The sequence below is a fragment of the Arvicola amphibius genome, chromosome 9, assembly GCF_903992535.2.
Source record: "Arvicola amphibius chromosome 9, mArvAmp1.2, whole genome shotgun sequence".
In the NCBI taxonomy this organism is placed as follows: domain Eukaryota; kingdom Metazoa; phylum Chordata; class Mammalia; order Rodentia; family Cricetidae; genus Arvicola; species Arvicola amphibius.
In genome coordinates, this window is record NC_052055.2 from 48,491,417 (window position 1) to 48,563,505 (window position 72,089).

At 40.3% G+C, this 72,089-nt stretch overlaps 1 protein-coding gene across 2 annotated transcripts; it reads left to right on the forward strand.

Moving 5' to 3' along the window:
• Nucleotides 1-28,451: 28,451 nt before the first annotated feature.
• Alg10 (ALG10 alpha-1,2-glucosyltransferase) lies at nucleotides 28,452-38,905 on the forward strand. 2 transcript variants are annotated; one of them, XM_038342933.2, is made up of 3 exons: nucleotides 28,453-28,746; nucleotides 30,090-30,287; nucleotides 31,791-38,905. In XM_038342933.2, the coding sequence occupies exons 1-3, from the start codon at nucleotides 28,576-28,578 to the stop codon at nucleotides 32,844-32,846; spliced, it is 1,425 nt and encodes a 474-aa protein (XP_038198861.1). In that variant the 5' UTR covers nucleotides 28,453-28,575; the 3' UTR covers nucleotides 32,847-38,905. The 2 variants fall into 2 exon arrangements, with proteins under 2 accessions (XP_041911631.1, XP_038198861.1); XM_042055697.1 differs by lacking the exon at nucleotides 31,791-38,905 and having other exon boundaries at nucleotides 28,452-28,746; nucleotides 30,090-31,778.
• Nucleotides 38,906-72,089: the final 33,184 nt, after the last annotated feature.

Here is a 72,089-nt window from a genome sequence, read left to right on the forward strand (position 1 = left end):
ACTTTAAAGATGACTGACTAACTTTTACTTCCTAACAGTCTATTATATAAGTTAGCAGCTTCCACAAGACTAGAACTCCACACTCTGTAATGATTTTGAATTAAAGCTAATAAAGAAAATGAATTAGTCATCCCAAACATAAACACAGAACAAGTTTATATCTGGCTGTTAATGCTATCTCCTGCAAAGGCAAGGAACAGGTCCCAAGATGAAATGGGAACAGGAGGACCCCAAAAGACCACCAAGGAGACCAATTTACCAAAATGCAAAAGCAAGATTTATTGTGTCCACAATGCAAGCCGGAAGGGACCTCGTCAAAGCAACTGGCATAGCAGTGGCAAGAGGAGGTATCTTGCCCTTCTTGAGGGCATTATTTAAAGGCAAAACCCAGAAAAGTTACATTAGCAGGGTGTGTGCTGGCAGATGGATTGTTAGGAATTTCCTTTGGCTGGTCTGTTCCTGGGTGGTGCCTAGGTAGTCTCAGTTTGTGGTCTTTATAGGAATTGGGTATTGCCTCAGGGTAAACTACTGAGACTCAGGTCTCTATCCAGCTTGTCATAGCTGGGTCCTACATGGCCACAGGGCTGAGAAACTTGGAAACATACTGTATTTGAATGGGATTTTATTTGTTCTCAGACTGGCCCAGAACTGAGTTTTTTTCTTCAGATGGCTCCCTGTACTCTTCATTTACAATAAAACAGATTAGCTGTGAAGTTTGTGCCTCAGTCTAACAAAAGGTATGTATGAACCCATTCTAGTCACTACTGCTTGTTTTAAGCATCCCCAACAACTTCCTGAAGAGCAGTAAACTCACCTAGTGGCCAGGAGGCTGTTCAGGTATTTCCTGTGTCTTTATAACAAAGCCCAAATTGTCTGCCAGAAGCCAGCTCCCACTGTGCTTGGTGTCTCCTGTAAAACTCCAGCAAAACCGAACCTCATGTTGTTCTCTGAGTGTTTCAGAAAGTTTTCTATCTCTGCCTTTGCATGTGGCACATTCTCTCCTCTCTGAATATCTTCTTTGTAGTTATTACAGGATACTTGATTTTCATCATTGTAACTTTAGGACCAAACTCAAGAAATGCTTGTAACACTAACATTAAACTGGAAGATCTAGCAAAAGCCTTTGTAGATTCTTCTAGATCACTGTTCATCACATATCTTTTTGTTCATGTTGCTTTGTGTTGAGTTGATTTTTCCAGCTTTGTGAGTTGAATTTAGGACCACATGCACGTGTTACAAGCACTCTATCACTGGGCTCCACGGCAAAGCCCCAAGAATCTTTTAGAATGGAAAGAAAGTGTTAACAAGCTTTTAATTAAGAATTTAAATTACAATGGTAAGAAAATAAAGGTGTTGGGACATTTGGTGGTTTTCTAAAATTCCTAGTGGGCTAATGACAAAGTCAGATTGTTCAGCTGTGCATGTGCCATGTAAAGAGCCTGCACTTAAGCATTTAAGCTAAATCTTCCCTGATATGAACAATGAGCCGATTGCACACACTTATGTAGAGTGTCTTTTTACATTGTCAAAGAAGTAGTAACACTGACGTGGTTTTTAATTTGAATAGTGAATTTGCTGGTTAATTCTTTATTGTCAGCTGGACATGGGAAGAACAAGCCTCTAGTGAGGAATTCTGTCAATCAGATTGGCCAATGGGAACATCCATGGGGCAATGTCTTGACTGCTAATTCACGTATGAGGTCCCAGCCCATTGAGTGCAATACTAATCCTAGGCTATGTAAGAAACAAGGTAAGCATTAGCCAGTGAGCGAGCCAGGAAGTGGTATTCTTTTTAGCTTCCTTGACTACGACTTCTCTGGTCAGAGGTCACACTGCATGGACTAGCAAGCAGCCCTGACTCCCTGCCTTTATTTCCTGCCATGACTTCCCTTACTGCTGGACTGTGACCAGGAAGCATATGCTGAAATAAGCCCTCTTCTCCATTACGTTGATTTTGTTCAGAGTGTTTTATCCCAGAGAGAGAAAGGGAACCAGGGCAGTGCATGTGGCACCCCATTTTCAATGAAGAAGCCTGCAGATCCTCACATTCATTCAACGGTGTGTGATGATTTAGTTCCATGCGTCATGAAGTGACACAGAAATTATCCGACATTGTCAGAGCCTGCATGGGCATCCCACTCAGTCTCTCACGCAGTTCAGGAAGAGCAAGAAGAGGTGACTAATGCTAAAATGGCCATCAGAACGGATGCTTCCCCTTTCCTTGAATCATCAGTGACACAGAAGAGGAGATGCTGGCAGTCCTTCAGCTCGCTCTGAAACCCCCCCCCCCCCCAGCAGAGCAGGATGAAACCATAAAGTGGTAAAATAATCCAGTGATCTGCGGAAACCAGAAGAACAGTTACTATTCCTAGAATTTCCAGCCATAAGCATAGAAAAGGCCTCATTTTCAATTTTTCTCTCCAGCAACATTGAAAACTTGCACGGTAATAATTCCCAAAGGCTGGCATGGGTAATAAGCATTATGCAAGAGCTTGTGGGTATGATTTTGTTGAAGACTTAGCATCACCTCAGCTAGTTCATATCATTGTCCCCGTTTTAATCAGGTATGCAGAAGATGTGCTAGAGGAGTGTCAATGACCATAGTCTTAGCCACTGTGCTCAGCTAAAAGCTCCAGGTCCTGTAACTCAAGGGAACTACAGAGTGGCCTGACAGCATAATAAGAAAACAGCAAATACGCTTATTTGTAGCACAATCAGGATGCAATCACTGTTCAGAAGCACATCAGACAATTGCACAATATGAAAATATGCCTGGCACACAGCCTCACTCAACAGCACAGAAGGGAGTGCTTAGGCTCTCACAAGAAGTCTTTGGCTATAAAACTGCAGTCTTCCAATGTCCCCTTTCCTTTAGTACAGTCCAACTTTGTATCAGAAAATGAGACAATGCCCATGAAAATTTTTGCATCCCAATAAACCTCTCCACCGATGTAATAATCCAAATCAGACCAAATCAAACCAAATTAGAAAGAGCCCAGGTTTAATGGATGCTAGCGCTCCCGGGTGACCTTCCAGGTCCTCAGAGAAGAGATGGGAAGGAAGACTAGAAAACCACGTGTTTAGTCTCTGGGGGATGTTTAAATACACTATGTATTTAATGGTCTTGAACTTCTCTGAGGAGGGGTCACCGTTTGGTGGGCTTTCTCAGAGGTGGAGTCTGGACTGAGGCAACTCCCAGAGGATGGAGCTTGGGATGAAACTTTCCACCCAAACATTCCATACTCTTTGAATATATGGAGGTCAGGGGCTGAGGTGAAGCCTTAACCCAACTATTCCAGACTCTTTGGATATAGGGGCACTGGCTCAAGTCAGGCTACTTCCTGCAGGCATGGGTGGCATGGGAGAGGAGAGAGTTAGCAGTTGGTGGGCTCAAGCTCACTTAGCAGGGGTGTGGCTGTAGAGGCATCTGGTTAACTGCCATCCTGAAGACCTCAGGCACCTGTTCCTTGAGGGAGATGAGAAGGCAGGTGGCTAGGAGAAAAAGTAGGTTGTTATTATTGACCCTACGAATGGGGCTACCCATGGCAAGGGTGATTTACTGCCAGAAAGGATGGGAGGAGAAACTGCCCTGGTTGCACAGGAAAAGCATGGGTGAATAAGTGAGATGAGAGCAGAGATGCCCTTTAAATCCAGATTTTGGCTACTGAGTAGGTGCCCATTTGAGCCAGCAGATGCGGTACCAATGGTGAAGTCCCAGGAGCTGGTGAAGGCATTGCCGTTATCTAGAAGGCCCTCTGTATGTTGGTCTTGGCCCAGACACCAGGAGTGACCTCTAAAATATGCTTGAAATGGGTGGGGTTAAAATAGGCTCTGGAGACAGTTTTTACCAGACCAGATTTCTTGATAAAGCAATAGAACTTTTCCCAGAAACCTACAGGTATCTGTAAGACAACTGGAACAGATTTACATCTTGATGTCATAGCTAAAGGCTATTGCTTTAGCTTAAATGGTGTGAACATTTTAGAAGACAATTAAGGGAACTGAAAACTCTGGATCTCTGAAGATACACCTGAAATCTGTTGATCCTGGATTATGAAGCTTCTGAAAGAGGCACACCTGTCTGTATTTTTTTAACCAGTACCTGAAGTCATCAAATGCTGCTAGACAGATCTGAGAGGGATAAATAAGCAGAAATGAGACAGCATTTTTTGCTATACAGGCAATCCCAAGTCTCTTCGTAGTCTTTGGTAAACACTAGTCTAAGAAATGGAACTTGTGCTTTTAGCTCCTGAGCCCAGGAGGCCAGAAGATTTTCCTGTGGGGGTAGGATTAAGTCTATCTGTCTTGGCAGGATGAGACAATCGATCCACTGTGTAGTGTCCAGAAAGCTGATGAGGTGGAAGGCAGCTTTTTGTTGTGTGGGTGACTTTGCCATACCCAAAGGCAAGCCTCCAGACAGAAGGTCTTTTGTAACCATGTGTCTTCTTGAAGGAGCTATAAAATGCTGGAGGAGCAAAGAGGGGAGGAAAAGCATGTGCACACACATGTGTATATGTGGACATTATCTTGTGTGTGTGCACAACATCTTCGTGTGTATGTGTGTGTGTGTGTGTATGTGTGTGTAATGCACCAATGAAAGGAAGATGTATCGAGGCAAAAGAACATTAGTTAACACTGAACATTAGCCTTAGGGATAACGGGACCAGGTCAAGATTGAAATTCAAATTTTAATTTATACAGGAATTTTAATTTAAATTCAATCTAATTTTAATTTATTTTAAACTTTAATTTATACAGGAATCAGTTTCTGCTGCTTTTGTAGAAATCCCCTTTGGCTGAGTTATAGTTATGTCTGAGGAGAAAAGGGAGGGAAGGGGTAAATAAAAACCTGAATTTTGAAACTGAGATCTCTCTAATTTTGCCTAGGTTTCTAGCTTCTGTGTAACCTTGGCTAAACTATTTTTCCTCCAAGCCTTATCCATTTATAAATTATGAGGTTGGTCTAGAGTAGCTCTATTTTCTACCTGTACTACAGTGATGCTATGTCCATGTGCTAAGCAAGTATATGAACCCTAAAGGTAGAGTGGTTTTTTAACTAACTTATAAGTAAGCCATAGAAATAGTGACCTTACTTTTGGGAGCTGAAATGTATAGACTAAATAAGATAGCTCCTGTGCTGGCCAGTTTCACATCAGGTTGACATAGGCTACAGTCATTTGTGTTTACCTGTGGTGCATTTTCTTAACTAATGGTTACTACAAGAGGGCCCAGCTCATAGTAAGGGGTGCCACCACCAGGATGGTGGTCCTGAGTTCTGTAAGAAAGCAGACTGAGCAAGTCATGACGAAGAAACCTTGAAGCAGCATCTCTCCATCCATGGCCTCTACATCAGCTCCCGCCTCCAGGCTCCTGCCTGCTTGAGTTCCTGTCCTGACTTTCTACATCTATAAGTTCAAACCCTTCCCTCGGCAAGTTGCTTTTGGTTATGGTGTTTCATTGCAGCAATAGAACCCTAACTAAGACAGTCCCCAAATCCTTAGAATGTTCTCTTTTATGAAACTGACATTCAGCATTCAGCTTCCAACCCATCTGTCAATGACAGGTTAGGTCAAGCTGTAATGCGTATTCTGTTTTTCAGTTTTCTTGTCAACAGTGTGTGCTCCCACTCAACTGTGGTCCCCCATCGTGTCTATAGTGCCTGAAGCCACAGCTGCAGAAGACGCCAGGCTTCCAGCCTCTGTCATAGTTCTGCTTTTGAAGGGTCCATTGTTCCCACCTCTTATCACTGATGAAGCTCTCTACATTAGCTACTAGCTGATGCTCAAAGGGGGAAGGTTTTGTAGGAGTTAATGATGTACACATTCTCCAGGGAACAAAAAGCAACGCCAGTGAAGGACATACCAAGCGTTCAGTGTAAGATAAGAAAGCACCACTTATGGCTTGCATGACTTTAGGCTTCTTGATTTGTCCAGGCCTATCCTTCATCTCTGAAACAGTAACTTAAAATGCTTTTTAACCATATTTATAATACATATTATATATATTTCTATCTTGCAAGTTCTATGTAAAGATCTGAAACTCATGTCTTTCTGTAAATTCAAGCATTGTTATTGGATAGTTAAAAGGTATACCTAAACAAAAATCAAACTGTTCAAGCTATGAGACAGGCACCAAGCTAGCAAGTAGGAGATGGTGCCACCATGCAACACAAGGAGACTAAACCATTTGCAGAGCTAAATCTTTGAGGAAGGAGGAAAAGGCCATCCTCTTCCCCACTAAAGCAGAAACTAGCACTTTTATTTAGATCCTTATTTTTCAATTACAGGCCTGCTCGCCACTGTGCCTCTTGCTTCTCTTTGCGCTCTAGCTCTGTGGACCTTTAGAGCATTCATTTCTCTAATGCTCTGCATTCCTTTCCAGACCAAACTCACGACTTGAACTGTTTGCTTCTGTTATTAAGAAAAGTGCTAGCGGACAGATTCTATGAAGTGAACAGTTCATGTCATCACCGGAAATGTAAACAGGACTATAGTAGGCTTCTTACGACCTCTCTCTGAGATTATCCCAAGAGTGCTCAAGTCCGTGCTCTTTTCGGTCTCTTACATCAGAAGGAAAGGCAGGACTGAAGCACAGTCTCTTGACCCTCACCTTTAGTGGACGTTCCCTCCCATGGAGAGACATGAAAATGGATGCTCGCTCTCTTGTAAGTATGCCCTTAAGGCTTACGTTTTTCTAGAGGTTTTAGAAAGCCTTCTAGTTTCTGGAAGCCTTGAATTTCTTAGATTGTGGTTTCTGCCTGAAATCCTCTGGCCTGTCTTCTGCCACTAGTCCTCCTTTCATTCAAATCCCCTCTTCATTTTGTAATGACCCCTGTGAGTATATTTGGTTTATGAAATAATCCTTATATATGTCAAAAAACCTTAACCTGACCATCTTCACAAAGTAGCATTTTCCATGTAAGATAAGACATCTGCAGGTTCTGGAGTCTTGGCACTAGAGAGCCTTGAGCTCTTCTTCCTTTTGTTCTGGAGCAAAAGCAACATGGATTGGTGTCCTGGGTTCAACCTATGTTAACTAGAGAACATGAAGTCAGCTGCTGAAGGTCTTCACCTCCAGATGTGTAGAACAGTGCCTGTAAGGGTGTCTTTCTCAATGGATAGTTATAAGAATAAAATAGTCAAGCAGATAGCTGGATAATGGCTAACACTGTATATTATTTTTATCAAGAAAAAAAAATAATGCTCCTTAAGCCTTGATAGCTTATGCTACAATTGGATTTTTTAAAAGGTGCGTGTGTGGGGGAGGTGCTGCTGTTTTTTTTAAGATTTTCTTTTTAATTATGTGCGTATGAGTGTGTGGGATTATGGGTTTGTACATGTGAATGTAGTGTCTATGGCAGCCAGAAGTGGGCATCAGATTCCCTGAAACTGGAGTTACAGGCTGCTGTGAGCTGCTCCATGTGGCTGCTGGAAACTAAATCCAGGTCCTCTATAAAAGCAGTAAATATTCTTTTGATTTCTACTTTGTAGAAATTTGTTTTAATACAGATATATGCATATACACACATGCACAGTCACAAACCAACATGACAGATCCCTTCCTTCTCCAAGAGAGCTCTATCACACCCAGGGGTCCTGGAGGTGCTCCAGAGAACACAACTATAATGGGTTTCACATATGATACCCATTTGAAAATACTCTAGTTAGGTAAATGGCAAGGTGTACCCCAGGTGTGTACTGCCTGGGGCCCTATATAGGTCCAGAACTCTGTTGTGTCTTCTTTATCAGCTCTTCATCCTGCATAGACAACTCTGTCAGCGTTTTGCCCATCATTTCATGAATGTCCAAGTATGTGGATGCACATTAGTCCAGGCACACAGACTTGCCTTTGAACAGCTCTACTTCCTTGTAGTGGTGAGGCACACACTTCCTGCGGCAGGCACTGATCACTCTGTTGCATGTGTTGGCCTTCATCTCCACCTCCAGCTCCCCAGCCAACATCTGGGCTCTAAGAGGATCTTGTCAGTAACCTAACATAGTAGAGAATTGCCTTCTGGTCTGAAGAGTCCGTGACCTGGTGCTGATTACAGATTCCATAATGTCCCCATCTTGGGTCGGTAGTGAAAAGTATAGTAAATGGATTTGATTGGCGAACCAACTCTCTAGTCTAAATTCCATAAATTAGACTTTTATTTAAAAATGTACAACATAAAGCCAGGTGAAGTCCTTCTGAGTATTAACTATAATACAAATATAAAAAGCAATTTGTAATGCCACTCGGAATTAACCAAAACCAAAAGAAATGGCACATGAACTACCGTGCACCTAGATCTTCAGTTAGGGTTTGTCACGCAGAAGACTTCATAAGGAACCTCCATCCTGATCTGCAGCTGTGGTTACCTGCATATGGCATGCACAGAAATCAAGGCACTTAAGGATAGCAGCATGGATGGGAAAAGTGGTTCCCAGCTGAGGCCCTAATGTGAGCTATTGAGTGTTTATGGCTTCTGTGGGACAAAAAGTTACCTTTCTTTGGGAAAGTATCTACTGATAGATTGTCTATGTCCCTGTCCCAGTGGATAGCTACAACTATGTAGTCATGTTTATATGGGCGACACTAGCTGTACTAAGGGCACCTAAACAAACACATGAAAGGAAAACAGAGATGTATTTGGGGATCCTCAGGGAAGTTGGAGGGGTGAATGTGGGTGGATGTGATCAAGATACATTTATGAACATTTCAAAGAGTAAATAAAACTACTATCTTCAAAATAAACTTAATACTGAGTGAATGATAAGCAGGCCACTAAGAAGAGAGTTTTCTTAGCCTGTTTTGATCATTTGGTGTTTAATAAACATTTTACTGAACCTCCAAGACTTTGTCTCAAAAACAAATGGGGCTGGGGAGATAGACCAACAGTTAAGAGCACTGTCTCAGCTTGCAGCGGACTCGGGTTCAGTTTTCAGTACGTAGATGGCAGCTCTCCGCCTTCTGTAACTTCTGTTGCAGAGTATCCAGTGTCACCTTCTTGCCTCCACAGGTAGCAGGCACACATATACATAGACATACATGCAGACCCACATACATATGAAATAATGATGCGTCTAAATCTTTAAAGGGATACATTTATTAATAGGAGATAGGCATATAAAAATACAAATTTACATTAATTTGTTGAGAATAAAACTATTGACAAAGCACAGTATTATCCTATTGTGTTTATTATAATGATAAAGTTGAAAATCTGCCTTCTCGACAAGCTGGGTTAACCTCAGCAACCTACGCTCTTCCTATGACATTTTTATTTCACGTCGTAGCTAAGAGAGAGTGTGCAAGAAATCACTATGTGAATTTTACAGCAAATCTGGGTGCTCTGTGAATAATAGTAACCATTGAACATTAAATTAATTTTGTTTTATTATTCTTACTAATGGGCACTGCCATGGTTAACTGTCCTCATGGGATTTAGGACATCTTCAAAAACATATACCTTACTATTGGTGCTGACTGCATCATATACCTACTCACCTCACAGTCACAAATCTATTCTTGACATATTGACTCCTCTTTAATTAAGCTAGGGAATTTTCTATATAAAGAAATGGTAGCTCATTTTTGCTTTTCCAGGCCTTGCTTTGTTTTTCACTGAGTGAAACCATTTAATTTGGAAATCTGTTTCCACAATCTCTGTGGTGGAGATCCAGTGTTTGCAAAAAAACATTTCATTCTTGCCCTGATAATAGTATAACTACGTCACCTAGATCATGTGGTAGAAGCCTCACATGTTAACGTTTTAAAGCCTTAATTCATCATATACAACTCTAAGAAACTGTTGGTATATTGGCATCCCTGCTAGAAAAATGAAATAAGCATATCAATTGCAAAATATAAGCATGTATCTTACTTTTGGGGAAATAAAGGTTTTTATTACTAGATTGTTTAATTTATGACAATCATAGGTTTTATTGTAAATACCATAAATGTGTCCAATGTTATATAATTGAATGCTTGTAGTTTTTTTTCTTAGAGCCCCAATAGAGTACAATATAATATGATACAATATTACTTTTCTGAACCTTAAGAGAATAGCCAAAAATGATTTTTTTTGTCAAAATGCTGTTAATGCAATGTTGCCAGGAATCCACACTCTCTAGCAGGCAATGTAGAGTAACTTAATTCAGGCTGGAAATGGTACTTGCTATTAGCAAAGTCTTACCCTAAGAAACAGGATAAAAGGTTGATTTGGAGGACACCTTGGCTCTCATCTTTTGAAAGATTCAGTGTCCCTGGTTCAGAGTGTAAGTGCTTCGGAAAAGTACACACTAAATCGCTGTGGCGCACATAGCCACATCAAGTTCAGCCATCCCCGACTGAGCTGAGCTACTGGACAAGAGCAGTGAGCGGGACGATGACGACAGTAAAATGCAGACTTGATGGGAATCATTCTGAGAATTGGTACCCCCTTCAAGAGCCAGCACTCCCCTCACTTGTCATAGAGAAGGGAATGATAGGGTTCTCTTATGGGAGAGTTCGGCTTTGAACCAAGTTCATTCTTTGAGACAAGAAAACTCTTGGCTGTCCAGGAGAGACAAAACCACAGAGATGCATAGATGCAAAAACAACGGTCTTATTAAAACAGGATGATAGTTCCTGTCAGGATGAGGGAGCATCCAGGTTTGGGGGTCGATCAGGGGGGATCTGGGCTGGGTGTTTAATAAGGTTCATAGATTCTCCCATTTCCTTATCATCTACCCAATTATTTTCTCTGGTTGGCCTTTCCTTACTGCCCTGTTTTTCTGTCACATCCCTAAGAAAAGAAGTGGTAGTCTTAAGAGATGCGTGTCCCTGTTTACCCTATATTGCTATACTCTTAAAATTGTCTCTCAGCCATCTCAGAGATGACACTTCTTGCTGCCAGGAGTGGAGGGGCTGTGACTGTTCAAGCTGAGAGTGTTTAGGAGGTATTGATTCAAAACAGGCTCCTGAGGTTGGTCAACAGGACTGCAATAGAATTCCAGCAAACAAGACAATCTAGTGTCCCGTTGCAAGATCATCTGTAATTTAATAGTTTGTTACAATGAGAATCCAACCTAGCAATGCATTAAGAAGACAAACACGGAAGATTAGTCACAGGATGATGGTATAAGAGAAAGAAAGTCAGGACCATGAGGGGTGTGTTCACTCATGGAGACGGTGGGACAGAACTAACGGGAGATCACCAACTCCAGTTGGAACGGGACTGATGGAACATGCGACCAAACCGGACACTCTGAATGTGGCCGAAGATGGAGGCTGACTGAGAAGCCAAGGACAATGGCGATGGGCTTGGATTCTATGGCGTGGACGGGCTCTGTGTGGGCCTTGTCAGCTTGGTTACTCACCTCCCTGGACCTGGGGGGAGTTGGGAGAACCTTGGACTTAACATAGAGTAGGGAACCCTGATGGCTCCTTGGCCTGGAGAGGGAGGGAGTGGGGGTATGGGTGGAGGGGAGGGGAGGGAAGGGGAAGGGGAGGAGATGGAAATTTTCAATAAAAAATGAGAAAAAAGCCAAAAAAAAGAAGGGTAGGGGTTGTGGGCACTATGGTGGATGAGTGTTAGAAAGGAAGTTTCCCTGTTGATAGGCAGGAGGCTGTGGAAACCCACTTCAGAGGCTGGTCCAATACACCTCTGAAGATGACATTTGTGCAGGGCTGGGGAACTGAAGAAGAGGGCAATACTGAACATCTGGTTCTTGTGAACCCCTCAGGGTAATTCTTAGATCAAAGGTAGCAGTGTAAATGTCAGCCAAGGTCCTCTAGTGAACAAGTTCATGGATGAAATCTCCCGTTGACTGTATAAGGTCAAAGCAAACCATGCCCCAAAAGTTCAGGGTGTGCCGTTGTACCTCGGGCTCTTCAAATTGCACTAGTATTTCAGGAACTTAGAGTGAGGGCCAAAGACTTTTGTCAGTATTTAGATGAGGAAGAGAGCCTACAGCTCTTGGAGCTCAGGGGACCTGGTACCCACCCATGACTGCCTTTGCAGTTGGAACACATTCCAGGTGGAGTCAGAGAATATATATCACAGTTCTCTCCTTCTTGGGGAATTCCCTCCAGAAGTGCGCTGGCTGTCCATAGAGGAAGCATGTCCTAGAGGAATCTTGTGGCTTCTTCTTTTGGGGTAACTCTCCTAAGAGTCAGGGGGTCACTGTCCTAGTCATGCTTCTGTTGTTATGATAAACACCATGACCCAAATCAACTTGGATGGCAAAGGTTTTATTGGACTATCTGGTTATAGTCCATCTTCAGAGAAAGCAAAGGCAGGAACGCAGGCAGGGCAGGAACCTGGAGGCAAGAGCTGAAGCAGAAACCATGGAAGAGAGCTGCTTTCTGGCTTGCTTCCCATGGCTTCAGCCTGCTTTTTCATAGCATGCAGGACAATATGCTAAGGTATTGCATTACCCCCAGTAGTCTGGGTTTTCCCACCTCCATCATTAATCAAGAAAATGCCCTACAGATCTGCCTACATGCCATCTGATGGAGGCATTTGCACAAATGAAGTTCCTCTTCCCAGAGAACTTGATCTTGTGTCAAGCTGAAAAGAACTAACCAGAACAGTTATTATGTTGTCTTTTTTTTCTTTCCCTTTCCGAGATCTAATTTTTCCCAGCATTTGAGAAGGCATATTCAGAGTGATTCAGCAGACAGTTTGTCCCATCTGCAACAAGATGGAGGCGACACCATAAACTAGTGTGGGGTTAGATTTTCCCTTCCTCTCCCTAGGTCTCCTAGCCTGCTAGCTGCTAGCATCTGGTCAGGTCTCCTTGGTCCTGAGGAGAGACTGGACTGGCTGGTGGTGTTATTTCTGCACTTGGGCATGAATCAGCCCCTGTCATTTCCCAATTTTCTCTTTCAGGTTCCCTTTTTAGGACCATCGTGACACTTGGTCCCAGTCTGCAGGGGTTTCAGCTGGTAGTCTCCGGCTTCTCACAATTTTTCTTATATTCTAAATGCTTTTAAAATTATTATTCCTTTAAAAAAAAGTTCTACCATCTAATCATTTTGGAGGAAGGCCTGAATAAGGTAACTAAAGCTAATTAATATTAAGTTTAGAGGAGTCTATCTAGAAAAGAATTGAAGTTTATCTTCTGTGGATATTAGAAGTATCAAACTGAGATGCACCCAATAGTCCCAGCATCTCTAAGACATAACAGGTCCCTGATGAATCTGGCGAATAGTCTCCAGAAGGCTATTAGCTACCATAGTAACAATTCCTTTGGTCCCATCAAAAGCAAATGTGTTGGTGAAGGGGATGATGGTTGTTCCAAATGAAAAAGAAGTTTCAGGAAACGGGGAGGTTGATAATGAGAGGAGGCCAATGAAAGTAGAAATAAGAATGATTGTGGAGGGGTGTGTGTGTGTGTGTGTGTGTGTGTGTGTGTGTGTGTGTGACTATGTGTGGTTTTCATTGCATTGCTCTTTCCCAGGCCTCTATAAAGAAAGTAGTTCAGATGTAGAAAGGCAGAGGGGCCAGCAAGGCATGTCAGCTGAGAAAGCTTCCTTTCTCCTCTAAGTTATTTCCTCCCAGGGAAGTGATTGGCCTCTGCTGTGTCTCTTAAATCAGGGGTGACAGTGTAAATGCTGGCCCAGGTCTTTTACTGGACAAATTCATGGGTGAAACTCGCTTTGACTGTATGGGATCGAAGCCATTCTCCAGAACTCAACGCTAGTTCTGTATGTCCAGAAGCGGAGAGGAACCTTGACGTGGGTTCTGGTGGTGCTATGTGTGGTCAGGGAGTCCTCTTGCTTGAAAGGAGTCCTGAGGATGCCAGGGGACCATAGTCCCTTTCACAGTTGTAGGTCCGTGTCCTGACCTTGAGCAGGATTCTTCTTCGATCTTGGGGGGATCTGAGTTGTAAAGGAGCCGGCTGGGGTTGGAATGATAAATGACTGTCCTGGAAAGACAAAAGACCAAAATGCAGAAAAGACAAAAGAGGGAGCCAAGAGTCACTGCTCCGTTGAGACAAGCTGACTGTTGCCGCCGGGATGAAGGGCCCCAGATGGCAGGGTTCATCCGGGGTCTTTGCACTGGGTGTTTTATGAGGTCACTGGGCCCTCTCATGTCTCTTACTGTCCTGTCTACTGTTTGCCTCTGGTGGTCTTCTTCCCGTCGTTTATGCTGCCCTGTCTCTGGGAAGAGCAGCTATCTTCACACACTTCCACTCTCCCATCGCCCACCTTCCTCTGTCTCTCCCAACGCACCCCTGAGCAAGGCGGGGAACTTGGGCACTGGACTGGTGGTCAGGTCACATAAAAGGCTTGGGAGATGAAGAAGGGCAACTCCCTATTACAGTTTTGTGGGCATTTTCTCCATAAGATATAACTCAGAAGAGCGTCTTTGAACTGTTCGTGTTTTCATGCTTGCTTTCTTGTGCGATGATCTTTACTGAAATGTTCGTTTTCTCAGTACCTCCTTTTTCACTGGACATATGATTTTATGTAAAGATTCTTTATCTGAGAATCTTCATAGAGCTGTTTACATTAATGAGGAGAAATGCAACTAATTGGCTAATGTTTTGTCAGGTGGTTTATTTCCTCAACACTGTTTCTAGAAAAGGTATATGTCCACGAGTATAGGAAGCTTGCCTCATCCGCACAAGGCACTAGGTTCAGCTCTGGCCCCATAGACAAGCAGGGTTAATGTGTGTTGTCTTCTATGATGGATGTGCTGACCCACAGTACTCCCACCCACACAGTGGTGCTGAGCACAGTACTCACACCTGCACAGTGGTGCTGAGCACAGTACTCACACCCCCACAGCACTTCGGGTGCTGGACACAGAAAAGAAGCATCTAACACCCCAAATGTCCCAGTTCTCACAAATGTCACTTCTTATTTTTCTGCATTGAATAATAACAAAATATCTCAAAGCATAGATTTGATTAAATGAGGCAATAATTTTGTTGGTCATACTCTAAAGTGTCACAAATAATGAAAGCTAAAATTTATTCTTCAAATTAAATGAGCCAAGTCAATTTATAGCGCTGCGACCTTGCTTTAATAACATGGAGTTTTTAAATCATTCTTTTGCTAATCAAAACACTGTATAATCTTTAATAGAGAGCCCTCCGTTCTAGTTTACTTCCTTATTTTAATGAGGCAACTTTCATTTTCCATGAAATGTTGTTTAAAGTGATATTAAGATCAACAGAAATTCATGAAATATTTTCTGGGGACATGTCAAACAGAAGACTCATTATTCACGCATCAACTGACTATTTTATAGACCGAATTATGTGCATATTCTTGGGCAAGAGGCTTTGCACCATGTTAAGTTCACCCTGTCATCACATTCCTGCATCCCTAACACCCAGTCCATCTCAGTTGCCCCAGTGATCTTAACGACTTTCCACCTGTCCATACAACTCAGGTGATATTATATCTCATATCCCTGTCAGTTTATTTTCATCATTTATCCATGTACACACTCATTTAGTAGCATATCATTCCTATCAGGGTTAGAAGGTAAGCTAGTTTATTTTGTACAGTTGAAGCAAAACACCTGAGCCTGGAGACTTTATAAAGTAAAGACCTTTTTAAAATTCAAGGTACAAAGGCCCAAGTGTACAGATTCAGGTTCTGGTGAGGGCCTTGTCATGGCTGCACTCAGGACCACAAAGTGTAAAGGGAGAAAAGTGTGCGTGCCAGATACAAGGTGGTAGGCCCAGTTCACGGCCACCAGCTCTCCTAGGGGCTCATCTGAACTGGCACGAGCAAGAACGAAGTCCCTCAAGAAATGCACAAATCCATCTGAATGCCATGTACCTCCCAGAACGGCCACTGGAGATGAAGCCTCAGCAGGACTGGTTTGAGAACAAGTCACATCTAAACTAGAGCACATGGCGATTGTAGCAACGTGATAATTGCAACAGCATCAGCAGGCTTTGCAGGGGAAACAACGTGACCCATATGTTGGCTGCTGTGACTTGATCCTGTGTAAGTTTCCATCTGGAGCCCAGGCTGAAGAGGCATCCTCATGGTAGTGAGGCAGCTGGGCTGGTTCTGCGGAGGCTTTGACACGCACTTGATTCTCTATAACGGCAGTAGTAATGTTTAACTAAGGATATAATGTAATATATTACGGATTTGTCATGAACATCCATGGTGGAAAACTAATATCATCCCACAAAATTCTCAGTCTCTGAGCTGTTGTTTAGGCCAATGCTTTTGACACACAACAAATACAGAGGTCAATCCCAATACAGGCAGCGATGTGGATTTTCTCCACTAAGGTAAGTATAAATTTCCAATAGAGTTGCTTGCTATGTTTATGAAAAATGACAGCTAAGTGTCTGATAAGTGGAATCAAAATATTTTTATCAAGCCATTTGTCATATATTTTAACTTGTTTGGGGTATTCAGATTTGGCTAGTTAGTGCATGAAGACACCGTGGGGGAGGGTTGCATTTACCTCCACGAAGGACTGGACAGAGACCAGGTAACCTAGATAAATAAATTTTACTTAAATCAATTCCAGACTTGTAAAATAGATTTATTTTTGAGAAAACACACAATAATAATAACTGTAAGTATATAATTAAAATAAATTTAGAGTTGTGAAATGTAAGTTGTCTGAACCAGGTTATTGATGAATTGATGTTTGTGTGTGTGTGCGTGTGTGTGTGTGTGTGTGTGTGTGTGTGTGTGGCTTTCTGTAGCTTACACCTATTTGGACTATGTCATCTAGGCAGCATGAGCTCCCACACTGAGCTAGGATGCAGTTTCTTTGCTCTAGAGTCATCCCTGTCTAAACTAAGTGAAGTGTGGAAATGAATAGACCGGTTGCATTAGTGGTCCATAAACACCGTTTTCTTTTCTCTCCTCCTCTCAGAAACAAAAGCCTAGCATAAAAGCTGATTGCGAAGCTTGCCGATTTTTCTGTCAGAATCTTTCTATGCTTGTGAAGGGTGTTTCACAGTCTCATGGATTAAAACCCCAGTTCATCCTTGTCAGGTGGCTCGATTTGAGGAGATTCTGGGAACTTTAGGAGTCGGGATATTAGCAAGAAGGACCTTTGCAGGTCATTTAGGATTCCGAATCCTGTTCCTTTTCTTTGCTTTCTATCACCAACAAAGTGATGAAGTTTTTCTGCCTCCTGCTCTTTCTAACACGATGTTCTACCAAGTGCTTAGAGCCAAGAGAAAATGGACTGAACTCTCTGAAATGGGAAGCACAGACCCTCCCTCGTCCAGTTGTCTATAAGAGGTAGTTTTCCCAGTGATATAACGGTAACTAAAACACTACCATATCCACTTTGTAAGCATGTGTGCAAAGCGATGATGCCCAAGCTTTAAGAGGGCAGAAAGAAAGAAGGCCAACATACAAACAAGTGTCCTTTGTCTTTGATAAACACTTTTATTGGTATATATTAACTGTGAAAAATAAGAGGTTTTATTGTGATCATTCCATACATACACATGATCTGCTTTAGGCATATTTGCCTATCTATTACTCTTTTTTATCTTACAAACAGAGTTTTTGGCTTATTCAACCTTAGTGTGGTTACCAGGATTTTTTTTTTTTTTTGAGAAACATAGTAGGCATTTTATCTCATTGTAGAGAAGAATTTAATACTGAACCTGTAAAAGGGAAGAAGTAGGCACTTCAGCATGCATTCATGGGAAAAGGAAAAAAAATGGTGCTTATGAGAAAGTTTAGTTATTGTAGGCTAGCTCATAAGCAACGGTCTATTTTGTATGTATGATGGGTGGATGTACGTGTGTGTTTATTTATAGGTGTAGTTACCTATATGTATGTTGTGGGGTGGGGGTGTTGGGGGATGTTGACATCAGAATTCTTCCTCTGTCACTTCCAACCTTGTTTGAGACATAGTCTCTTAGTGAATCTAGAGACTGTGTTTCACCTGAATGGTAGGCAATCCAGCCCCAGGGTCTCTCCTAACTCTTCCCTCTGAGACATACACTGCTGCATGTGGCTATATGTTGGCATTAAGGATTCATATGTGGATTCTCATACATAGGATGCACTTCACCCATTGTGCCATTCCCTACCTCATAGGTAACATTTTAGGCAATCACAAGACACTGGATTTTCAACACATAAGAAAGGGAAAGTGAAATATATAGAGAGGATGTAGCGTGGTCATGTGTTTCCTAAACCACCAGATTAAACATGCTTAGTGTCCTCTGGGTATAGGATGAAGTCAAACTTCTTACATTTTATTTTTAGCTAAAGTTTTGTTTATTATAAGACTTTTAAATTTTTCCTCAATGTACATAAAAGAAAATGTTACTTCAATTTCTAATGATTATATATTGACAATCCTATCAAAAGAGTTAAGTAAATCAATGCAAATGAGAAATAAAAAAAGAATAGGATGTACATGAAATATGGAAGCACTTCTTAGACCTTAGATCCCAGGGACATAAAATTACTCTGACACTCTGCTATATAGAGGGATCAAAGTCCTTATTCCTTTGACAGTTAGGTGTTTTGTAGTTGTTTGGTTTGGTTTTATCAACTTGACTCAAGGTGGATACTTTGAGGAAGATTCTCAATTGAAGAACTGTCTCCATCGCTTTGAGCTAAGAAAATTTGTGAGGCATTTTCTTGTTGAACGATTGATGTGAGTCAGGCTAGTCCAATCCAGGACATGCGGTCCTTGGTTCTATAAGAGAGGAAAGTAAGCAAGCCGAGGGAGCAAGCTAGCAGACACTCCTCCATGTTTCCTCCCACAGGTCCTGCCAAAGCTCCCACTGTGCTTTTCTCAGTGATTGATTGGAATTGGGATGCACAAGCCAAACCTACCCCTTTCTCTTCAAATTCCTTTGGGCTATGGTATTCACCACATCAACAGAGAAGCGAACCAACACAGTCTTGGTCTTCGTCTCCATGCGGTCACAAATTGATACTACAGTGTTCTAGACTGGTACCAGTTCACAACACACGTTTTTCTTCCAGGCAATTCAATCAAGGACTTTGTACATACAAGATTCTGCAACTGAACTAAATCCCCAGGTACAGAACAACACACTTGCAATTGAATTCCAAAAGTAAACCAAGTATTATTATACACTGCATTTTTTCTAAATAAGTGACACTATATTTACCAATCTTTGATTATTTCTTCTCAGCTATAACCATCATAAACTCTCTAAGCCTGTCCTTCTGACTCTACACATTAGTATATATTGATTTTGTCAGTACTACACAATCTCAGATGCATATGGGTGGGGGTGGATAGAAGTCTATGATGTGGCTTCAGATACACAAAGTGTTCTTCTGACATTCCCTCACCAGACAGTATTTCAATTTTAAAGATTTATGTTAACCATTGAAATACAAGGTTCTGACTTATGGAGTCTTTCTGAATACTTTAAAAAAGCACATGCAAACACAAACCGTGAGAGAGAAAATATTCCAAAGATGCAGCAGCAAAAGAGCTCATGTCGTGGAGATGATGAGAACAAGGTAAGAGACAGACAGAAGCCGGACTTTTAAAAGTCAGAAGCTGGCAACTGGCTAAAATTCTATTGCATTTAAAGAAAATTATTATTTTGAAATCTCCTGCCAATCTGGGACCATTTAGAGCATTTTAGATGACAACATAGAACCTGTAATAACTATGATTGCAATTCAAGATGTCTCGCTTTCATTCTTGAACAATGATGTGGGAATTATTCATTTTCAATATTTAGTGAAGTTCTTTTTGGTAAACTTCTTGGGCAATGTTTTCAAATGCATACATACAAAACAGGACTGTGGGAGTATAAAAGAAGCAGGCAGGCAGACTTCAGAATAACCCCCGCTGCTGTCAGAGCTTAGTTCCGATGATGTAAGTGCTTTCCAGCCCAGAAGCTAGCAACTCCAGCTTTTGTTAGGAGACTGGCTCTTCACACAACAGTGACCCTGGCCAATCAGTAGCCAAACATTGGCATGGGTTTTCAGAACCCTTACAACTGGCATCAAAATTTGTCCCCTGTAAAAAAGGACAATAGAACTGAAAGAGACCTCTTAAAAGAGAGCATATTCAAATGAGCCATGAGCCATAAACAACATTTCAACCGTCATCAAAGAAAACAAATTAAAACTAAATGCCATGCCATTACCTATGCACTAGAGTATGTAAAATAAGAAAATAAATAGCATTAGGTCTTGACTAGGAAACTCCTTGAAACACACACTGTTTGAAGAAGTATAAATTACTGCAATCATCTCCCAACCCCCTTGCCAATATCTGACCTAGAAAATGCACACACTTTTGAAAGAGCCACTATAATATTGGAATATATCTTAACCTAAGTGTGCGTGCGCTTTGGATACATAATCAAAGTGCATAATTGGGCTTTTAAAAATGGTTCTCTGGACAGTGGTGGTGCAAATTTTAATCCCAGCACTGGGGAGGCAGAGGCAGGCGGATCTCTGTGAGTTCGAGGCCAGCCTGGTCTACAGAGCAAGTTCCTGGACAGCCAAAGCTACACAGAGAAACCCTGTCTCAAAAACCAAAAACCAAAACTGCAGAGAGCTGCCATGGGAGTATACAGCAGGTGACAATTAGTGTTCAGCAGGTCGACCCGTCAGAGGCATGATTCCCTATTTGGGAACCCCACCCTGCAAAGCCGTGGGGTCATTGGCTGTGGAAACTGTGCTCCTGTCTGTAATTTCTCTCATGAGTCACTTCATTTCTCCCCTGAGAACTTCATTTCTTCCCTAATAACAGCTCTGGGTGTATCCCTGCTGCTTGTGTGTTTATCTCACGTGTATATTCCATCTACTGGGCACACATAAAGCTGTAGGTGATCTAGAGGATGATCTGCTTAAATTATATAATATTGATAAAGTGTGAGTGCGTTCCTTTTTTCTTAGGTTACCAGCAGAAAGCGTGTTTCCTTCTATGCACCCCAGAGAGAAAAGTCTAGCCTCCCCCAACCCGCGTTCATAGATTTTCTTTGCATACCTTGGGGCTGACTTCTTGAACCTGGACCCTCAATAGTCAACAATACAAAACAAAAAAAAATGGATATCTGTTTTAAATGTTTGTACAGATTTGCCTTTCCTGTACCATAGGTGGCCCTTGTCAGCTGTCCTTCCATGTCTGGAGGGGTCCCCCCTGCCCGGCTTCATCCTTTGGCAGCACTGAGCACTGGGAGCAGCACTCACAGTAAGAGACGACCTGAATGTGCATCATGGTCCCCTTTGGTGAGAATCAGTCTCGCACTCTGAGGATGTCTTTTCCACTGTTCATCTCTGCTGCTAGGATGGTTGGAGGCAGCTCTAGATCCTGCAGTATTTCCTGCTTCCAGCAGAAGCACAGACCCCCTGCTTTGGATTCATGGGAGAATCCTGGCCTAAAGCCTTCTTGACGCTCCAACGAGAAAGGGCAGAGTGTTTTTCCTTCTCTCCTTTCTGTCAGATCTCTGCCTGAGTCCTGGGATAGAAACCTTCCCCAGAGATAAGAACTTGAGTTCTTGTGACTGATGGGTCCAAAAACATATCCAGTGATCTTGAGCCATTCCTAGGGGCAGTCAACAATCACACCCGTGCTTGCGTGCTTCTCTGTCAGACTCTCCAATCTCTCTCCTGCTTCCAAAATTCTGGTCTGCTCATAAGACTGTTGGAGAAATATATATATTTGATATATATATTTGATATATATATCAAAAAACAATAGTGAAGAATTATTGCTAATGAAAACTATGAACTTCAAAAGCTAATAAATAGAGCCCCCCCCCCGTTTGGCAGGCTTATTAGGCAAATGTCTGATTGCCTGTCATGAAGGACTAATACATAACCGCAAAGGCAATAAATGGGTCCTGATTCTGCTGAAGCTGTCAGCACCCTCTAGTGGAAGCAGGTTTTATCACAACCATTTAACAGCACAGACCTTTCTCACACTTAGAATTAACTGATTGAAACTTGATAATTATAGAAGCTACCATTTTGAGACAATAATAAACAGAAGAATATTTCATTTTAATATGTTAAATAACTCTAAAATATTTAATGTAGTCTGTCACCTTATTCAGAGAAAGAACATAAAGCAAACAAGAAGGGAAAGTCAGGAACCACAAATGAGGGAATTCCTCTAGTGTGGGCTCTGCCCTGAAAAGAAATCTGCACTAGGTATCTGAACTTAAATTTTATTAATGAATCTCATGTTATATATGCTTATACTAAATCCAAAGCATAAACATAGCTAAAGAATAATATTTTAAATGTGTTCCAATCTATCAACCCACACTGGGTACCAAATCGCTAGACTTAAAGATACCCCAATATTTCCTTTGCTTCTAAAACCAAAGGGACTAATCCACCTACCCCACCTCCACTCATACATCATTTTGGCTGAAACCTAGCTTTTCCGTTTTAAATCTGGATGGCGAAACTCCGTTCCAACTCTGAGATTTCCAAGTTAGATGACATCCTAGTGTCAGTTAAAATATTAGTTGTTTATAAATAAAATTGGGTCATTGTCAAGTCTCATTTCTCACATTAGTGTTTGAATTATTCTGGAACTTCACCACTGTGGTTGTCAGTCTCATTTAATCACCGACTCACGATCCATTAAGTTTTATACGAATTAAATGCAAAAAAGTCCCAAAGCTTCATGATGTTTCTGTTTTGAAAATTTTTCTCATCTATAGGCAGCAATAGCATGAAAAAGCACTTTCTCTCCATATAGAAATCTTCCAAGATAAAAAATTATCAAAATATGAACATGTATGGTCAAAAATACTAAACTGTACTTGAAGTTCACCTTTCTTGCACTTTGCTTTGTGGTAGAGGAAAACCCGAAGATAAAGAACCAGGAAAGCCTCATTCCTCCACAGGAAGGGCCAGGAACAAACACAAACAAGACTGTCAGAGGAAACAAGGGTGCATGGCCATCAGAAGAACAAGAACTGCTATGGAAATTCACATGCATAGGGTGCAGATACATAAGACGGTCATAACTGACCTGTGTGTGGAGCGTTGAATTCATGTGCATGTGTCCTTTGTACACAGATGCGTGCGCACATCTGTGTTACCTGCTTGTGGAGGCCAGACAGTGATGACATCACACAGCTTTCTACCTTAATTTTTTGAGACAGGGCCTCAAAATGATCTAGAGCAGTAGTTTTTAACCTTCCAAACGCTGAGATCGTTTAATGGAATTCTTCATGTTGTGGTGAACCCCCAACCATAAAATTTATTCTCGTTGCTACTTCATAACTGTAATTTGGCTACTGTGATGAATTGTCATGTAAATATCTGTGTTTTCTGATGATCTTGGGAGACCTCTGTGAAAGTGTCAGTCAATCCCCAGGTTGAGAACCACTGATCTGAGTTTACCAATTTGGCTGAGGGAGATGGCTAGCGGAATCTCAAGATCTTCCTGCTGGGATTAAGGCATACACCACCATGTCTGATGGTGGTTTGTTATTATTGTTGTTTTTTCAGCTGTTGGTGTCTGAACTCAAGTGTTCATACTTACACAGGAAGCATTTTACCTACCAAACCATCTCCCCGGTCCTGTAATTGATTACTAAGCGAATGGCTAACCATTATTTGGTTTAATTTCTGAGCTTCTGCTTACATGAGTTCAAGGCACTAACTTCAGATTTGTTACAGGTTTTTGGGTGCTGCTAGCATTGCTGGTGTGGGGGTCACATTTTAAGAATCATAAGTTGGATTATATGGTGTACAACATACAATTTCTTGATGACTGGCCACCGATGCGTATTTGAGATGTTCAAGGCCAGAACTGGAACAGTTCCAGGAAAGCAGGCAGATTTGTCCCCCACCATGTCCTCAATATTTTCAGTTAAATACTTGCTAGTACTTTTTTTGTCACAAGAGCTGTAAGTTGCCTATGGTGACTCTGTTTTGTTACCTTGGATGAACTTTGTTTTCCTGAGTGCCAGTACCTGGAAGGGAGAACCTAAGAAAAACAATTCTGCGAACAAAAACAACTCCAGGATACTGGCTCTCTGCAATGGTCAGCCCGACCTCGCTGTTTTTTGCTAATTGCACATTTTGGCTTTTGTGACTACCTTCTTAGCTTGCAGCTGTGAGAAGGGAGGGAACCTTGAGGACTTCTGTAATGAGACACCACAACCACGGCAACTCTTACGAAGAGAAACATTTAATTAAGGATGGCTTACAATTCAGAGGTTTAGTCCAGTATTGTCATGATGGGAGCATGGCAGCACACAGGCAGACATGGTGCTGGAGAAGGAGCTGAGAGTTCTACCTACGGATGGCCAGGCAGCAGGAAGAAAATGACACACTGGGCCTGGCTTGAGTATCTGAGACCTCAAACCCTGACCCCAGCGACACACTTCCTCCAAAAAGGACACACCTACTTCGACAAGGACATACCTCTTAATAGTGCCACTCCTTATTAACCTATGGGGGGGCATTGTCTTTCAAACCACTACAACTTTCTATCCAGGATGTGGCTTTCTTGCTTCAGTATAGGTCCTGAGAAAGGCTCGGGGCTGCATGTAGATTCTGATTACGTAGGCATAGTTAGCAGCCGACTGTGTCTGAGTGGTCTTCTGGGAGCCCCACCACATTTTGAACTGAAACTTTTTGCATGTTTCCTTTCATTTGAAACTTTCTGTTTGCTCATTTCCCAGTGATAAGACATCAACTAAATATTGATTGCAAGTCTAAAACTGCAGTTTGGAGGCTACTGTGTAGGATATTGGCTCAGGTTTGTAGTCCTTGCTGTATAGAACCAAATGTCACTTCACTGAGAAAAACAGCACTGCTACTGTAAGTAGCCAAAGTCTGATTCAGCAGCATGTGAAAAGGGATAGTAAGGCAGAGTGTCTACCCTGAAGTACTTGACAATACTTCAGTGTAAGGGGACACTCATATACATTTTTTAACCTATAAGTATAATATTTGGGAAGCCTTATTCAGAAAGAGTGTTTTGCTCTCAAGCACACTTTATAAACAAAGGCTATCTTAAATAAAATGCATAAATTCATAGGCAGTGGTAAATGCAAAGATATCAACTGTTTTAACCAAAGGCTTACTCCTTTGCTAACAGTATCTTTAGAGCTCAGCAAAAATTATTTTCCCACAATACCACATGTTGTAATTTAAGTAACAAGCCTCAAATAGTTTGATACTCAATAATAATGGATTTCACCACCTTACTAATGAATCTTTTTTAAAAAAAATAAACATCTATTAAAAACAACCCAGTTTCTAGAAATAGGTCTAAGGAGATACAGTGCTCTACATTAAAACCTCAGTAGTTACTATTTTAATGGGATGTCTTGATTTAGGGGCAGAATTTAGGAAAATGTTTAGAGTTTATCAAAACATGTTACTTATCAGCTGGACGTGGTGACACATGCCTTTAACTCCAGGAGACAAAGATGAGCAGATCTTTTCTGAGGCTAACCTGGTCTACAGAGTGACTTTCAGGACAGTCAGGACTACATAGAGAAACCATGTCTCAAAAAACAAACAAACAAATATGGTTACTTAGCATCTAGGGGTCATTTTCTCTGCCAGTTAAAGACTGAAAAGGCAGGAAAATCTTAGACAACAGAAAGTAGTAAAGAGATTATGCACATAAAGAAAGGGTTATTAGGGATGAGGAAACACACACACACACATACACGCACATGATGCACAAAGAGAAAGACCCTCTGCAAAGCAGAGGCAGGGTGGTGTAAGGAATAAGAAATAAGTCAACATAAGAAAATGAATGGACTCATTTTGATCCTAAAATGGTGAGAGCTAACTATTGGTCTTTGAGGGCGGCGCCTGCTCAATATTGGAAGTTACAGGATAGAGCACCATGCAAGGCCTAAGAATAAGTTTTCGTATGGGGGCAGAGACAAAGTGGGTGGTTGGCTTCACAAGGTCCAGAAACTGCTCTTTATTGAAATAAACTTCTGGGTAGTGGTTAAATTAGATTGCCTGGTTTTGTGGCCTCTGGACTAGGGTTCTGTGGTAATGGTTGGCTACTTTCCAGTATTCAAGGTTTCTTGAAGAATTGGGTCTATCTTATGGCCCTGATTTGGGGTGGGAAGTTTTCTTTAGATGCAAAAACAAAGCCAGGTCTTCCCTTGCAAGCTGGGGTTTTAAATGTCTTGGAAGAGTCTTCCTTCCCTAATTTAGGAAATTTAGGATTGGAACAAGGGGAAGCTGATAGTTCTATAAGTCTGGGGTAAACAGGTCATCGTCTGACCTTGAACTTCTCTAGGATCTTGAACTTGTCAGACTGGTCCACAGGCAGGCATGGGGTGACAGGCTTTTGTTGTTGTTGTTTCTTTTTTGGTTTTCCAAGACAGGGTTTCTCTGTAGCTTTGGAGCCTGTCCTGGAACTAGCTTTTGTAGGCCAGGCTGGCCTTGAACTAACAGAAGTCAGCAAGCCTCTGCCTCCTGAGTGCTGAGATTAAAGGTGTGTGCCACACTGCCCACCCTTCCAGACTTATTATTTATTTATTTAGTCTCAGGTCAGGAGGCTGAGGAAGAAGTCACATGCTATCTTGGAAGTTCACCATCTTTGTTACATAATAATGGCCTTCTCCCTACATTTGTCTATCTGAGAATCTAACTCCCAGTTCCTCAGAGTGTCATAATTCAACATTGTTGAAGTGATATTAGGAAGGCCTTCAGTTTGTAGCTCTTGAAAATGTGAACCTCCAGAGTTCCTCCCATCTGGAAATAATGGCCCTGTGTTTTGAGAGAGTGCTTATCTTCTCCTTTTCTGTTTACAATGCTCTCCAGCACATTTTGACATAATCTGTCTGCAAAGTGAACTCTTTGAGCCACTGAGCTTAATTTGGGATCCCACAGGAGCATGATGGGGTAGGGAGCAAATTACCAATGGTTATAGCATGGATAAAAACTGTCTCTTTCCCCACCAACCACTAACTGCCACCTCTAGATGAGAAGTTTTTTCATCTGATGCAATATATGTTTGTCTACTTGACTGATGGAAATAGAGGTGGGATATAAATTTAAATTGCAAATGATGAAAAAGCATTCAGTTCAGTAGAAATTATAGTTATAAACCATAAGACTATAGTTATAGCTCTTATTCCAATTCCTTCCCCTCTTCTAGACAGCCATTTTCTACATATTTTAGATATGTTGTTACCTATCTTCATCTTGTTTCCATAAAACAAACTTAAATAAATTACCTAGCAGTTAAAAAGTTAAAAAAAGTTACCTAGCAGTTCTGCAACCTTGCGCTTGCTTGCAACATTCCAGTTCAGCAAGAAGAGTGGGGAACCCATATGTAGGAGTTGGATGTCTAAGTAAGTTCTTGGTAGCAATTATGAGAACGTGAGCATAAAGAGGTAAATTTGTGCTACTCCCTTCAAACATTGTCCATGATATCTAGCAAAGGCCAAATGTGTCTAAGGTGTGTATTATCATAATTGTCTGAAATGGTCTCAGATTGTTAAGTTTACCTCAGTAATTAAATAGGTGATAAAGGGTGGAGGGGAGATAAACAACACGTCATCATGAAATTTAATTCCAGTTATTTCTAATAGGAGAGGGGGAACAGTGCGTCCAGTTTTGAAAAGCTTTCCATACATTGGCAGAATTAGCTACGACTCAAGGAAAGAACCGAATTGACGAGTCCAAAAGCAACCTGAGATTAGCAGAAATGTTTTCCTGCAAATCGTCACCAACCACACTCAAAGCGTTCTTTATCTTCAGTTTTCTTCAAATATCTTCTCAATCTTCAGTGTCAACTCCAATTTCAGAATAAAAGTATTATGTGAAGACTACCTAGCCTACAACTTTTTACATGCGAGAACCATTTTGAGATCACACACTTAAATATATTCCATAGTACCACACGTTACGGTACTTAAGGCCACATTTTAGAACTCACTAGAACAGAGATAGATATTAATGACTTGATTTTCAAGGACGGATCTTACACTATATCCCAGGTTGGTCTGGAACTAGGTACAATCCTCCTGCCTCAACCTCTCAAGTGCCTCTACTACAGGTCTGAGTCAGCACCCACCGCAACGGTAACTAAAATGATAAGCACAAGAGAAGTGTTCCTCACCTAAAACGCACCAACTCTGAATGTTAACTCAGTCTCTCCAGGCGTGGCACGTGGAAAACACTGCCCTGTGCACTAAGAGCGAAGGGCTGTTTGCCTGGGTCAATCAGAAAGCGTCAATCTTCACTACCCGCTGGGGACGGCAGGATGACACGGATTATAATGAAGGTTCTAGCAATTCATCTCAATAGCAATGGAGAACAGCAGTAACTGGAAAGGAAATGCAGTTTGGGAGCTTGGAGGTAAGAAAGCTTCTGCAGAGCAACAGAGGGCGCAAGAAGCCTTTCTCTCTGGAGCCTGCCGGCCGCGGTTCCCGCGCCCGAGCCGAGCCCCGCCCCTCCCTTGGGCTCTGGCCACTCGGAGCACTCTGAGCAGAGTGATTGACAGGACGGCCGTCCGCGGCGTTGCGTAAGCGCTTCACTCCGGAAACGGTGACCTCCTTGTGCTTCCGGCCAACGCTCTCCCAGCATCCCTTGCGTGCTGGCCCTGCCGTAGCTCGCCCGGCCGCAGCGGTCCTTACGCGCTGGATTTTGAGCGGGCGTCTGCCCGGGGCTGGGCCCGGGACGCGGCTGCACGCCATGGCGCAGCTGGAGGGCTACTACTTCTCGGCCGCCCTGAGCTGCACCTTCCTGGTGTCCTGCCTGCTCTTCTCCGCCTTCAGCCGTGCCCTGCGCGAGCCCTACATGGACGAGATCTTCCACCTGCCGCAGGCGCAGCGCTACTGCGAGGGCCGCTTCTCCCTGTCGCAGGTTGGTCCCTGCTGGCCCTGCCCCGGGACGGGCTCCTCCCAACCTCTGTGTGTTTCCTTTTCCCTGTCTGCCCTCCCAGACTCAAAACGTGAAAGGAAGTGGGTAAAGGCTGACTGTACCTAGCCTGAAGATCTACGGCGTATTTGTTAGGTGATGCGAGAAATGCGGACTCCAAATTACAGCTCCTCTTGGCAGCTGACCAGTTTTCCTTCCTAAGTCCTAGGACTAGAGGCATGCAGGGGTCCCCTGTAAATGCAGAAGACAGAACAAAACAAAACAACACCCAAAACTTACTTCTAAGGTATTCCACTCAGTGTTTTGGACGCCGAATGGAGACTCTTAGGCAACCAAAGAGTGATAGTTTCATTCTAACGTGGATGTTTTTAGAAACTTGCTCTTGTCTAGATAAATTGGCAACTAGTCAGATTGCATCATTTAAAAATATATATATATATGTATATGTGTGTGTATGTGTGTGTGTTCGATTACATGAATATGCATAATACAGAGATAAATGCCATATAGTCTCTCATGAACACAGTATGGGTTACTGCTTCAAAATATAAAGTCCGTTGAAGAAAATCCTGATTCCTTGGTGCTGTTGCTCATAACCTTTGCCATTTTAAGGACCACGAAGCTGCAAAGTAATAGTAACCACAGTCTCTAATACAGAATGTATTGCAAGATGTCAAACAGGGCTAAGCACAAGTCCCAAACTGACAGGTTTTGCGTTTAGAAATCTTGTAATGCAGTCTCTCTAAATACTTCAGTGTCTTAAAATCCTCCAGAGTCCAACTGTTGTTGGCCTGGCTTGTAAATTGGGGCCTGTGCAATTTAGTCATAGAATACATGTTTCCTAAAGAGGAAGCCTCGGAAAGTAGAAACAAATTATAACTTACTGTCTGTTGCTTGATGATACCTTAATAATTGCAAATGGGTTTGAGACAGGGAGCAAAATGGTTTCTTAAAATGGACTGGAGCGGTGGCTCAGTAGTTGATAGCTCTTGCTGTTCGGGCTGAAGGCCAGACTTCCCTTCACCCACATTGAGCTGCTCACAAACCATCTGTAACTCCAGTCCCAGGGCACCCAGTGCCCTCTCTGTCTTCTACAGGCACCTGCTTGTCTGTGTTGCACATCCTTATTCTCAGATGTGTGAGCACACACATTCAGTCTTAAAACTGGAACTTAAAGACATCTCATCTGCCAGGATTTATTTATTATGCCACAGAATGTCCTCAACAAATTATTCAGTATTGGAACAAATGAAAACTGATTTTTGACAATACTTGTATCGGTGATGTCATTGTTACTTCAGCTTCCCTGATGGTCTTTTCTTTTTAAGTGGGATCCTATGATTACTACGTTGCCCGGCCTGTACCTGGTGTCAGTTGGAGTGGTCAAACCCGCCAGCTGGATCCTTGGATGGTCTGAACATGTTGTCTGCTCCATTGGAATGCTCAGATTTGTTAATCTTCTCTTCAGTGTTGGCAACTTCTATTTACTGTATTTGCTTTTCAGAAAGGTACAACCCAGAAACAAGGTAAGTACAGAAGAGAGTTATTGCAAGTTTCTGTGCAGTCAAGTTACAGTTCTATAAGATGGAGGAAAATGTCCAACGTAGGTTTTCCAAAACTAAATGGATGCTCTCTACTTATATGTAGAAGGTGTTTAGATTTCAGTACGGGAATAGCTTTATTTGAAAATGTAAAGAAGGTGTTTGTTAGTAAACCAAACCAGTTTAATAACTCCATGCTTTCTCTAGGAAATTAGATAGTCTAATGAATCTTAGCTGAGGGAGCTGGATATGACTTTATACGCAAGTCTAGGAGGTAGGTTGCCTGGGTTTAAATTTAGTCCTGGCTACTACTTATATGAACATGAGCAAATTATTCCTTTATGATTTTATATTTTTATCTATTTGAAGTATTTTAAATATCAACAGTAATAATACATTTTGCCTCAGAGTAAAGGAGCTTGCTTAATAAAGGGAGGTTGCTTAGGCTAGTACCTAGTTCAGAGTTTTAAGAAATGTTAACTATGGCAGCAATGCATGATTGTCATTACCTGTGACAGAATCCTTTGATTTTTACAGTTTTTCCCTTACTAGTTTTAATTATATGTTTGTAAATTGCAGTTTCTACTATTTAATATTTTGTATAAAACTGTTTCCAGTACACAGATTTTCAGATGCAACAGGATGTATCATATTTGTGCCAAGTTTACAGGCTGTTGTGGAGCTTTATCTATGTATTTATTGAGACAGGGTCTCACTGTGCACCCTGGCTGACCTCAAATTCTGTGCAGGTCTGGCTGTCCTAGAACTCATAGAGATCCACCGGCCTCTGCTTTCCAAGTTCTGAGTTTAAAGGTGTATGTCACCACACCTGACCTGAGGAGGGCTTTAGTCGAAGGGTTGGCACGGACTGTGTGTGACAAAGTTAAGTGAAGGATACAGGTCAGAGAGATTCAGAAGAGTTATTTCTGAAACTATCAAAGAAGCTAAAAGAAGACATTGAGTTTAGAGTAGGCCTGAATTTCTTTCTTTAGGAAGAATTTCTTGTCATTTCATTGTACAGAAAGTAAGCTCACTGGGCAGGATGAGGAATACTGTCTGCACATTTCAGTTTTCTTTAGTGTAGAGGCTTGAAGGGCTACCCTTAAAGAATTGGGTGAGATGGGCTAAGACCCCAGTCCAAGGTTGCAAGGTGACGTAGCTGTGCCATCTTTACTGCGTTCTGTTCATCCCTGTGTTCCCCGTGTACCTTAGTCCAGGGTCTCCTATTCAGCGACCCCTAAAGAATTTGTTCAGTGATTCAAAAAATTTTAATCTCTTAAGAGGTTTACACCATTAGTATTTTAATGGTTTCCAAGCTGACTAATGTAACTGAAAATTGCCAGAGGTATTATACATGGTGTTGCAAAGTCAGAAATTTGCTTCATTTGAATTAAACTGCAGTGAGTTTTTAAATAAATCTCTTCATTAATTCAGCAGAAATGGTGTATTTATTTTACCATAAAAATAATTTTTTCTTTTTCCTTCAAGGCTTCTTCAAGTATCCAGAGAATCTTGTCAACATTAACCCTGGCACTATTTCCGACCCTCTATTTCTTTAACTTCCTTTATTATACAGAACCAGGGTCTGTGTTCTTTACTCTTTTTGCCTACTTGATGTGTCTTTATGGCAATCATAGGACTTCAGCCTTGCTTGGGTTTTGTGGCTTCATGTTCCGTCAGACCAATATCGTCTGGGCCGCCTTCTGTGCGGGGCACATCATTGCACAGGAGTTGAGTGACGCCTGGAAAACTGAGCTGCAGAAGAAGAAGGAAGAGAAACTCCCCCCTGTGAAAGGACCATTTTCAGAACTCAGAAGAGTTCTTCACTTTCTTCTGGTGTATTCCATGTCGTTTAAGAACCTGACTATGCTTTTCCTTTTGACCTGGCCCTACATCCTCCTGCTGGTTGCGTTTCTTGTTTTTGTGGTAGTTAATGGTGGGATTGTTATTGGTGACCGGAGTAGTCATGAAGCCTGTCTTCATTTTCCTCAGTTATTCTACTTTTTCTCATTTACTGTTTTTTTTTCCTTCCCTCACCTACTTTCTCCTACAAAAGTCAAGACTTTTCTTAGCTTAGTTTGGAAACGTAGAGTTCAGTTCTCTGTAATTCTGGTAGTCTCGGTATTCTTTGTTTGGAGATTCACTTACGTCCATAAGTATTTGCTGGCGGACAATAGGCATTACACATTTTATGTGTGGAAAAGGGTGTTTCAGAGACATGAAATTGTGAAATATTTATTAGTTCCAGCCTACATGTTTGCTGGTTGGACCATAGCTGACTCTTTGAAATCAAAGTCAATTTTCTGGAATTTAATGTTTTTTGTATGCTTAGTCACTTCCACAGTTCCTCAGAAACTACTGGAATTCCGTTACTTCATTTTACCATATATTATATATAGGCTTAACATACCTCTGCCACCCATATATAGACTTGTTTGTGAACTTGCTTGTTACACAGTTGTTAATTTTCTAACTTTTTATATCTTTCTGAACAAGACTTTTCAGTGGCCAGATAATCAGGACATACAAAGGTTTATGTGGTAATGGCAGCAATATTTTGAATTTTAAAAGTAGACTTTCTACAACAAATAACTGGTAAGTAGAAGTGGAATTCCTTTTAGGTAAATTCAGGGAAGTTGAATGAAAAGCATTAAGTTTGAGGCCAGCCTAAAAGCCTGACTGATGACCATAGAGTAGCTAACAGTTGTCTTGAGAAGCACTGGTGCTGCCAGCTTCCCAGGTCTGGGCACTTTCTGTGTGCACATGGAGGGTGCCGGGGAAGCCCCGCAGCCCTCGAACCAGGACATCAAAGAATTTGAAAACCATTTACAGTGAACTAGCAGTATTTCTGAGTAAGTGGACAGATATTGCAGTAAATATAGCTCCGATCTTAAATTAGAATGGATACACAGACATAGCAAATCATGAGCTAGAGGCTTTGGGATGTTTATCTAGGAATCAAGTTTTTTCATTAAAAATGCAGAAGTGGTGAAGCCATTTGAACTAATTTCTAATTTGATGTTTATACAGGCCAAAGATAAACCGTGTTAATTAGAATATCTGTTACAGATAATTTCTGTTAGGTACCTAGGGCTCATGTACAAAAATAACTGCAAACCTCGCGGCTTAAAACTTTCCCTCACATACTTAGAGGAGCAGCACCTGGACTCAGTGCTGCCATAACTCGCTCCTTCAGGAGAAGGGAGTCCATTGTCCCCGCTCAGCTCACTCCAGCAATTGTTTGGGGTGCCTTATATTTGGACAGGTCCCCCCAGTCTGCCTGTGTCTTCCATGGGCTTCTTGTAGAGATAAGGCCTTTGGATTTAGGGGTCCTCTGACTCAGGCTGGCTTTACCTGGGGACTCCTGGTTATTATCTGTAAAACATTTTCAAGTCAGGTCCCATTCACAAGTTCCAGGTATACATCGTCTTGTTTGGGGGGATGTAGGAACTTTTTAGGAGATGTCCTTGCTAAGGTCTTTAAAGTAAAAGTTTGTCTTTAACTGAGAGACCAAAATCAATCAAACAAACAAAAGAGGTCTGAATTCATATAATTTAAATTGTTCCTCTAGCCAGTCAAACCAGAATAACTCAGAGCTGAGACGTCACTGGTTTAGCTTTATCTTATAATTTTATAACTTAGGGAACAGTATTGGATATGACTCTGGGCTTTTTTTTGTCTTTTGGCTCTGTGTTTACTGTTTATTCATTTTATTAAATTCAAGTTTAATAATTTAGTAGAAGTTTTTTTTCATTCAACTGTTAACTCCATTACAGACACACAGACACTTGGTTAGTTGTGTGCTGTGACTGTAAACCCAGAACTGTGAATAGAGCTTACTTTTTAGCCCAGTTTTCTGAGTTTTACACATGTGCACACACATGCACGCACAAAGGGACCAGAACCTTTGCTTTTATTGATGGGTTATGTTTTCTTTGAGTTTTAAATATGTGTAAATTTGTATATAAGTTTAAAAACTACTTGAATAAAAGTTACACGTGTAGTCCTGAGTGATCAGTCAGCGCAGACCATCGCGTTTGATATTATAAGGTGACTCCACTAAAACAGCGGTGGAGTTGTGAGCAGATCCCAAGGTGTCCTCCGTTTCTGCCTTCACAATGGATCTATTATGATAGAGAACTAAGTCCAGGAAGGTGAGATTGCAAACACGTGCATTTGAGTAAAGCAGCTGCTGTCTGCTGCTGCCTTTTATATCTAGGAACACTGGGGATGGAGGAAACACTTTGTCCCACGTGATGAAAGGAGACTGCTTTTACAGGCCTTTCCGAATTAGACATTGGAGGTCTGCAGGAAGACAAGGGAGCAGTCTACACTGCTTTCCATAAGTATTGATAGTAGGACTTGACATTCCAGAACCGGAGGCCGTGAATTAAAAGGTGCTATTTATTTTTCACTATGATTTAAAAGTGGATGTATGTTGATGCTTTATAGGGTAGATGCTTGGCTAAATCTTCCTGGGCAGTTGACAAGAAGATGGTCACTTGCTGGTGAATCTCTCAGTCTTTGTCACTAGATGACAGCAGGTGTCACCTTTGGTTATTCAAAATAACAGGTTCATCTCTGGAAGATCATTTCTCTTGGAAAGAGCCTTGCTTTTACAAATATTATAAATTATATTTCTGAAAAAGTTTGAAACTTCCAAAAATTTAGTATTTTTACTCATTAGACTCAATTGAATTTATTGATTAATAAGTGGTTATAAAGGGCTCAGTGGTTAAAAGCACAAACCACCCTTGCAGGGGACACTGTGTGGTTCCTAACCCTATACAGGGCAGCTCCACCTCTAGGAGATCTCAGACCTCTGGCTTCTGCAGCCACCTGCACTCCTGCATATACCTCACTGCCCCCCACACAATTAAGTTAAGTTTCTCAAAGGTGGTTGTAGAAAATGTACCTCCTGCTGAAGGACTTGTAGAGCCCTGTGGTCTTTAGCACTCCTCTTCCAGTAGGGTTGTTTTAAACTGTCTCATTGGAAAGGCCTAGCCTTTAGCTTGAGTAATCAAGTAACCAGCTCTACGTTATGTGAAAATCCATAGGCATAGACTATCATTTCCAGATATATTGATAAGGGTTTGTATGCAATGTATTTTGCTCACATTTATGCTTTCCCTGGGTACTCCTTTTATGGCTGTGCCTCACTAAATGGTGTTCTTTACATAATATGTTCTAGTATATAATAGTGCAAGAGGAATTATTGTTCTCATAGTTACCTGTGTTTATCCTGTTATAAAATACCCACTATAAACTAATGTCTATAATGTATTTCTAGTGTAAACTTAACTGACGTGACATTGTGCTCACCCTAATTGTCCTAGAGAAGAGAAGGGATCCACAGTTTTAATGTAGAGTTCCTAAAGAGCAAGCATATAATTTAGGTTCACCTCAAAACTACTCAGATAAAAAGAATATAGATCACTATTCTCTTTGAAGCAATTGGAATGTCTCTAAATGGTTAAAAAAAGTGGATATGATATTTTACCTAGAGAAAATTAAAATAAGATTGTAGATTGTACTTGATTTTAGTTCCAGAATAAAAAGACAAGTTGTTGAAGGACAGTTGTTTATTCCTAATTGCAAATGAGAATGTTATGTCTGAATTCTGGTTAGTATCTGATGTATATCTTACCCATTTCAACATGGATCCATACCCATTACACAGCCATAAAGCGCATAAATACATCATATGTTATATGTTGGTTAAATGTATATTGAATGGAGTTTTCAGCATAGAAGCAAGCAGGTATCCTAGAAAAGAACTGTATTACCAACTTAGGAAGTAAATTGTGTTTTATAATGAGAGCTACCCTGACCCCTCTTCTGCCTGTTTTCTGAGTATTATTTCCAGTAGTAGTTAGTATAGATACACACATTTAGTGTGTATGTGCTACCTGCAATAGGGTATGATTTTAATACTGTATCTTAATAATTATAGTAGAAGTAGTGATGATTTGTGATACTTTAATTATGAAATTTCAGCTGGTTAGAAACATCTGGTGTTTGGCTATTTTAGCTCTAGGAAGGAATGAATTACTTGTATTTGGTTGATTCTTATGTATTTGAATTTGATGGCAATATGTTGTTGAGACATACATAATAAATTAGATAATGATGATATTTTTAATATACCCGTGAATCCAGCACTAAATTCTGTGATGCCTGGAAGTTATTTCTAAAAGTAAATTTTGTGATAATTTGGTAATCTGATAATAGTCATTATTTTAAAATAAGATATTGATCAGTGGTAATTTGTTTGTTCCTTCAGCACTGTTAAACCAAAAGTAGTTAGGGTATAATTTTTTCAAAAAAATTATATTAAGTATTACATCCGGTTTGCATTTGGAAATTTGAGTTTATTTGAGCCGTGTGTTTACCACTGTTCAAGATGAGTAAGAATGAGAAGAATTCCAGTAGTTGTCTTCATCTATTGATGGGGTTTTGCTGTTGAGATTGATCTGTCTGTCGTCTCTCTACCTACCATGCTTGCTCACTCGAGCCCACTCACATGCCTATGATGTAGATGCTCATTTCTTTTTTGACTGGTGGAGAAGCTGAATACCAGCATCCATGGTGACTCTCCAAAGTCCATTCCTTTTGTCATTGACTGTTAAGCTGTGAGCTTTTGCTATTCTGCCTCAGTGCTGAAGTTCATTAAGAGAAAATAGGGAGTGAAGTTTCCACTCTACTGGTCAGACCTTTTGTGTCGTGTTGCTGATAACTTACATGTTCCTGAAAATGTTAGAAGCTTTTTAGAGGAGTACAAGTAAAATGATAAATACTAAATGGTTTCGTTACAAGACAAATTGTTTTAAAATTTGTTTATTTTTTTAACTTGGAAAAAAGCTCCAGTAACAATAAGTTTTTATTTAAAAGCATTATACATTCTACATTGCTTTAAATGTAAATCGGAGATCGACAAATAGGTTTCAGCTCACAAGAAAATGTCTGTGTTTTTAATTACTTGGTATCTTCAGGGGTATCGAACTCCCCAAATAGGTTTTGTATTTTCTGAAAACATTTCATCAGGAAAGTCTCAGTGACGAGAGAGAATAGATGAGGCATAGTACCTTTGCCAGGTGTCTCACATCCTGCCCTTTTAAGCCTGTGGTTACTGAAGCTGGTATTCTTTATGTTCTTTAGTAAGATAAGTTCAAGTATTTTTTGAAGTATTCTGCCTTTGATAGAGTTTGTTTCTGAACTAAAGTGGAACTTTTACCCTATTTGTGAAACAAATTTGAGTTGTGCAACGTAGCCAAAGGTGATACAATATTTCAGTGTACCAGTAATACAGTATTTATCTTACCTACATTTATATTCCTTTGTCAGTGAAAAAAGTGTGTTTGTGTATTCCCTGTAGTTCTAAATAGGAAAGTACTGTCTGTATACGTTTTTAATGAAGTGTTTACCAGGTGATGACAATGTGCTATATTTTGAAGTGTTCTTGTAATTTAACTTTTTTTTACTAGTCTAGGTTAAACTTTTTATAGTTTTGTATTTTGAACCACAAAGATTTATAATTATCCACCTTTATTATTGTTTGTTTTTTTAGGAAGGGTCTCATAATCGAGGCTAGCCTGGAATTTCAATGTAGCCAAGAATGACCTTGAACTCCTGATTCTTTGCCTCTACCTCTGGTCTGCTGGGATTACAGGCATGCTGCACCAGGCCTAGTTTATGTAGTGCTGGGGATAAAACATACGACTTAGAGCTTGCCTGGCCCTGCTTATTATACTGTGACTCAAAATGTTTTCCTGAGTTACATGAAGTGAAGGTTAATGTAAAAACAAAAGTCACTTGTTCCATAATTATGTCTCAGATGATATAACCTAACATAACCTGCCATGGAATTGTTTACCTCGTGGATTTTAGGATTGTTTCCAATAGTAGTGATGGGTTTGGAAACTCTGCTGTACAGCTGCTGCTGTTAGGCTTTGCTCACTCACTGTGTCTCAGTTCTCTGGTATTAACTCTACCCACGCATGCAGAAACTATGCCGAGAGAGATTATTTGTCCAGTGTTACAGAGTAGCTGGTTGAGCTTAGGTTTATGAATAGGCAGCCTGAGCATAATCCCATGGTTGTTTTGGAAAGTGAGTAAAGGACACTAAACCTACCTTCACTTTTGTAGCATTTTAGGGGAAAAAATGCCATGGAACTATAATTAGACGAACTACTTTTCTAGCTCAGATAAGTGAGGCACACACTAACTGGCTCTTCTAGAGCAGACAATCTTCCATTTTCCATGTGTCCATCAGTGCTTCAGATTGTTAGTGAACACAAAATCACAATGCAGGCTGAAGTTTTCAGCCCTATTAATTTACAAGGAAGCAAAAGATCTTTGTTATCAAATACAGATGTAACTGCTTACTTAATTTCTCAAAAAAACTCCTATTTTGGAAAAATGGTTGTTTTAAATGATCTGTGATTTTTAAATCTTTCTGAAAGAATTTGATCTTTGCTTTATAACTATAAATATGTTTTAATGTGGTTTTTAAGGTTTTACATTTTATTAAAGACTGCAGTGTTTGATTCTTGTCATTTAAACTGTTAAATAAATCTATTTAAAAGAATAAAAACTTTAAATAATTTGCTTTATATATTTATTCATAAGACAATTAATATTTTGAATATATTGTGCCCTCTCAACATGCTTTTAGTCTATACTGATGGCCAATTGCTCTTTCCATTCTCTCTATTTCAAGCCATTTTCCTACCTAACTTTAGATTACTGGTCTTGAAATGAGGAGTGAATATATTTTATATATCTGTAAAAATTTCCGTCCCTACCCTGGATGCCTTGATCTACTTATAGCTCCAAGGTGCAGTGATCAGTGAAGATACTGGATGGTCACTGAGTTTCTGAGCTTGGTTTTCTTTGTTAGTCTAGGTCCAGAGAAAGGTCAGTATTTACCAACACTGCTAACTTGAGAAGACTCTAACTTTGGGCTTTGCTTATTCTGAAGACATGAGTACTGCTGTGTCTTCATTCTTTGCATGGACTTTACCCTCACACTGTGTAACACCCGATTCTGTGTTACCCCCTCGGTACAGTTCGCGCGCCACTGTACCTTACGCGAGTCGGACAAGGGCCTGGAGATTGAAAGAACACACAAAGAGACCTGGGTCATTCGAAAGGAGATCAGCCGAATGCCGTTTATTTAGCCTTGGGGAAAATCTTATATACCCCACTCCTGCCCAAGGAATTCCACCCAGGCAAGTGGGAAATTACCATATCTAACTGCTGCACAAGGACTCCCACCTAGGCAGGTGGGAAATTACCATACCAACAATAGAGTTAACAATGCCCTACAACAAATCACCAGGCGGGGCAGAGGGAGCATAGGAACAAACAGGATGCTTAGTCATCTGACCAGAAACCGTCCTCAAGGTGAGCCCCAGGAACAAGGGCAGACCCGGGCCCTACAGGTCTCCCTTTTATATAAATTATGACTAGGCCTGTCTTGGGTGGCATTGGACGTCAGGCAATACCCCTTACCCGTCATGGGAAAGCATTCAGGTCAAAACACATTTCCTGTCTTAGGTTGGGGTAGCCCCCCAAAAACCTTTCCCGTCATTGGCTCACTAGTCACCCAACACCGAGTTCAGCCAGATTTGTGCTGAAAGATTCTCTGGGGCAATTGCTAAGAGGACTTGCCACGTGGCAACATTGACCTGAGTTTGCCTTTGGCTCTGGCACCATGAAACCATGAAGATGATGCTCCAGTGCATATAAGCATTCCTTAGGAGACTGTGCCTGCTTAATAAATCTGCCCAAATTGGAGTCCTTTAAGTAAGGTCTCAGCACTGGTGAAAGGAACCCTGGTATATTAAACTAGAATAATCTCAAGAGCCAATTAGTAAATTGTATACTCCAGGGTCCACGAAAAACAGCAATAAGCCTTTACTGTAACCTAGCAGTGGACTTTAACCACAACCAATAGCAAAATTAACTGCAATATTCATTTGTAAATTTAGCTCAATTTGAATGGCCAAGGCATTTGCAACCTGCCCTGAGAGGGTATCCATTGTGCAAGCAGAAGCAACTGACTGACTAATGGAAAATCCAGCAGCTCTAGCTGCTCTGGCAGCCACAGCAATGGCTGCATTATCACGGGATGGGTAGATAGGTCCTTAGCACTCGGACCACCACAGCTAGCTCCTCAGTATCCCAGCAACTCTTTAGTTGACAAGCCGGTATCTACTTGATCTCTTGGCTCTGTCCTGTCTTCAGGCTTCTGGACGGGAAAATCCACAGCACGCACCAGACGCTCAGGTACCCATATTGGATTGTCAGCATCCTGTGGGAAAACACAAACAGCCCCTCTTCCCCACACCAGTACAGGATCTGGACCATACCAGGTGCCATCTGCTAGATTCTTCCATTTAACATGAGGCATCCCGGAAGAATCTGGCCGCCAGTGCCGGTCAGCAGCGGTATGACATTGAGCATCAACAGTCAAAAATTTTAAAATGTATAAAATAAAAGACAAATGCTCTGGGGGTGAAACCATATTCCCCCTTTTTTGTTTTATGCAGATAGGCTTTGAGTGTACGATGTGCTCGTTCCACTATAGCTTGTCCTTGAGGATTATATTCCCGTTTTATGGGAAATGAAAAAGTCAGAACAAAATTTAGTAAAGCCAGAGCTGGTGTAGGCTGGCCCATTATCAGTTTTTACAGTTTTTGGAACTCCCATGTAGGCAAAGGCCTGGAGACAGTGACTTTTAACATCACGTAATTTTTCTCCTGTATGAGCTGAGGCAAAAATAAGATGAGAATATGTATCCACGGTTACGTGAACATATTGCAAACGCCCCAAAGAAGGAACATGGGTAATATCCATTTGCCATAAATGATTAGGAGCAAGCCCACGAGGATTAACTCCCAAATGGGGAACAGTTAAAAGTTCTGAACACAGAGAACATCTTTTAACAATGTCAGTGGCTTGCTCTCGAGATATCTTAAAATGAAATCTTAACGACCCAGCATTGAGATGAAAACGATTATGAGCTTTTTCTGCGGCTTCATAAGATTCTAGACTAACCGCACAAATTTGGCGGGTAAGCTGATCAGCCAATGCATTCCCCTCGCTCAAGGGACCAGGGAGGTCAGTATGAGCCCGTAAATGCCCTACATAAATGGGAACAGACCGGGCCCAAAGCAAAGTTTGAATAACCAATAACTGCGTCTGGACTGGAGATACAGAGGCAATATAAGCTGCAGTTTCCAAAGGTGCAAGAATTTTGCTTATATACTGACTATCAGTAAAAAGGTTAAATGGAATATCAGCATATTTCTCTAATGCCATTTGTACAGCGATCAATTCAGCCACCTGAGCAGATTTAGTATCAACAGGCTGAATATCAAAATCAGGAGGGGAGGCTACCACAGCTCTCCCTGTGGAAGATCCATCAGTAAACACATTCCGAGCCCCTGCCAGAGGCTGCAAAGAAATAACTTTAGGGAAACATACCGGATGATTTTTGAAAAAGGTGACCAACTTATCAGAAGGATAATGATTATCAAACTTGCAGGGATTAGTGCATAAAAACAAGGTCCAATCTTCAGCAAAATTTTGTAATCAAGTTATTTCTGTCTGGGTATAAGGCGTAATAACCTTATCAGGCAACATTCCAAAGGTTTGCAAACTAAGTTTATACCCTTTCTGAATAACACGTAGCACAGCTGATGGGTACGAGATAACAATTTTTACAGGTGACACGCGTTCATGTACCCATAGGATGGGTCCTCGCTGCCAAAAAACTCCAGTAGGACTATGCTGAGAGGGAAAAATTATCAATAGCAACGGCTGACTATAGTCAATATAATGAGTATGAGCAGAGGCAAGCTTTTTCTCAATTAAAGTAATACATATCCTTGCCTGAGGTGTCAATTCACGAAAGGAGGTTGGGTCTGGATTTCCCTGTAGAATGTCCATAATTATTTACTGCTCTAAGATCTTACAACAACCTCCATTTACTAGACTTTTTCTTAATAACAAAGATAAGAGTATTCCAAGGAGAAGTGGATGTCACTATGCATCCTGCCTCTAGCTGTTCTAGGAACTCACTCTAGGACAGGCTGGTCTTAAACAGTCTCTGTCTCTAGTAGCTGGGTCTAGTTGCTGGGATTAAAGGCACGTGCCACTACACCTGGCTTTTTTCCTGGGCTGATTAACCATCCCTTTACCTGCAGGGCAGTTCCTTTTGTTGTGTCCTGACCTTCCATATTGAAAACAATTCCTTAACCTGGCTTCACCTTGACCTTCCTTAAGGGCAGAAACAATTACCCTACCCATCACGTGAGTGCCATCAATGTCCCAGCCTAACCGGATAAAGTCATTTAAATCTCCATCTCTATGGGGGCGTAAAACCTCTTGACAAAAATCATAAGACAAGGACCATATGCAATCTGTGCTGCTAAACCAGCATACTGTCCTTCACCAGTTAACTTGTCAAGGTTATGCTGGGGGAAACCCGCCTCGGCATTTTTCCATGCTGTCTTTTTGCAATTTTCCTGCATTTCACCTCTCCATAACAAATAATCTCCCCCTGAAAGACAAGCCCTGCAAAGCTGCATCCAGTCATTGGGCACAAGGTTGAGTTCTGCAAAGGATTCCAAAAAAGCTATAGTGAAAGGAGCATGAGGTCTATAATCCATAACTGCTTCTTTTAACTGCTTAATATCCTTAAAGGCCAGGGGGTTATGCTGCCTGACCTTCTGTCCTTGCGGATCAATAGTTTCCACAACAGGATAAATCTGCCTCTCTCTACTTAGATTATTTAATCTGTTTTGGATCTCTCGAATTTCTGCCTCTAAGTCTATAGGGGCGGAAGCACTGGTATAAGGATTTGAAGTGTCAAGAAATGTATTTTGCGGCGGAGGTCTCATGGAGACATCTCTGTTTGCTTCCTTCCTTTCCTCTTTTTCTAACTTCCTTTTTATCAGTGCGATCTCCTTTTCTAAAATTTCTTCTTCCTGTTCTATATCCCTTCTAATACTCTTAACTTCCTGTTCCTCAAAACTCTTAATAGAACTCACAGATTCTACCTCCTGAATCTCCTGAAGGGTTTTGTTCAAATTCTCTAATTGCTCTTTTACTTTAACATCATCACTGAGAAGAGCATCTCTGACTAAGCGCCATAGCGAAAATATTGCTATGGGGAATTCTTCTGGCCCTCGATCTTTTAGAGCATTTTGAAGGTCAGCCTTTACCTGCTCCCAATCAGTAATATTAAAACCCCCTGCATGTAGAAACCAGGGACTAAACTCTAAAACCGTCTTAACGATCTCTTGTGCTGTCTCAACTTTAATACCGGTGCCTTGTTTCTCCAAAAGACTTAACAACTGGCCTGTTAACCGGCCCCTTAACACTGGAACAGAATTACTTGCACCCATAACCAATACACCCTCACCACTCAATTTCTTACCTGCTGGCCAGACTTCCGAGGGCGACCTCTCAGGAATCCCTACTTCCCGATCTCGCAGATGGGTCTCCGACTGTAGTTGATGATCCCAGCGGTGCCTCCAATTGTAACACCCGATTCTGTGTTACCCCCTCGGTACAGTTCGCGCGCCACTGTACCTTATGCGAGTCGGACAAGGGCCTGGAGATTGAAAGAACACACAAAGAGACCTGGGTCATTCGAAAGGAGATCAGCCGAATGCCGTTTATTTAGCCTTGGGGAAAATCTTATATACCCCACTCCTGCCCAAGGAATTCCACCCAGGCAAGTGGGAAATTACCATATCTAACTGCTGCACAAGGACTCCCACCTAGGCAGGTGGGAAATTACCATACCAACAATAGAGTTAACAATGCCCTACAACAAATCACCAGGCGGGGCAGAGGGAGCATAGGAACAAACAGGATGCTTAGTCATCTGACCAGAAACCGTCCTCAAGGTGAGCCCCAGGAACAAGGGCAGACCCGGGCCCTACAACACTGCTAAGAGGTTAGCCAAGGACTTACATACTACAGATTTGTGGACTGTAGGCAGAGGGTGTCTGTTTGTTTCTCAGCCACCCAGACCCAAAATAATCACACAAACTATATTAATTAAAATATTGCTTGGCCTGTTTTCTTAGGCTTCTTATTAACTATTACATCTTGAATTAACCCATTCTATTATTTGGCTCATGGTTTACTGGCATGGTTTTGGGATGTCATCTCCTTGGTACCTACATGACGTCTCACTCCATTTTCTTTCCTCCTCTATCTCTGCTTGGAATTCCCACCTAACTCTATTCTGCCCTGCTATAGGCCCAAAGCAGCTTCTTTATTAACCAATGGTATACAGAGAGGAATCCCTCATCACCTTCCCTTTTCTGTCTAAATAAAACAGGTTTTAACTTTAACATAATAAAATTACGTATAAGAAAACAGTTATCAATCAAGAATTATAGTTACAATATATCTACTTTATCTTTTATCATAACTAAGGAAAACTATATCTATTCTACAATTCCATCAAAGACCCCAGAAGGACATGTTACCTAAGTTATCAGAAAGTGCATTGTAAGCAACTTCCAAAACTCTAGAATTGATAGAGATAACTGTACTTGGACAGTCCCCCAAAGTTCTGTAATGTTTTGGCATCCATCTTAGCCTACAGGCCTGTAGTATCCAGCAGACTTTTCCATGAAGCAGGAAATTTGAAAGGTTGTTCTACCTATATTGGTGGTTTGTCAGTCACTTTCTTCTTTGTCTTTCAGAATGTCTGGCAGACTTTCATGAAAAATGAATCATGAAGGACTGTCTCGCCTTTAGGCAAATTCAGCAGTCATTTTTCTGCGGGTCCTGCATGTCCAGTTCATACAGCATAACATCAAGCAGTCCAGGCAAGAGCAGTTTCTTGCTCAAATAGCTAAGAAACTCCACAAGGAGCCTCTTCGTTGCACATCATCCTCTTAAAGTAGATTGGTACTGCCAGGAGCAGATGAGTCTCACTGTCCTGAAAAGTTCTAAGTTCTTAAAAGTCTTTGAAGGATTTGAAGACTAACCATACTGAAATACATCTCTGTACATTTAGAAAACCTAACTAAACGGACTACAAGCTTGACTATTATAGATGAGTATCTATATTTCTTAATTATACATTACATTTTTAAATGAGCTGCACAAAACTACCTTAATCAAGAGCAGAGATATACCAAAATTGACCTTAAATTTGTATCACTAAGCCAAGATCCATAGTAATGCAAAGTATTCATCTCTATAGCATATTTCCCTTTAAATGTAAACAAACATAAAGAATCGTTTTGGGAATTTGGGTGTAGTTCTCTCCAAACTCTTTCCTGGTTTTTGTTGGGTGAAGTAATTTTAGGGGTTTACAGATTCCTTTCAGAGGTTCTTGTTCTATTGAACTACATTAGTCTGGAAGGAATCCACAGGTTTTCATCCTCTGTGAAAACAAAAGCAGAACCTCTTTTCCAAAGCAATATATCTTTTGACTCAAATTTGGAAGTCCAGATACCTTTAAAATATATATGTTGGTTTATCAGCACATAAAATGAATTATCTCTGCACTTAGCTCATTCACAGTCAAAAAAAAATCAAAGAAAATGTAATGATGTACATAATCCAGGCTCTCTGTATATTCCATCTTTACGTGGCTTATTTTTCTTATTCTACTGCTTTTTCTACAAGTTTGATATTTTATTATCTTTACTCCGTTAACCTATAACTATGCTCTTTTATATTATATTATGGTCTATGCTCTTTTTCCTCTTTCTCAAGCCTAAGGACATTTATCCAACACTGTGACCCATTTAAAGGTCTTTTCCATCTAAATCTGCCTTTGTTGCATATCTGTCATCCTTTTCTGACCAGGACTGCTTCTTAAAATGCTAAGAGGCGTGGCTAGTACTAAGGCGGCTTTGCCTTTTAAAAGCTCCACCCAATCCAAAATGGCAGAGGTCTGTTCCGTGTTAGCTCTGCGATCCATGCTCAAGCACCATTTCCAAGCACACAGCAGGTTTTTAAGCAACTTGTAGCACTCTGCTCACAAAACCCATTTAAATAGTCTATAGCCAAACCTTCCGAAAGAGTCAGAATTATTCATGCTGGTGAACCAGGAAGCCGCTGTTTTTTTTTTTTTCTTTCTTTTTTTTTTTTTTTTTAAAGTCACATAGTTTTTACTGCACTTCTCTTAAAGGAGTCACAGTGCCCCTGCTCACCATGAGCCCATCTGGAAAAGAAAAAAATGAAGCTACCAAGAAGCCATGCTTAACTCTTCTCTTTTGTCTAGATTTACTTCCCAAGCTCCCTCCTGTTTTATGTGGATGAAGTCAGCCCACATTGGTGCCAATCTGTTGATGGAGACTGCTTGTTCATTTCCCAGCCACCCAGACCTGAAATAATTACACAGAAACTATATTAATTAAAATATGGCTTGGTGTATTAATTTAGACTTCTTATTAACTATTACATCTTGAATTAACTCTATTATTTGCAAAGTTCTGGCGCATCTGTCTCTTTCAGCAGCTACATGGCATCTTACTGACTTAACTTCATTTCTCCTCTATCTCTGCTTGGAATTCCCGCCTTTGTTCTGCCCTGCTAGAGGCCCAAAGCAGCATTTTTATTAACCAGTGGTATACAAAGGGGAATTCCACATTAGTGGACCTCTTTGTGACTCCCTCTTCTAGATCCCATCTATTTAAAGTTATTTTGCCAACTTTAAATTCTATTATTCCCTCACAGCATAAATCCATCATTTCAGCTTTCTGATTTTTAGGTACTCTTGGGAAATGATATATAAATGTGGCTCTACCCAGTGAGATCTTTTTATATGACTCATTGAATCTGACAATTTCATACATATGTAAAGTGCATTTTGATTTCTGTAATTCCCATCCTACCTCTGTTACCCCCACAAGCCCTTTCCCATATTCACATCTCTTTTGGGACCCATTGAGTTTAATCAAGATGATCTGTGTGGTCATGGATGAATTTGGAGCTGACAGAGTCTGGTAGTATGACTAGTGGGTACATAGCTGAAGACAAGAACAGTCCTTCCAATTGCTGTGGCCAGTGGAACCATGAATACCCAGGGACCCAGAAAGGAAGGTAATGGTAGACAGAGAGGTCTTGGTTCATTGTGGGGATGAACAGTTTATCCCCCTAAAGTTATTTATATAGCGTTTAGCTACTAAAGAGCACCAAAAGCAAGTCTGAGCAGTCATTGTAATGCATTTGTCCTATTCTCTGAGTTCCTTTTACTGAATCTCCTGTATTTGTTACTTTATTTAATTTATTTATCTAGTGCTAGAGAACATTGCACTGTACAAGTTATCTCATACCTACAGCTTTCTACAATCAGTTAACCACATCTGTGTCAGGGTTTGTGCCTGAGAAAGGAACTGCAGACAATCTGGACCCTGACATCCCCTAGGATCCATTAGTAGTACAGAAGGGAGAGGTAGGGCACTATGAACCCTTCCTTCAAACTATGATTGAGTATGATAGGCCCATAGCAGCAACCCCAACTGATATGAGGTCATGATTATATTCCAGAAGACAGCACTTCAATGTCCTCCCTGTCTCTTGGCTCTTATAATCTGTCTTCTCTCCTGTGATAATCCACGGGCCTTAGAGATCGCTGTATAAATGCCATGCTTGAGGCTGAGCACTTGACTTACTTTACTTACCCAATAGCCATGTATGTTTGCATTCACCATCTATTGCAAGTCTAAGCTTCTCTGATTAAGGCTGGGAGTAACACAGTTACAAACAAATACTTAGGTAGCTTAGTGCAAAGATAATTTAGCCAAACAACAGTAGTTGCCTTCAGGCCCTAAAGCTTCTTCAGCCATAGATTTAAAAACAAAACAAAACAAAACAAAACAAAAAAAGCTTACAGCACCAAACATGAATTCCTTACAGATTAGATCTCAGATATAAACTAAACAGAGCTCCTTACCCTCTTAACAATTCTGCCACTCCACTATTGGAGCAGTGGGTACAGCTTACCTGGATGGTTGGTACTGTAGTTCATACTTCACAGGGTGTGACTACGGATGCCTTCTCTTCCCCAGCAGCACATTTTAGCGCCATGAAAGCCAATAAGGAGGAAGCATCCATCTCTGTTCCAGCTTGATTTCTTTATTTCTTGGCAAACAAGTGTGGTGTCTTAATCAATAGGGTTTTATCAATTGGTTCTGGTGAGTGAGTAAGGAAAGTAGCAAAAGTGTATTCTTTTGAGGAATCTAAGGTGTTGCCTGAACGTTTTGTCTAACAATCCTTGGCTTTCAGAAGCAGCATTTTCCAGACATGCAGGCTATCTCTCTTCCAAATTTATGTTTTTAGCTTATATTTCTAATTGGTTTACAAAATAGTAACTTTCCATGACTTTTCATACATTCTTAGTTTGGATTAAACCTCCCCCTCTCCGCCCTCATCTTTTCCATGCCTCTGCCCCATGCTTGTTTAATCTTTCTAACCTCAGAGTTCACCCTTCCAGTTCTCATATCATTATATTGTGTTTTCCTCACCCCTTTAAGTCATGCTTCACCCCAATGACCCTCTTCTGGTTTTTGTACTTCTCCAGGCAAATAGAAGAGCCTAATGATTTTTTTTAAAAGCTTTTCTCTCTCTTTTTAAAATTTTTTTAAAGAACAGTATTTTTCTCATTTTACGTACCAATCCCAGTTCACATTCCCTCCCCTCCTCTCGCTCCTTCATCTTCCCCTCCCCCATTCCACCCTCTATCCACCCCTCAGAGAGGGTAGAGCTTCTCATGGGGAGTCAACAATGTCTAGCACATTGCTTTGAGGCAGGACCAAGGCCCTCCCCACTATGGATCCACATATGAGAGGGTATGTGGTGCTGGTCTTTCTGAGTCTGGGCTACCTTGCTCAGTGTAATTTTTCTGACATATCTGTTTACTTATAAATTTCATAATTTTATTTTTCTTTCCAGCTGACAAAATTCCATTATGTATATGTTTTACATTTTTATTCACTCATCAGTTGATGGACAGCTAGACTGACCCCATTTCCCAGCTATTGTAAACATAACAGCAATGAACATGGCTGACCACAATAGAATGCTTTCAGAGTATGCTCAGCAGGTGAAGCCGGGATAAATGGTTGTTCTATTTCTAGTGTTTTGAGGAACATCTACACTTGTATCAGTAGTGGCTGCACCAGTATAAACTTCCATTAGCAGTCAATAAGTGGTTCCTCTTTCTGCACATCCTTGCCAGCATTTGCTGTTATCTCTTTTATTGATGATAGTCATTGTGACAGGAGAGAGATGGAATCTCAAAGAAGTTTAAATTTCCATTTTCCTGGTGGCTAATAATACTGATAGCTTTCTAGTCTTCAGTTGCCATTTATACTACTTTTGTGAATTCTCTGTTCAATTGGTCACCCATATGTGGGATAATGCTCTTGTCCCCTGTAAAGATTTGTCACTCATATTAGTTTAATAAAATACTGATTGGCCAGTAGCTGGTAGGAAGTATAGGCAGGGTGACCAGACTAGGGGACTACTGAGAAGAGGAAAGGCAGAGTCAGTCACCAGCCAGATGTAGAGGAAGCAAGATGAGAATGCATTACTGAGAAAGGGTACCAAGCCACGTGGCTAAACATAGACGAGAATTATTGGTTCATTTAAGTTGTAAGAGTGAGTTAATAATAATCCTGAGTGAATAGGCCAAACAGTTTATAATTAATGTAAGGTTCTGTGTGTTTCTTTGGAATTGAATGGCTGTGGGACCAGTCGGGACAGAAACTTCTGTCTATGCCTGTATTTGATGGTTTTTTTTTTTTTTTGTGGAATAGTTTGCTCAAAACTGGTGTTACTTATTCTTTTTTTTTTTTCGAGACAGGGTTTCCCTGTAGTTTCTAGAGCCTGTCCTGGAACTAGCTCTTGTAGACCAGGCTGGCCTCGAACTCAGAGATCCGCCTGCCTCTGCCTCCCGAGTGCTGGGATTAAAGGCGTGCGCCACCACCGCCCGGCTTGTTACTTATTCTTTAAAGGTCTGCTAGAATTCTGCAGTGAATCTCTATTATCTTAAATGTTTTTAGTTGGGAGAGTTTTTATTATTCCTTCAATCTCACTGCATATAAGTCTCAATATTTATTCATCTTGTTTAATTTTGGTCATTTATTTAGAAATTTATTCATTTTCTTTAGTTTTTCTTACTTAGTGGAATATAGGTTTTTATAGCATATCCTCATGATTTTCTGTATTCTGTTGATATCTATTGTAATGTCTCTCTTTTCACTATGATTTTAATTTGGGACTTTGCCCCACTTCTTTTGGTTACTTTGACTAAAGGTTTATCAATCTTGTTCATGTTTGCAAAAAACTATCTTCATTTTATTGACTTTTGTGTGTATTTTTATTTTTATCTTATTAATCTCAGATCTGATCTTTATTATTCAATACCCCTTTTTTTCTGTTCAGTACACTTAGTGTTTTCATTATTACATGACATGGAAGGTTTGTTTTATGCATCTGTCTACTGTGTTTTGTATACTTTAAACTTGAATGGGCATTTGTTTCCTAAGATTTAGGAAATTTTCTTCTATGATTTCATTGAAAGTATTTTATTTGCCTTTGGATTGTATTTCTTCTTCTATGCCCATAATTCATAGTTTTAGACTTTTCATAGTGCCCCAAATGTCTTGTATGTTCCATTAATGAGTTTTAACATCTTATTTTCTTTGACTAAGTGATATAATTCCTTTATTTTGTCTTCAAGTTCTGACACTATATATCTACTTGATTCATTCTATTTGTGAGACTTTGGTCTTTTTATTAGTATTACTGAATATTTCATTTCAATTTTTATTGCAGTTTGAGTCATCTTCAGTATTTTTCTTTGTCAAGGCAGAAACTATTAGTGTGGTCTTAATTTTTGAAGAGTTACACTGTCTTAGTTTTTCATGTTGTTTATGTTTTTATGGTGGCGCCTGGTGTCTCTAGTTAAATTGTTGGTGTGTCTTTTGTATTGATGTCTATCTCTGCATTGATTATATGTTTCCATCTCTACTTCCTGTTACTCTGACTTTGCTGGGTGGTGCTTGAAGCTCATTCTCGGGCCTAGTCAATACTGATTCATGCCTGTCTTGGTTTGGGAAAAATCGCTGCTTCTGGTCTTATTGTCCTCACCAGAATATGTCGGTTCTCTCTATAGTCCCTCAGAAGTAAGGTTAGATTGCCAGGTAAATGGAGGTGAGAGCAGCCAGTGAGGTGAGTAGGTGCTGAATACGGGCTCTAGGGTCACCAGTGAACATGCACCTGACACTGCATGCCCACACAAATGCAAAAGTGTATCTGCAAACGGAAAGTGTTGCAATGTTAGAAGCACTATTAAGAAAAGAAGAAATAAAGAATGAAAACTACGGACAGACAGAGACAGCCAAAGAGCAGCCTGGAAAGGCAACGTAGTTTGCCTACAGTGAGGACTCTGAGAACACCCCTTTGCATGATGGTATCTCACGAGGGAGGCACTTTGGAAGAAGGTAAGTCCTCTGTATTGTAGAAAGAGGCTGCAATATGGCTGACAGACTACGTTTTCTCTGCTTCTACTCCTTGTAGGTAAAAACTTCTTGTTTTAAAAATCAGTAAAAATCACAATGACTGGAAATTTGATTTCCAAGGTGCGTTATTTTACATTTCCCTCCAGGTGGCAGTCTTGGACATCTTTTCTAGTTGTCAGTCTGATAGACATTTTAAATCATTCTGTTAACCTTTCTATTGTCATGTTATGTTAATGTTTTTTTCAGTACAAGTTGAACCAGATAATCATAGTTACTTTTTATTTGCCATAATTAAGAATATATTGAATCACTTATAATTCCTGGGGTTTTTATGTAGTTCTATCATAGAATTCTGATTATTGTTATTATTAACAATTATTTGCCTCATTGATTGAAAAAAAATCAAACACACTTAGACATTGGTTGTAGACAGCATTCTAGAACATTGAACGATGGGGTTCCAATCCTCAAGTATAAGAGAATTACAGCCTCAGCCTTTAGCGTTGACCTTTGCTTTAGAAGGGTAGATTTCAGCTGTTACCAGAATCCAGCATTTTCACTTGGGGCATTTTAAGTGCTTCACACACTGACTTTCTTAGCAAATGGTTTGTGTGTGTGGTTGTCTATAATATGTTATATATTTACATGTAGTCCCAAAGTACCAGGAAGTTGTTAGACATTTAAAATTCTGCCTTTAATCTTCTAATAATAATCTTTGTGCTTAAGTTGGGGCTGTTTCTCTGCTGTTCCAAACTAGCAGCCTTTTCTGGGAACATGGGACTAAGTTGTACTCTTGTGGTAAGTAGTACCCTCTAAGTCTACTATTGAAATGATAAATTTATTGAAATGATAAACATGTCTTTTGGGGTCTCCTTACAAATTATTTCAAAATTCTAAAGTCAGACATGGGGTGACAAATAAAAGCCATTTGTTTCTCCTAGAGATATGTCCTCCCCCTTTCTTCTCCTGTGGTTCCTTCCTTCCTACTTCATTTTCTTTAGTCTATCCAATGCCACCATTCTTTCTTCTCCAGGGTCAGAGGATCGATGGACAAAGGCCTGGGAGGAATAAGCCAGTGCTGCACTGAAGCCCAGGAAGCTGGAAGCTGTGGGTGAGCACACAGTCTGCTTCAGCTAGTTGCTTCCCTGTTTCAGGGAAGATCTAGTGGTTGTAAATAATGGAAAAATAACTTCAACTTAAACACAAACAAAACAAGGAAGATATTAGAATATCAGTAACACAATTTTAATAACTTAGCACCTTGCTGGCATCGCATGTCTAGACCCGGCTCTCAGCATGGTTTCCCTACCTTAGTCTTTGTTTCTCTTTGCCAGGTTGAGCCTCTTGCTGTAGCAGTTGTGGCCAGCAGGGGACCTGTAACCATATTATATCTATAGCTATCATTGAAGATAGAAAGTTAAGGATGGAGGTTTATGTATCCTCTGCCTTTGATTATGCTGAATCCAGAGCACATGACATTGTAGATGGAAGTTTTTCCATCCTGACTGTTCCAGTACCTGCTTCGAAATCACCACACAGAGACTTACGTTAATTATAAATGCTTGGCTGATAGCTCAGGCTTATTACTAGCTAGCTTTTATATTTAAATTAACCCATTCTATTAATCTATGTATTGCCATGTTGTTCATGGCGTTACCTGTCCTTTAGTATGTCTTGCCTCTTGGGCGACTGGCTAGTGTCTCCTGACTCCTCCCTCCTTCCCATCATTCTCACTTTGACTTTCCCACCTAACTTCTTGCCCAGCTACTGGGCTGTCAGCTTTTTATTAACCAATGAGAGTAATACATATTCCTAGTGTAGAAAAGGATTGTTTCACATCAGGAAGCTTACTAATATCAATACGTATGAATGCCGGCTCCTTCTCTACTGGTTTTCATTATTAACTAATTTAGTTTGCACAGGAACTACGCGAGACAATTATATAAAGAAGACATAATCTCATAATTATGAGAAAAAACAGACAGAGAAGCTCTTCCAAATGCTAAGTGCTAGATCCTGGTTCAATTCAGGGAAGTTTGCCATGGGAATGATAGTCAGAGAACATGTGGGTTCTGGTGCTAGGGGTACATGGAGAAGACTATCCCCAATTTTTTACATAGTCCCATCCCAGGAAAAGGCAATCAGTGGTGTAAAACAGCATTTTATAAGCAACAACTCTGGAAAAGTCATGAATCTGAAATACCTTCAGAGCAGTGGTTCTTAACCTTCCTAATGATCTAACCCTTTAATATGGATCCTCGTGGTGGCCCATAAAATTCTTTTTGTTGATACTGCATAACTGCAGTTTTGCTACTGCTATGAACTGTACTACGAAGATCAGTGTTTTCCCATGGTGTTGGGTGATCCTGTGAAAAGGTCATTCCACCTCAAGGTGGTTGTGACTCACAGGTTGAGAACTGCTGGTTTATAGTTTTGGCAACTTTTTGGCAGTGTTTTATTAGGAATATTTTTTTAAACTATTCATTTAAACTCTGAGTGTGAGCATGTGTGTGTGCACATATGTGTATATGTCCATGGAGATGTCAGTCCCCCTGAAGCTGGAATTACAGGCAGTTATGAGATACCCAGCATGGGTGCTAAGAACTGAACTCTGGTCTTCTGCAAGACCAGCAAGTTCTCTCAACTGCTAAGCCATCTCTCCAATCCATCCATTCAAGAGTTGGAAAACAGTTAGCTTCAGGACCTTCTAGCTATCTGGAGTAAAAAAAAAATCAAATTAATGTAAAGAAAAGGTCTCAAAAAAATCTTAGATTTGGGATATAGCGATGGCTCAGTGATTAAGAGCACTTGCTGCTCTTCCAGAGACTCAAGAGTAACTGCCAGTGCCCAGGTCAGGTGGCTCACAACTTCCTGTAGCTTCATCTCCAGGTGATCATGACCGCTTTTATTCCCTGCAGGCACCCACATAGGTGCATACTCATACATATTTTAAAAATGTATATGGAATCCTTATGATTAGCCTTGTGTGAGCCTTGTATTGTTTCTTTCTTTAAATATGGGCAACAGTTACCAATTTCACAAAAATATTTAATTTATGGTTGTTTTAAAGGAAATACCATAAATATTATGTACAAGTAGTACAAATTAATGAATTGGTTGTAATGAAAGCTTGTAATAATTTATGGACTACTGTTTCAGGCTGTAGAAAAGTTCTTTGAATTGTGCAGCAACATGATTGTTGAGTATTTTCTAACGTGTGGTAGGCAGAGCAAACTAAATTCCTATTAGTGATACTCATCTTTCTCTATTTCTTTCCTGCCATTAATCTTGAACTGACCCTGCATTTCTTTATGTGAATTTCCCAACACAGCAAGCTCTCTTCTGACCAGTGACGAGGCTGGAAGGGGATTATTACTAGCTAATGACTACTTCACTTACCTCTTGGGATCAAGCCCAGGAACAATTTTTTTTCCCTGACCGAGTTGGTACCCAAGTACAAAACCTGTCATGTCTCTCAAAATTCCAACCACAAGCAGAGGCAAGGAAGCTGTTGCTGATGTCTCTAGAGTGAATGTTTGTCTGCGGACATTTCTTACCTGTAGCTTCCAGCAGCTTCACTCTTGAATTTTATATAAAGATGATGGCTGAGAAAGCAGATGGAGCCATATTCAGAAGAGATAATTTGCTAGCTAAACCAGCAACACATAAAGTACAGTGGTTAATTTTGACTCTCAATTTTGATTGGATTGGGGAATGTAGGAGACTAAGAAAGCACACGTATGGGTCTGTGGGGGTAAATTTAGAGATGATTACCTGAGCTGAAATGACCCGCCCTAAATGTGGGCAGCACTGTGAAGAGGCTGTGGCCTCTGTGGAATTGAAAATGGTAGCGGGAAGAAGATCGTCAAACTGCTTTTTCCCTCTCTTTGTGTCCTGCCCAACATGATTTGAATAGCTGCTGCCAGGGTTCCTGCCGTGATATTCTGCCTTGCCTCAGGCCCAGATGGACTCAACCAATCATAGTTGGAACCATGATCTAGAACAGACCTTTCTTCCTCGAAGTCTATTTTTTTTTCCTACAGGCATTTACACAGAAACAGAACAAAATGACAAAATTATATAGGATACTAAAGAACAGGATTTAAGGGATACATCTTGAGATGTTTCCTGTACAGAAAATGTTCTGATTTCTCACATGGCTTATAGATCACTTGAGATCAAGCATGTTGAATGTTGACTATTTCTTCAAGAAGAGAGAGAAGAATAATTAACTGAGAAACACCTGTAAGTTAGAATGTCACCCATTCATTTAATACATTTCCTTTATAGGAATGGAGACAGAACCATGAGCTGAAGGAGCTGGGAATAATTCCCTGGTTTGGACAGTAATAATCTAGTAAAGAGGCAGGTGGTAACTATGGAAACAAGGTTAAGTCAGAGGGTAATAAGTTCAATGAAGAAAAACTTTTAAGTGAAGTTGTCTTTTAAAAAAGGTTTAGAAGGAACCCTGGGAGAGAGAGAATGGAGTCTCTTGCGGGTGTGGAACAATGAATAATAAGAATGGAACACACTTCTTAGAGAAAGTTTAAGGATAATCTTAAGTATAAGTAATCTTGGTCAGTAGTCAGGAGTCCCAGATACAAAGGATGGCATTGAGACACAGCATTTTCTACAACCCTTATTAATTTCTACAAAAAGTTTTATAAAAACAACCCACTTAAATAGGTAGCAAAACTGAAAACCATAACAGGTAAATTTATTTGGCTCTAAGGGAAGTTGCCAGTTGTACCACAAAAACCATATAGCTCTGCTATTCGATGGGATCTAAAGCTCAGCTTCAATGTATGAGTAATGAATTAAAAGGGGGAAGTGATATTCCCATTCCAACCACAGGAAATCTCCTAAATAATGCTGCTAACTCATTTTCTTTCTCCAAGAAGCATGCAGCAGAAGGTCTACTCTTTATTAATGCACTCTGTAGATATTTTGTGTATCTACAGTATAATTGTATGATTTATGTTCAAGAATAAGAATACAGAACTTAATAATATCAATCTGTTTTCATTCAAGGAACTGATAGTGGTTTCGCTAATAGGCTGTTTATTTATTCTAACCATATAATATGTTTTGGCAAGTGGTTACATGGAAGACCTTCATATGAGAATCTCATGGTTGGCTGGCAATTGCCTTCAGAGTTTATTATCTGATTGGTATTTATTTATTTATTTATTTATTATCTGATAAGCACATGAAGCCCACCCTTTTCTCTTTTGACTGTGAGAGGAAAGGCATTGCTGGCATCTTTATTGATTTTCAGAATAAAGCAGAAACTGACAAGGCATTGATTTATGATGCCCTGAGTTGTTGCTGAATATTTGTTTACCTTGTAGAGATGTGTCTTTGCGAAGGCATGCTCTGATTGGCTTACTAGAGAGCTGAATGGCCAATAGCTAGATGGGATTTCTGGGGAAAGAGAGGAAGAAGAGATGAACTGAGGTGTGTGGGAGACGATGTGAGAAGGTGGACATACAGAGTAAAGGAAGGGTGGGAATCCACATGTGGATCCATAGGAGAAGATTCAGTTAGACGAGCTAATGGGACAAGCCTAAACTAAGACAAAACTGTTATAATTAGGAATAAGTCTCTGTCATTATTTGGAAGCTGGTGGCCCAAAGGAAAGTCTGACTACACCGAGGTATTTTATTTTGGTCTCTGACCTCTGGTAACTCTGAGAGCATACTTGTGTAGATCCACTACTGTCATTTTTTTTTTTTTTTTTTTTTTTTGCAGTGTTCCTGACTTCTTTTCTTTTCTTTTTTTTTGGGGGGGGGTTTCGAGACAGGGTTTCTCTGCAGCTTTTTTAGAGCCTGTCCTGGAACTAGCTCTTGTAGACCAGGCTGGTCTCGAACTCACAGAGATCCGCCTGCCTCTGCCTCCCGAGTGCTGGGATTAAAGGCGTACCACCGCCCGGCTTTTTTTTTTTTTTTTTTTTTTTTTTTTTTTTTTTTTTTTGGTTTTGACTTATTTTCTTAATGATTAGTGGTCACATAGAACAATGATGGAGGATTAAACAAACAAATAAAAAAACAACAAAACTAAAACAAAACTTATCTTTACTAAATGTGTGAATGATCTTGTAAAGGAAAAAACTATGTTGACTTAAGCCAGTGGCTGTTCATAGGGCTTAGACATAGCTGTTCTCATGTCTGGGCTCTAAGATATCAATAAGGAGCTGTAAATACTGAGTACTAAGTTTTGCTGATTTGAAAGATAACTGCTATTATACATTATTCTGGTAAAGCTCTCGCAGTCTTTAGAACATTACATGATATTTTAATTCCTTAGGTGCCTTTCTTTGCTAAGAAACATGGACACTGGATGATTTAGGTCTTGAGTATTATTATATGAAGATTTAGACTTAAAATTGTTTGAGAAAGTATTGCTGGCATTGCAGGGGACCCACACTTTCACCACAACAAAAATGGCTGACATTTCAGGTATGATTAAGAGGCAAATGCACAGAATCAGGAAAGTGGTAATTTGGATGCAAAAGAAAAATGTTGGGTGTAATGGAACATGCCAGAAACTGAAGTGTAGGCATCACGGGGTTAGGAACTTGATTAAGAAGTCTCTTTGTCTCCAGGGCATGCCCTTGCTCAGTGTTGCCTGCATCAGTCAAAAGGTAGACTAGAATTAGATTTATGCAGCTTCTCATGTTTACAATTTAATTTTATAACCTCGGCCACATGTCTCATCTTCTCATTTTACACTTAAAATAAAGAAGAAACCAAAGCAAAGCAGGCAAGTTCCTTCAGAAATGTAATTGAATTCAAGAAGTTTCTTTTATGCAGTTTTATAATATGACTCTTTTGGGAATTATTAAGGACACCAGATGTTCCGGAATGTTCCAAGACTATAAAATGAAATTATTGTTCAGGGTCAGGACTATGCCACCACACCACAATTTACTTTAAAATTAAAATTGCTAGGTAGGATTTAATTTCCTCCTCAGAAGGACAATAACCTTTTTGAACGATTCAGACATGGCTATTTATGCTTACCACAAATAAGACTGCCCCCCAACACCACAAAGTGCTCACCTAGGAAAGCTATATTTGAGAAAGCGGAGGGAGAAAAGAACAGCTGTTTTGCTATATGTAAAGGGACACGGACAGATGTTGAGTGGCAGCAAGACTGGCAGGGGTGGGAGACACAGTACATAAAGAGGAACAGAATGATCATGAGAACATGAGAATTATTCCCTATATAATGAACAAATGAAAGAATGAATGAATGCATCATAAAAGTAACTAGGATTCAACTCCCCCACCTCTTAATCCAGTATCTTTACCTACTGTGTGACAACTTTGTAGGATACTTGTAGAAACCTGTTGGGGGTGGTAGCTGAGAAAAGCTAAGGGAAGTACAGAGGGAAAGATGCTGTTTGCTCTGTCACTTCCTAGCTCTTGTAAACTGGATTTCGAGTTGACAGTGCAGGCATTTGTAAGTGAAAACGGGGCAGTGCTATCTTTTTCTTCACCAAGTAAAGGCGTTATAGTCTACCGAACTGCTAATTCTTGGCAAGGAGCCTGAGAGGATGACAAGGCTCTTAGATCCTCTCAGATGCCAACAAAAGTACGTTTTGCTATGGGGTTTTCCAATGAGAAGTGGGTATAAGATTCTGAAGTTTTCAGTATTTCTGTGACAGGCCTGTCTAGGCAGCTGAAACATCTCCCAGGCAGCCAGGCTGTAGCTAGTAAGCGTTATTCCACGTAGACCTGGTTTGAGTGTGAAGTCCCTCAGTTCCTCAAGGGGCAGCCAGACACAGCCTGTCTTACATCTACAACCGCTGACTGTCAATAGCGGCTGTGAATTATCCCTGTTCGCTCTCTAGCAAAGGCATGCCGTGCGTTAATACCGTGCCCTGTGTCAGTCTTACATTTTTCAAAATGTTTTCACTTCTTTGATCTTACGTATTCATGAGAGCTGAGGGATGGAGGAGACTGCAGATGTCATGACCTCCCTTGTAACAAGAGGGCAAATTGAATCCAAAGGATAAAGTAACCACTTTGTCTAATTCAAACAGCCGCTAAGCTGAAGCCCTTATTGAACTTTCCTGCGTTGGATTCCAGTACCGATTTCTATAACGTGGCAGTCTAAGAGCTCATATCATCGACTCCTACTATGTTGTTGTTCTTGAGCAGGTCATCTTAGTCTCACGCGTGTGGATGAAGGATGACTTTACTCAAAATTTAATATTCATAACTATGGCATGATACAACTTACATTAAATACAGTGATTTACTTGGGTTGAGACAGCCCAAAGTCTGCTAAAATATAAAATACCATTTGTTTGTTTGTCTTTGTATATTTATTTTTGTGTCTAACAGTAGTATCGTCTTCATAGTCCTTGTTCTGCCCACTGAAAATCAATATGAGCTGAAAAACTAGGGTTATCATCAACGCTATGACAGAGTTGAAATTTCAACTGAGACTTTATGAGATTTGTGACAACTTGGAATCCAAAGATGATTTCCTTTGTGTATGCTCTTTCCCATGGGTGCGCACTGATGAAGGCTCTGTCAAAAGTCCAACAAGAAAATGTTTCAAATATCTTGCCAATCTTTCTATTTCATTATGGGGAACAAAAGCACATTTATAGCTAAATTCAATTTTACTGAAAGAGAAATATCTACATTTGGCCAGGTTCTAAATCTTCACGATCAAGATGTTCTGTCTCACAATCCAACACTTTGCGGCCCAGCCCCAGAGGCATGCGTGCACACAACATTGCTGAGTACCCGGGCCTCTTAGCATTCTCAACCAGTTCTGCATCCATTCTGACCACTTTCCTTGCACATTCGTGGGCTTCTTGGATAACACTATTCTGCTTGGGTACCGGAGCACTGAAGGACACAGTCTGTGTTTATTCATAGAGTGGTAGAATTTTACTTGGACATTCAAGAACGTCCTCTTAATCGATAAAAGATGCGCTGCTGTTTCCTTGCTTTACTGATACTCTCCATCCATGTTGTCAGCATGGGGCAATTTCCTGTCTTACTGCTTACTTATGAAAATTATTGTGGATGTTGGAAACTGAGGTTTTTCTGATTCATTTAAATTTATTCTTAATGACTTTAAGTTTTATTATTTAAAAATGGATGGGAGATGCATGAGCTAAGGAAATTGATTCAAATAAACTGTTGGTAAACTGGAAGGGAAAATCCAAAATATACAGGAAAAATGAAGAAACCATTCATGTTCCTGCATTGGCAGAATTAATACTGTAAAATGGCTACATTTTATAAGAAATTTACAGATTCAATGTAATCTCCCTCAAAATTCTAGTGATATTCTTCAAAGAATTAAAAAACGACAAAAAATTTTATATGAAAACATAGATCACAAGTAGCCAAAGTATTCCTTTGTTAAAAAAGAGTACCTGATCTTAAATAATAATACAGAGAGAGACGCAGCATGGCATTGGCACAAAAAGAGGCAGTTATACCAAAGGAACAGAATAGAGAATGCAGAAATAAATCCAAATATTTATGACTACCTAGTTTTAAATAAATTATATTAGCCTATGTTAATTGCACATAATATTTTATTTCATTATAGTATTTTCATGCATTTTTGTTCTTTGGTCATTCAACCAATGGTCCTCTTGTGCATTGCTGGTCCCAATTCCATTGTCATGTCCTTTTTCTATATGTGTATGTGTCTTGTGTTCCAATGCTATGGAGAGATATCATAACCACAGCAACTCTTATAAGGAAAGCATTTACCTGGGGGCTTGCTTACAGTTTCAGAGGATTCGTCTATTAGCCCCTTGGGAAGATGTCCACATGCTGGCAGACATAGTGCTGCAAAAGGGCCTGAGAGTTCTACATCCAGATCCACCTGCAGCAGGAAGACAGGGAGCCTCTGTGCCTGCTTGGGCTTCTGAAACCTCAAAGCCCACCCCAGTAGCACACTTCTTTCAGTAAGGCCACACCTACCCCAACACCTCTAATCCCTCAAAGTAATGTGACTCTCTGACTCACCATTCAAATACATGAGCCCACAGAGCCATGCTCATTCAAACCATCACAGTAAGTGACCCACTGAGTTTAGTTAGGTTTGTTTACAAAAGTATAGGTGGGGGTAACTATAGCCTCATAGAACAACTTATCATTGTCTACACCACTGGGAAAAAATGTCTCTCCATCTGTCAGCAACCATTGAATGCACTTATATCCCTGGGCTTGGAAAAGGCTTCCTAATCCCATTGCCCTCTAGAATGGAGTATTGATGAGCCCAATCTTGTGTGTGTCTTATGCTGATAACGGCCATTGCAGAGAGCCCAAGAGTACACTGGCTATGAAGAGTACACTGGGCTATGCCCAGAAAGGAGATGTTCCACAGCACTCCAGCTTCCCCTCTCACATTCTTTCTACACCCACTTCTGTGATGTTCTCTGAGCCCTGAGGGGTGATATATATGTTCTACTTAGGGTTCATCTTTCAACACTCAGTTCATCTCAGCACTTAGAGCCGTTATGAGTTTATCAAGTGACCACTACCCACTGTACACAGAAGGCTTCTCTGACTAAGTTCGAGAGCAACATTGATCTATGGGAATAAATAAAAATACTTAGAAGGTGATTTGACAGGCGTATTGTCCAGTTAGCAGAATTGAAGCAGTAGTTTTCCCACTGGGATCTATGAGCTTCCTAGCCCATAATTTGTTCCAGATGTGAAGGCCTTAAATCCAGTCACAGAGCAGTCTGTTACCCCAATAACAGACATTTATTTGACTACTGCACAAAAATGTACTCTACATGGCCCCTCAGTAGTGTGGAATGCAGGGTCCACAGTTGAGGAAGATTGCTGATGGCAGTTCCCTAGCAGCCGGCATAACACATTTTGGCCCTGGAGAACGAGCCAGTTTCCAGTCTGACACAATATTTGAAAAAGAATTAAACACTGTGTGTGTGTGGTGGGGGGAGGGCCTATTCAACAAACTGGATATTCACCTGTAGAAGAATAGAGATCCATATGCTTGGCTCATCAGTTTGTAGTGTACCAAAGACCTTAATTTCAAGCCTGAAATACCGAAACAGATAGAAGGTAGCATAAGGAATAGACTTTGTGATACAGGCACATACGAGCACTGGCTGACCAGTACCCTGGGAAGAAGTAGCAAATTGAACTACATGAGATTGGAAAGGTCATGCACAGCAAAGGAAGCTCAGCAGAGCAAAGAAACAGCCTATAAATGGAGAAAATCTTTGTCAGCAACTCTTCAGACAGAGGATTCATTTTTAAAAAGTAACTAGGCTATATTTTTTTAAAATACAAAAATTAATTTGTCAGTCAACAAACAGAATAATGAAATGAATGGGCATTTCCCACAAGAATAAACAACCAATAAGTATACTAAAAAGTGTTCACTAGGCTGGGAAGTGGTGGTGCACACCTTTAATCCCAGCATTCTGGAGGCAGAGGCAGGTCGATCTATGAGTCTGAGGCCAGCCTGGTCTACAGAACGAGTTCCAGGATAGGGTCCAAAAGCTACAGAGAAGCCCTGTCTTGGAAAACACAACAAAACAATGCAATATGATACAATACAAAAAAAGTATTCACCAGTCTTACCCATTAGAGAAAGTCTGACTAAGCCTGAAATCACACCATCTCAATGAGAATGGCCTGATGAGAATGGCTGTCATCTAGAACAGTTACAACAGCCATGCTGGCTAGTATGTGCGGAAAGGGAAACCCTCATGCTCTACTGAAGGTCTTGGGCAAGTCACTGTGAAAATCAGTGTGGTATTTTCTTTGAAAATTAAATTATAGCTTTCATATGACCAGTGTCTAGACATGTAGCCAAGGAATGCTACATTCCATCAGAGAGACACTTGCACATCTGTATTTAAAGCGTCATTATTCACAACAGCAAAGTAACCTCAGCCATCCTAGGGATCCATCAGTAAGCATATGGATAATGAGAATGCACTACATTTTACATGTATACAAGGGGATTTTATTTACCTATAAATAAAAAATGAAATCCTGAATCTTCAGTGAAATGGATGGAACTGAAATATGTAAGTGAGGTAATTCAGTCTCAGGAAGAGAAACACGCACATTTTATTTTAACTTCTTATATTTTGTGTGCACATCTCTACATGGAAATGAGGAAGGTATGTGTCGGGAAATCAGAAGTAGGTCCACGAGAGGGGAGAAATTACTTTCAACAGAAAACAAATTTTAGCAAATGCTATCTAGGTGACATTTAGGTAAACATTTCCAGAAGGTGTAACTGGAATGCGGATTTGTAATCCTGCTCTCTGACCACTGACTGGCACCAGATATCAAGGTTCTGTTCTCACCGTGATCCGAGCTCTGCTGTCTACCCCCAGCTATTCCTAGCTATTCCCAGCTATTCCCAGCTGTTCCCAGCTATTCCCAGCTATTCCCAGCTATTCCCAGCTGTTCCCAGCTATTCCCAGCTATTCCCAGCTATTCCCAGCTATTCCCAGCTATTCCACAGTTTCAGCTGTCACCCAATCAGTGAAATCTGAGTCCTGCTGGAGCTTTCCATGTAGAAGTCTCTTAAGTACAGCGCCTTGAATTCACCATGTCCGAAAGCAAAACTGTATTTGTTTCTAAGTAAACACCTCACTAATGATGCTGCTCTGCCACTAATCCTGCCTCCAGGTGAGGCAGCAGTGGAAAGAGGATTCCTAAGCTGCACCAAGAGGGCCTTGGAAGAACTCACTCTGCATGCCCTGCTCCGTTGAACGAGAATGTTTCCCGAGGTAGAAAATAGAAAGCCCTTGAATTTGGCGGGGTTAATTTTCTATCTCTTTTGGCAAATTTGCTTGACCATTAAGTTGAGAGTGGTTGCTACCTCCTTCTCACTTGCTCCTATTAGCTTGTCATCAGTGCAATAGGCCAGCTTGATAGCTTGCAAAAGAGTCACAAGGACCAGAGTTAGGGGGCATTGACTGGTGTTTTAAGATTAAATCCTCACTTTTCTTGTTTTTTGCTTTCTCTAGACTAGTCGTTTAAACTGACTTGGCTAAAGGATAATTCAAATGTGGTGTCTACGTTTTTGTTACCGAGGTAGTTTTGGTTCATAGTTTCGGGTTTCATCTGGTAACCACTTGTTCTGCCGTGTGCAGGCTGTGGTGAAGCCGAGCTTTGTGGTGAGGGTGGCCGGAAAGCAGCAAGACAGAGAGAGACAGGAGGGGCCAGAGAAAATCTGTGCCAGGCCTAAGGACTTTGCCCTCCCTGTTACCAAGTTGCTCCAGATAGGTTCCATATCCCACAGTCTCCAGCTCTTCTCCAAACAGTGCTGATAACCAGGGACAAAGCTGTCAACACATGAGTATATAGAGGTCATTTCATGTTCAAACTGTACCATTGCATGAAAAGGTATAAAGAATGATAGTCTTGGGCACTGTTTCTTTTGGAAGCTCCACTGGAAGTTTTATAAAAGCTTTAAAATATAATAATACTATACTGATGAAATACCTTGCCAACAATTTGTTGTTGCATTTATTTATTTATTTATTTATTTATTTATTTTTTATTTATTTATTTTAGACAGGGTTTCTCTGTGTAGCCCTGATTATCCTGGAACTTGCTCTGTAGACCAGGTTGGCCTAGAACTTTGAGATCTGCCTGTCTCTGCCTCCAAGTGCTGGGGTTAAAGGGGTGTGCCACTTCTGCCTGGCTAGAGTTTATATATATATTTTACAGACAAGCTTTTTGACAATAACAAGATAGAGCTTAGAAATAGGTAGTGTGATGCAAAATTCAGCAACAGAAAGTGCCAAAAATAAAGAAAAAAGGCCATCTCTGGAAAGGACAAAAATAGTGACAACGGCATAGACATATTAGTGACACCGTGCTTTAAGATAGCATTTCGAGAAAAGTATTCTACCAGGAACACTCCTCTTGTACAACGCCAGGAGGCATAACTTGTTTAGATCCACATGAGGGCAGAGCCTCTAGAGTTGCACTATGTGGCAGTACTTTCACTGGCTTGCCCAGAAATAAACCTGTCCCATTTGGGAGATAGGAGCATTTGCAGATGTATAGTGCTTCTTGCTGTCAAAGCAGGAGGCCATTAGCTCTGTAATCGAATCAACGGACACCCATGCTTTGATTCTAGAACCGCTAAACAATCTTCTGAGTCTAATTTGTCTTCCTATGTATCTTCCTATAGAGATTAAAATATGACAGCCAGAGAAATGAGCACCTATTACTTGATAACTAGTTCATTTAATATGAAACCAACCCTCTGGTATAATACACTCATATGTATGCCTTAAGTTATGTTATGGAAAATAAATATTTTATAATTTCATACCCTATAAGGCATAAGCCAGACTAATTTTGAATTATGAAATCAAATACATGACTGATAAGATTTTGAACATATAGCAGAATTTAATGGAACTTCTTAAGGGTTTACCATGGGCATAACCCAGTATTGAAACCATCTGAACACTTTTACGTTTTAAGTTAGTAAATTTTAATTTACTCCCACTTCAGGCAGTCTGGCTCCTCTCACAAATCCTTATAGTCTTTATGGAGGGTGCATTTTTGTCCCTTCCATTGGAGAAGATTTACATGGCAAATCCACACTAGGAATTCCAATTTTTCTGAGCTTTAAAATCCATTTAGCAGCCTTAACAGGCATCAAATGTCTCCATCTTATGCTCAGTAGGTCATCTTCTGATTCATAAGTCAGCCTACCAATCCAGTAAACTGTGGCACCTCTGTTAGGGATGGGACCTTCAATGAGAAATCCATGTTAATAAATTAGCCTGACCTGGTTATGTATTCCTTTTTATATTGCCCTACAACCTTACAATCTATTTTACATAATCTCCGAACTGTTTGTAACAATTAGAAAATTCAAGAAATTTTTTAGGTGTGCTGCTTACCTCCCCATGGGGCTCACTGTCTATGTGAACTTTTGTAGCTTGAACAGACTACATCCCGGTTCTAGGACAAGAGGCAAATATGGGCAATGTAAGTCGTCCCTGATTGCCCCAGTCTTTATTGCCATACCGTTTAGAGGAGGTTTCCCTTAGATTTCTTAGTGACTGAGATGCCCCCAGCATTGCCCCACCCAACCTAGGGGGAAGGCTTCTTACTTAATCCCTCCCAGAAACACCCTCACAGATCTGTATAGATCAAATTGTCAATCAAGCATAGTTATTGGTAGGTTTAATGAAGGACGTATGAAGTAACTAAGTGTTAATAATAGCATGATGAGCTAGCTTTGGTTATTTTGAAACCTCTTTGGAGAGATATGTATGAGAGTCTCTAAGCAACACATTTTGTGAGCTGAAAATGATTCCTATCATGTCTTCTGGCCATGAAGCCACATTTCATTGTATTAATGGCAGGACTAACCAGAGAAAGAGATGTGGCCACTTACATCTAAAAAGTATACTCATTTATTTTGGGCCAAAGAAACTAATACACACAGAAGCATTTTCTTCATCCTTGGTTAAAGACAACACTTTTTCAGAGTAACTATAATTTCCCTGATGTTTGTGAATAGTTCATGAGTCATGGCCAAAGCCCAATCACCTGCATATTCCTATTTTAAACCCTTTGTAACTACTTACATTCATGTTCGGAAATTTCTCTGGAATCCTGAAATAGATCTAACACATGTATCACCATGTTTATTTTGGAGATTAAAACTATATTATGGTTGGAAAGCAAAGAGCTGTCAAATTACTAAAATAAAATAACAGCATTGCAAAGGCCTGTATTCAAATCGAAATTTATAAGCTGCAGAGAGAAAAGATTAGAATTTCATTTGCCTATCTTGGACCTACTACACAACCAAACTCCCTGTGTCCTTGTTTGACAATAAATTTTTGAACAAATTAACAACTGATAGAGATCCATTCTGGAGAAGAGCTGAAGATAACATGTTAACTATGCTTCAGCTTAGAGATCTCAACAAATTAACTGTTTTCACAATCTGAGGTTAAAAAAAAATTGAGAACTTTCCAAGACTTTTGAAAGTTTTTTTAAGTAATAAAGAATGTCTACTGTGTAGTTTATTGGCTAATAAGAAGGAAAAGTGCTGTCTATAAGTTCACTTCAAAGCAAAGTGTGGAGAGTAGCATGGGCAAGAAAATTAAATTGCCATGTGAGACCATCACAATCAATCTACAAGCAATTACAATCTCCATTAAAACCTCAAATGGCCTGCCTTGAATAAAGTATCAGATGAAAGATAAAATTCTTTTGAAAATTCATGAGGCTCGAGAGAAAATTTAAGAGTTTGCTAAAATAGTTTCTGAAAAGAAGAAATCCGAAGAACTTAGACTTTATTTAATTTCAGTCTTACTAAGAAGGTATACGTTATATCAGTGGCATGAGCAGAACTGTGTTTTCATGAATTAAAGTTTGAGGCTTGGGCATACACTGTCACATTTGTATTCAATTGATTTGGCAATTCAAGCCCAAAAGAGAAGGTAATTCAAAAAATTGCCCATGCTTATAATCACTGGACTAGGGAGGTCTAGGCAGGGGGATCAGGGGTTCAAGACCATCATAAACTATATAGTATGCTGAAGACCAGTCTGGGATGCATGAGAGCCTTTCTCAAACAAACAAACAAACAAACAAACAATAAAATCTGTTGGGGTAACTAGGGAAGCACCTATTAAAGAATGAAGTAATAATTATACTTTGTATTATATAAAAATAACTTAAGAGGAATGGCAAGATGACTTAACAGTTCCTTGCCCCCAAGCCAAATAACTTGAATCCCATCTATAGACACCACACGCTGGACTAAGAATTGATTCCCACAGTTGCTGTCTGACCTCCATCTGGCATATGTGTAATGTGTCATATGTGTGTGCTCACACACACACAAACACATAAATGTAAATTTAAAAAAATCAAAAGGGATCAACCCAAAGAAGAAACTAGAACTGTTCAAGTATAGTTGCTCTGAAAATCATTAGAGCAGGTCTTCAGAAGATTAACTGTGAGGCTGGGGAGGTGACCCATCAATTGAGAGCTGCTGCTGGGAAGGACCTGAGCTCAATTACCAACACCATATCGAGCAGCTCTTAACCACCAGGAGCTGCCTTTCCCTGGCTTCCACAGGCACTGTACTTACATGCACAACTCCATACACAGACACATACATGTGCACTTATTAAAACTAAAAGACTCTTTACAATTTAAACACAGATTTGAATCAACAACTTTACCTTAAATACTCCTAAGAAGTAAAACACATGCCAATATGAATATGGTATAGTTATAGCTTCATTTTCATAACTAACTACCTCAAATGGAAAGTAAACTGAATGTCCATCAATTGATAGAATAAATGGATAAATAAATGTGGCGTGGACACGCTGTGAAATGCTATCATGCAAGGCAAATAACAATCAAAGGGAAAGTTGGCTAACAACTACCAGAAGAGGTGGGTGGCACCTGTGAAGTTACAGTTTTATAGTAAAGTAAGACAGAGAAATTTTTAAAAGCAGGAGAAAATACACAAGCACACCCAGGGAGATGGGCTTAGATTGGGAGGTCCACGCTTCTAGTGTGGAGGAGCACCAGCTTTATGTGCTAGGAGAGTGGGGGGGGGGCACGGGGGTATGGAGGGTAAAGAGAAGGGATAAATATTGTAATTAAATTATAATATCAAAAAAAGAAGTCAAAGCAGAAACTCAAGTCACAAAACTGGACACAGGAGCTGAAGAAAAGGCAGTGTAGGATTGTTGTGTCCTCTGCTGCTCATTTACATGGCTTGCTCAGCCTGCTCTCTTAGACAGCTTTTAGGACCACCTGCCTAGGCGTAGCACTGTCCACAGTGGACTATATCCTTAAACATGAGTCATTAATCTAGAAATGTTCAACAGACTTGCCTATAAGGCAAACGTATGGAAGCATTTTACCAGCTAAGATTCTCTCTTCCCAGGTAGGTCTAGGTTTGTGTCAAGTTGTTAAAAACCAACCAGCACACATGTGCTAAATTCACACATATGATTCTTGTTTCCATATATTAGGCACACACATATGGCTATATTCTGTAGTGTTATGGTGTCGCTTTCCCCTAGATTGCTTGATTTGGGTGTCTAGTTTTTTTCTAGGTGTGGTGCTTGTTTCTTTTCATTTTTTTCTTATGATAGCTAAATATCTGCTATATATATTTAGATGCATGCCTTGTTTTTTTGTTTGTCTTTAGTCATTCGTAGTGTTATTTCTATTTTTGATTAGTTGAGGCCTGGTATTTATAAATGATTATTATAATGCCTATAAAAACTTCCAGGAGAACTGACAGTATCTCAACATCATAAAACAAACTTTCCCCCTACTTATTATTTCTCAGCAAGCGTTGACAAAGAGCCCTGTTCAGTGTGTTTACTGAGTTGTGTGTTTGTACTGACAGAGCATGGCTAAAGCAGGCACAATTCATTCCCTTGTTTAGAGACTAGATGGGTTTAAGGAGGATTTGTTTACCTTCTATTAGGATTGGCTAGGTAGAAATTTTGCATAGCGTAATGGAGTTAATCCCTGTGAAAGCTGAATGGATTGTCACAGCCTGTCCCCTCCTTCTCTGAAATGTGTAGAAATAGATCGAGGTGAAAACTGCGGCTTGAACCCACATGTGCGCACACACTGAGAACACATGTCACAAGCCGTCTACCTAGAGCTGTCAATCACTTTCAGTATGAGCATGAGACAGGGATCAGACTGTTCTGTTTCCAAGTAAATATCAAAGGCAGAGAAAAAAGAAATAAAAATTGAACCTAAGGTGAATAAAAACGACAAGGCTTGTTAAATGCTATCCAATATATTTGCAATCATAAAATACCTAATTTACTGTGATTAGAATGTAACTAACACAAAAGAGTGAAAATGACTTTATTTGGAGCATGTGAAAATTTACATTTGTAAGGAAGGAAAAATTTACACAGGTTATAAATATACACAGTAAATTTTTATTGACATCAGTCTCTGTTGGCTTTGTAAAATCACAGAAAGAGCTCAACTTTATTACAGCCCCTTTCAATATTCTAAGCATTAGCTAATGCTTGATCATGCTTCCTTTAAACCTCAAAATAACCTTCTGAGGAAGGTGACAGTGTCCTTGTAGCAATGACAGAGAATGGGAGGCACACAGATTCATTTGAATAAATTCTCTTCTAAGATGAGTACACAAAGTCTATCACTGTTCTTCATTACGTTTTCTTCTTACGCTAATTTGAGCAATGTGTTCCTCACCAAGACCGTGTACATATTCAACTCCACTTCCTTTGCTGCTCTCATCCCTGCATTATACATTCAACTATTTCCCCATCTTGAATTTATGTTTAGATGGTGTGGGAGACTGTTCATTTGATTTCATCAACTTAAGTGTGGTAGTTTGAATGTAATTGGCCCCCATAAACTCATAGGGAGTGGCACTATTAGGAGGTGTGACCATGTTGGAGGAGGTGTGTCATTGTAGAGGTGGGCTTGAAGTTTCATATGTGCTCAAGATGAAATGCCTAGTATCTGAATCCACTTCCTATGAGATTATGGAGACCAATTACATTAAAACTACCACAGTAAGACACATCTTTCTCTTTTCTAGCATTTCTAACAACAGAATTCTCCATACAATCAAGAAGGTAGAGTCTTCTCTGATTAATTCTGGAAAGGTCAAGACATCAAACTTGAGATGTGAATGTCAGATATTTTGAATGAACATACACACACATACAGAGTTAAAATATACTTTAAAACTCACTAATAGATGTTTAAAATACATTATATAAAATTCTTTAAAAATTAATAAAATACTGCTAAAATTAAAAAGACACATCTGTTTTGCTAAATGAACACACTGTCAAGCTGCCTTTTATATACTTCTCTTTACCCTCATAGATCAGTGCAGTGTTCACCCTTTACTAAAGATGCTCTTATTTGCAATGGGCTATAGATAATACAGAAACTCACAACTTAGTCCTGCATGGACATCTGTGTCATGCCTCTGTCTCATCCTGAGTTCAAGGTACATTCCAGAGTAGGTGATAGAAAGATTGAAACCAATCTTGACATTGGTAGTTGATGGCTACAATGGGTGGTGTAGGTAGATTTCTCTACAGGTGCTGATCCTGGTAGGATGTCAATGACCTAGTAGATGGCCCTGAACCCCTGTGCATATTGGCAGCACTAACTGGACTCTGTAGCTTGACAAAAGCTAGGATATTGGATTGAGAGGTGCATGTGTAAGGTAATTCAGGAGGAGCTGGAGAGGGCAAGTTATAGGAAGGTGGTTA

Bases quoted from the DNA above. Each gene is read 5' to 3' on its own strand.
- Alg10 (XM_038342933.2), top strand. From the start codon at position 28,576: ATGGCGCAGCTGGAGGGCTACTACTTCTCGGCCGCCCTGAGCTGCACC. The intron at 28,747-30,089 runs GTTGGTCCCTGC...TTTCTTTTTAAG, and splicing joins GCCGCTTCTCCCTGTCGCAG to TGGGATCCTATGATTACTAC. The intron at 30,288-31,790 runs GTAAGTACAGAA...TTTTCCTTCAAG, and splicing joins AGGTACAACCCAGAAACAAG to GCTTCTTCAAGTATCCAGAG.